The sequence below is a fragment of the Bufo gargarizans genome, chromosome 2 (genome assembly GCF_014858855.1).
Source record: "Bufo gargarizans isolate SCDJY-AF-19 chromosome 2, ASM1485885v1, whole genome shotgun sequence".
Classification (NCBI taxonomy): domain Eukaryota; kingdom Metazoa; phylum Chordata; class Amphibia; order Anura; family Bufonidae; genus Bufo; species Bufo gargarizans.
The window spans coordinates 681,556,569-681,628,657 of NC_058081.1; the positions used below are offsets into that span (position 1 = coordinate 681,556,569).

General features: G+C 44.7%; 2 protein-coding genes across 2 annotated transcripts in view; both read right to left on the reverse strand.

Annotated features, from left to right (window-relative positions):
- Positions 1-2,152, reverse strand: part of LOC122928963 (gastrula zinc finger protein XlCGF71.1-like) — a 9,726-nt gene extending 7,574 nt beyond the window's left edge. Inside the window, exon 1 of the mRNA XM_044282314.1 lies at positions 2,097-2,152. The gene's annotated coding sequence lies outside the window, so the exon portion shown is untranslated. The remainder of the gene's footprint in view (positions 1-2,096) is intronic.
- Positions 2,153-22,073: 19,921 nt separating this feature from the next.
- LOC122928962 (gastrula zinc finger protein XlCGF17.1-like) lies at positions 22,074-36,723 on the reverse strand. Its single transcript, XM_044282313.1, has 2 exons — positions 36,667-36,723; positions 22,074-24,028 (listed from the first exon to the last, which is right to left on the reverse strand). The coding sequence occupies exon 2, from the start codon at positions 23,994-23,996 to the stop codon at positions 23,142-23,144; it is 855 nt and encodes a 284-aa protein (XP_044138248.1). The 5' UTR covers positions 23,997-24,028; positions 36,667-36,723; the 3' UTR covers positions 22,074-23,141.
- Between the last annotated feature and the right edge of the window lie 35,366 nt (positions 36,724-72,089).

Consider the following 72,089-nt stretch of genomic DNA (forward strand, 5'->3'; position numbering starts at 1 on the left):
GATAACCCCTTTATGATCGCATCCGTCCTACAAATTTGTTTACACCCCACCACACCTCAGTGATTGTATGGAAAAAATTCCGGAGGAGAGAGCATAAAGGTGAGCAATGGCAGCACCATGCTGGATTAAACTATGAGCCCAAAGAAATAATGAGCCTGTAGAAGAGTGGGGTAACTAGAAATGACTGGGCCCCACAGGAAATTTTTGAATCGTATCCTCTTCCCCAGCAACTTCTTCGCATCCTCCTCTTCCGGTGCAGTCTCCACTCCTGCAGCTAGTCAAGATCACTCAGACCGGGCCGGCAGCCGCTCCGTCCATTTCCTACAACTATATACTGTAAGTCATGTTACTGTCTATAATGTCACTGTATAATATTATTGAGGAAGCCCAGCTAACAATAAAATATTTTAGTCCTCCTCCTGAGTGGGCCCCATAGCAGCCTCTTCCCATATAGCTACACCCCCGCTGTAAAACCTTCCTCCCAAATACAGCATCAGAATCATCAGGCAGGAGCCTATAATACTTCAAAAGTGTGGGGGTGCTCCAGTTGCTGCTCTGCAAATCTGGGAGATAGAAGCGCAAGAGGTGGCCACCACCCTAGTGGAGCGAGAACCAAACCCGTCAGGGGGGTTAAGAATGAATAACTATCTAGACCCGTCCAGCAATGGAGCCTTTATGACTCTTACAATTTCCCTGAAATTGTAACTGAAAGTTCTTTGCTCCCCCCCATTAAAGAGACCAAACTGATGGACGTTACCTGGAAGACGCAGAAATAAATCTCTTAACCCAAGGATGGTCTGCTAGCCTTCTATCAAGGTAAAAGCCACATTTTAACCTTCAGAGTGGCTAGCCTCAAATGCTTATCTGGACTGCAGGAAATCTAAGATGTCTGGGATAGAGGGGGCTCCAGAGGGTCAGGATCCCTCCCTAGAAATTAAGAAAACACTTTCCACACTGTTAGATACTTTAAGGAGGTAACTAACTCTCTTCTCACTAATAGAGTGGACACAGCCCGATCTGACAAACCTCTTTTAGTCAGAATTACCATCTCAATATCCATGATGGAAGAAGAAGGTCTGGGGTGCAGCAGAGTTCCCTGATACAGAAGATGTCCTCTCAGAGGGGATGGAGGTTCTACCACTAGCACCTGAATCCATGTGGATCAAGATCTCTTTGGCCACTATGGGGCAATCAGTAGGACTGAAGACATAGTCGAATTCCAGAAACCAATTCTGAGTGAAATATATACCGCTAGGGGTTGGTCCTCAGGATCTAACAGAGAAAATCTCTGCCTTTCTGTTCTTCCATTTAGTTCTATGTTGGGAGCCCCCACCTTTCTACAATCTTCTGAAACACACTGTCGTTCAGCCACCACTCCCCCTGACAGAGTTCTGATCTGCTGAGGAAGTCGGACATCTTGTTGTCCTTCCCCCTTAGATGAAAATCTCCATGACTTAATTCTAAAGAGAAGGAATTGTTGTTACTCCATGATGGTTTAAATAAGACACTGCTATGACAAAAAAAAATTACGTGTCTCTGACGTGGGCCAGAAGAGAAAGAGGTAAGTGTAAAAAATAGGGAAACTCCGGGCACTGCACTGGTGTCTATATAGTAGTAAAAAACATTAAAATGTAAAATAAACAAAGTCTCGGCGTGAACGACGGTAAGGAGCTTCATGTACTGGGGACCGATATATTGTTGTTGAAGGAGTTACATGGGGGGAGCGCCCTTACTTCTCTTTTTCTTTTGAAGTTGGAGGAGACCCGACAAGTTCTTAAGTTCCAATGAACTTGCCTAAGATTTGAGCTGGAATGGGCCCCCACCCCAAGGGCTTGCGTCCGTCTCGTTACTATCGGTTTCAGGACTGACCATCGGGACCATGAGGACAGAGTTACTGGCTTTGTTCCCTATAAGAGGGAAGCCCTGGATGTGGAGATGGAAGAGGCTGTCTAAAGAATTTAGGGAGCCGTCCCCATTGGACAGAATTTCCGACTGAAGGGGTATTGAATGCATCTGGGATATGAGACTGCTAGAATTGCGGTGGACCAAGACAAGGACAGAATCTGAAGTCACTTTCTCCATTCATGATTGCTTACCTGTGGTGACATCTCCTGGAATGTCCTCCTCCACCTCACTCTTACACGGGGGATCGCCCATCATCCGCTCTTCTTCATCCTCCACTTTAATATCAGTCAGATCTTCCCCCTGATTTGTCATCTGTAACAATTCAGGACAATACAGCAGACAGGTGGGAAATCTAACAGATCCACAGAAGAGACCCCCACAATCTATGACCCCTCTATGACTGCAGGACCCCCCTATATAGATGTGTATAGGGCTCAGCTCCATCTACCTGAGGGTTCTCTGGGACCTTCTCCTCTGGACAGTCCTGGGAATACAGAGGACGGGGACATCTCTCTGGTGGATTTCTCCTCCTGGATCCATCTGTGGAGACACAAGGTGAATGAACACATAGCCTCCATTACATGTCACTTCACACATGTGTAAACACTGCACATGACGGGTCTCACCTTATGATATAAGAGGCTGATGCTCCTCCATTACATGTCACTGCACACACGTGTATACACTGCACATGACGGCTCTTACCTTGTGATATAAGAGGCTGGTGCTCCTCCATTACATGTCACTGCACACACGTGTATACACTGCACATGACGGCTCTTACCTTGTGATATAAGAGGCTGGTGCTCCTCCATTACATGTCACTGCACACACGTGTATACACTGCACATGACGGCTCTTGCCCTGTGATATAAGAGGCTGGTACTCCTCCATGACATGTCACTGCACACACGTGTATACACTGCACATGACGGCTCTTACCGTGTGATATAAGAGGCTGGTGCTCCTCCATTACATGTCACTGCACACACGTGTATACACTGCACATGACGGCTCTTACCTTGTGATATAAGAGGCTGGTGCTCCTCCATTACATGTCAGTACACACACGTGTATACACTGCACATGACGGCTCTTACCTTGTGATATAAGAGGCTGGTGCTCCTCCATTACATGTCACTGCACACACGTGTATACACTGCACATGACGGCTCTTACCTTGTGATATAAGAGGCTGGAGCTCCTCCATTACATGTCACTGCACACATGTGTATACTCTGCACATGACGGCTCTTACCCTGTGATATAAGAGGCTGGTGCTCCTCCATTACATGTCACTGCACACACGTGTATACACTGCACATGACGGCTCTTACCTTGTGATATAAGAGGCTGGTGCTCCTCCATTACATGTCACTGCACACACGTGTATACACTGCACATGACGGCTCTTACCCTGTGATATAAGAGGCTGGTGCTCCTCCATTACATGTCACTGCACACACGTGTATACACTGCACATGGCGGCTCTTACCTTGTGATATAAGAGGCTGGTGCTCCTCCATTACATGTCACTGCACACACGTGTATACACTGCACATGACGGCTCTTACCCTGTGATATAAGAGGCTGGTGCTCCTCCATTACATGTCACTGCACACACGTGTATACACTGCACATGACGGGTCTTACCTTGTGATATAAGAGGCTGGTGGTCCTCCATTACATGTCACTGCACAGACGTGTATACACTGCACATGACGGCTCTTACCTTGTGATATAAGAGGCTGGTGCTCCTCCATCATGGCCTCCTTGTACAGATCCTTGTGTCCTTCTATATACTCCCACTCCTCCATGGAGAAATAGACAGTGACGTCCTGACACCTCATAGGAACCTGACAACACAATGACACTGTCATCCTCCAGACCCCTCCAGTGCTGTTACTGGAGAATTTCCCAGCATTCCCAGCAGTGTCACCTCTCCAGTCAGCAGCTCCATCATCTTGTGGGTGAGTTCTAGGATCTTCTGCTCATGTATCAGGGGGTGAGGGGGAGGCTCTGTGATGGGGGGAGGGGTCCTGCTCCGCCCTCCTGACTCCTGGAGATGGATGATGGGAGTCACACAGTCCCCCGATGTCTTCTTCACTATTGTGTACCCCTGTGGATGGAGAGAGACACTTAGGGAATAAACCCTTCAGGGGCCATGTGATCTCCTCTGGCCCTCTCCTCCTGGTACAACGTGCCTACTTACCTCCTCATGGCTTCTACAACATGACTATTGGTCACTGGTCACATGACACATCACTCACCATACTGGGGGCTGATCTTCAGGTTCTCCATCACTTGGAAGGTCTGGAGGCCGTTCTCCAGGACCCTGGACTCTTCCTATCACTTCCTATGATGGATTCTCCTCCCCGATGTCTGACTTGTTACAGAATACAATAAAGAGGAGAGAAATCTAGAAAAGTTTACCTCTCCGCTCAGCAGGGAGATGATCTCCAAGGTGAGGTCTAATATTCTTCTGCTGATCTCCTTCCTGTCCATCCTTGGTGGTCATTCAGGAGAAGAGGAGAGAACTGGAGGAACTGGAGGAGCTGGAGGCTTCTAGTACTGCAGGCGCCTTTATGAGAAAAGAAGAGGAAATCATCCAGGGGACAAGACCAGATGTCACCTCCAGAACCGCACTTCCTGAGCCTGGAGGAGCCCCGCTTCTCAGAGCCCCCACCACATGGATTCCAGGGGCCCCAACATGGAGATCTCTGGTGGCTCCACAGGAGATGAATGTCTGATAGATGCAGGTCCCACCTCTGGGCTGTGCTCAGCTGTGTCCAGAACTCCTAGAGAAGAGACTGGAGAGAGCTGAGCTCAGGCTGGGCCCCGCTCCATTCATTCTCCTCCTGGATGCAGGGGCCCCTCACCAGGACAGTCAGGGGCCAGCGAATGATGACAACCCCCACTATCCCCACTACTCCTCCCCCATCATACTAAGCTGAGGAGCGGAGAAGGATTCCTTGTGTGTTATGGAGGAGAATCTCCAGAGGTGACATGTCTGAGCTCTCCACCACACTGTCTCCTCACAGCTCATCTTACCTGCAGGCTGGAAGAATGGCTGATACCAGAGAGAACAAGAGCCCTGACTACCGACCAGGACCTGCCCAGTATCTGCTGCACTGCCAGAGCTGAAGGACCTGGGGTGACGTCACTGTCATGTGATCAGTGCAGGGGGCGGGGCTCAGCAGTGGAGAGAGAGGAGGTGGTGAAGGACCTGGGGTGATGTCACCGTCATGTGATCAGTGTAGGGGGGGCGGGGCTCAGGTTTAAAGCTAATAAAATGTGGAGAAGGACCTGTGAAGATGTGACTGTCATGTGATCAGTGTAGAGGGCGGAGCTCAGCTGAGACATCAGAGCTGGTGAAGAACCTGTGATGTTGATCAGTAAGGTGTCTGACCTGTTAAGTACAAGGAGGAGCAGCTTCCTACTGGTAAACACCTAAGGCTACTTTCACATTAGCGTTGTTTGAATCCGGCGTTCAATTCTGACACCGGAACTGCCCGCCGGATCCGGAAAAACGTGTGAAAACTGTTTACATTTGAATCCTGATCAGGCTTTCGATCACAATTGAAAAATGCATTGGAAAAAACGGATCCGCCATTTATGGACTTTAACTTTTTTTTCCTATTTTTCGGGTTTAACATGCAAAAGCCGGATCCGTTTTGACTGAACACACTGCGCCGGATCCGGCTTTAATGCAAGTCAATGGGAAAAAAGCCTGATCAGCCGTTCAGTCAAAGTGTTCAGGATTTTTGGCCGGAGGTAAAAATACAACATGCTACGTTTTTTTGAAAAGCCTGATCAGTCAAAAAGACTGAACAGAAGACATCCTGATGCATCCTGAGTGACGGACTCTCCATTCAGAATGCATTAGGATAAAACTGATCAGTTCTTTTCCGGATTTGAGCCCCTAGGACGGAACTCAGCGCCGGAAAAGAAAAACGCTAGTGTGAAAGTACCCTAAGCAGAGCTCTGCCTAGTACACTGATCACATGACGGTGACGTCACCCCAGGTCCTTCAGCTCTGGCAGTGCAGCAGACACTGGGCAGGTCCTGGTCGGTAGTCACTGCTGAGCCCCGCCTCCTGCACTGATCACATGACGGTGACGTCACCCGAAGGTCCTCCAGCTCTGGCAGTGCAGCAGATACTGGGCAGGTCCTGGTCGGTAGTCAGGGCTCTTGTTCTCTCTGGTATCAGCCATTCCTCCAGCCTGCAGGTAAGATGAGCTGTGAGGAGACAGTGTGGTGGAGAGCTCAGACATGTCACCTCTGGAGATTCTCCTCCGTTACACACAAGGAATCCTTCTCCGCTCCTCAGCTTAGTATGATGGGGGGAGGAGTAGTGGGGATAGTGGGGGTTGTCATCATTCGCTGGCCCCTGACTGTCCTGGTGAGGGGCCCCTGCTTCCAGGAGGAGAATGAATGGAGCGGGGCCCGGCCTGAGCTCAGCTCTCTCCAGTCTCTTCTCTAGGAGTTGTGGACACAGCTGAGCACAGCCCAGAGGTGGGACCTGCATCTATCAGACATTTATCTCCTGTGGAGCCACCAGAGATCTCCATGTTGGGGCCCCTGGAATCCATGTGGTGGGGGCTCTGAGAAGCGGGGCCCCTCCAGGCTCAGGAAGTGCGGTTCTGGAGGTGACATCTGGTCTTGTCCCCTGGATGATTTCCTCTCCTCTTCTCATAAAGGCGCCTGCAGTACTAGAAGCCTCCAGCTCCTCCAGTTCTCTCCTCTTCTCCTGAATGACCACCAAGGATGGACAGGAAGGAGATCAGCAGAAGAATATTAGACCTCACCTTGGAGATCATCTCCCTGCTGAGCGGAGAGGTAAACTTTTCTAGATTTCTCTCCTCTTTATTGTATTCTGTAACAAGTCAGACATCGGGGAGGAGAATCCATCATAGGAAGTGATAGGAAGAGTCCAGGGTCCTGGGGAACGGCCTCCAGACCTTCCAAGTAATGGAGAACCTGGAGATCAGCCCCCAGTATGGTGAGTGATGTGTCATGTGAACAGTGACCAATAGTCATGTTGTAGGAGCCATGAGAAGGTAAGTAGGCACGTTGTACCAGGAGGAGAGGGCCGGAGGAGAGCACATGGCCCCTGAAGGGTTTATTCCCTAAGTGTCTCTCTCCATCCACAGGAGTACACAATAGTGAAGAAGACATCGGGGGACTGTGTGACTCCCATCATCCATCTCCAGGAGTCAGGAGGGCGGAGCAGGACCCCTCACCCCATCACAGAGCCTCCCCCTCACCCCCTGATACATGAGCAGAAGATCCTAGAACTCACCCACAAGATGATGGAGCTGCTGACTGGAGAGGTGACACTGCTGGGAATGCTGGGAAATTCTCCAGTAACAGCACTGGAGGGGACTGGGTGATGACGGTGTCATTGTGTTGTCAGGTTCCTATAAGAAAGTACAAAACACTTGAACAACTCCATAGCAAGTTACATAAATAACCTTTATTGAAATACACGCAGAATATAAACAAGATTGGTAAAAATATACAATGTACAGAGCAACAGGTAAAAACTACACAAGGAGAGAGAGGACAGACCACGGGGGGCGGCCGCAGGGTCAGCCACAATCACAGTCACCAAGAAACATAGAAGGGGTAAACAGTCAGCAAAAATAATAGCTCCAGTGAAAAATCACCATAGTGCAAATAACCAAGGACTGCAAAAAACTCCACGAATAAGGAGACGTAAACAATAAAAGGTAACAAAATACCAAGTGCCGTGATGTCCACCCTGCAGCCGCCCCCCGCCCAACGCCGTTTCGCCTGTGAAGGCTTCTTCCGGAGATGCCGTATTGTCCAAATCCACAACATTATATAGTGCCTTGGTTTGTTGGAAAACACATGAGGGCAGAAGAATCCTTATGGAGTTGATGGACGAACGATAAACGGGCGTGGCAACGGAAGGAGGTAAATTTCCCCGTTTATTATTACTAAAATCTACTAGTTTTCCGCCCCTTCACATGTACCCCAATATCCATGCCTTTGTTCAGATAGTTACCAAGGAATTTGATAGAATCTTAATGTCCACTGGTGGCAATTTGACGTACATTCAGAAACAGGCACTTCACGAATTCAAAAACATGAATGATGTTGTTTTTAAACCCGCAGATAAAGGCGGCAATGTCGCGATTTGGCCTAAAAAACTATACGAGAAAGAAGTGTTTAGACAACTCAAGGACGCCACGTGCTACAAACGTCTCACAATCCAGGAGACCAGTATAAGAAAGAATTGCTATTGATTGTTCAACGAGCTCGGGAGAGGGGGGTTATCACTGGAAAAGAAGCAGCTTGTTTAATACCGGAACATCCTAAGGTAGCCACCCTGTATATGGTCCCGAAGATTCATAAGCATGCCACCTGTCCCCAGGGACGTCCAATCGTCTCCGGGGTCGGGAGTCTGTGTGAACCAGCACTTACATTTATTGATTTTGTCCTTAAACCACTAGTGGAACAACTGCCGTCATTCGTGAAGGACACGACTGATCTACTACGTAGATTAAATGGCCTTCAGTTGGAAGCGGAGATGTGGATCGCCTGCTGCGATGTGGAATCGCTGTATTCCAGCATTCGCCATAAAGATGGTTTAGAGGCAGTGCGTTTCTTCCTCGCGATGTCGGACGTTGATGAATCCAGGGTTGAGTTTATTTTAGAATGATTGTCTTTCGGTCTTTCCCATAATTATTTTACGTTCGGGGACTCCTTCTACCTGCAGCTCCAGGGTACAGCGATGGGGGCGGCGTGTGCGCTGTCCTTCACCAACCTGTTCCTGGGACTGTGGGAGAGGGAGGTGTTCCTTTCAGAATCCATTTTGGGTGTGGGCGGTGTCCAGCTGTGGGCCCGCTACATAGATTATATTTTCCTTGTGTGGCAGGGCCCGCGGGCTGGATTCACCCAACTCATGGGGGGTCTTGAACGATAATGCTCTGAATATTAAACTAACCCACAGGATTGAGAAGACGTGCCAGGATTTTCTGGATGTAAAGATCTCCGTAGATGACGGTGGTAGAACACACACTGACCTCTTCAGAATGGAGACCTCTACAAATGCTGTGTTGCATGCGAATTCCAGTCATCCGAAGAATCTAGCGCACAGCATACTGTATGGTCAATTTCTGCGAGCCAGACGTATTTGCTCTACAGATGAGTCCTTTGAATCCCAGTCGGACGATTTACGTGAAAGATTTCAAGCACGTGGCTATACAGTGAGGAGCATAAATGAAGGATACAATAAGGCTAAACACAAGAAGAGAGATGATCTTCTCCTGGCCTATAGGAAACAGAGGGACAATCGAGACGAACAGGTACGTTTTATCTCCAGGTACAATTTAGAATGGAGACAGATGAGACAGACCGTGACAAAATATTGGGAAATTCTGAGATTAGACCCCACTTTGAACAGGGTTCTGTCTCCATCAATAACATATAGACGGTCAAAGAATCTTAAAGACATTCTGGTAAGGAGTCACCACTCGGCGGATCACCCATCGAAAGTGTTCAACTCCAGGGGCTCCAAATGGGGGTGTTCCCCCTGTGGGAAACGTGTGGCCTGTGTTAATGTGGATAGGGCCACACACTTCTCAGATCTGACGGGTCATGGTACAGAATATATGATCACCCATAGCATTACATGCAGCACAATCGGTGTGATCTACCTTGCGTCATGCCCCTATAAACGAATTTATGTAGGCATGACCTCGAGAGAACTAAAGAAGCGCGTACGTGAACATGTATTGGGGATAATGGCCGCCAAGGAGGAGAATGACGTATCTCAACTAAAACCAATTCCAAGGCACTTCAAAGAATTTCATGATTGTAATATCTCTGCTTTTTGGGTCCGAGGGATTGACCGGGTGTACGTGTCATCACGTGGTGGTAATTGGAAAAAAAACGGTTACCTCAAAAAGAGGCCAAATGGATCTACACCATGAAGTGTAAGTCACCAAAGGGATTGAATGATGATTTGTCCTGTGTTCCCTTTCTATAATTATATTCACTATTTAAGTATAAATATAGAAAAGGAGACGCACAGGATTGATGTAGACAACAGTGGAGGTGCTCTCAGTACAGAGGTCTCACCCTTCCTCTAGTAAAAGTTAAATTAGTATAAAAAATACTGGGCACTCTCCTAATATATGTAGCCACACAGTTTATTAATCACACAATAAGATAATATAATGTATCTCAATACTAAGAACAATAATAATACACACACATTAATATCACATAGTATCATAAAAAATCCGGATGAACTCTCTGCAGTAGTATTCTCTAAAAATAGAAATAAAAACTGTGGAAATAAAATAAAAATGTTCTGTGCACCGACTGTGATCCCCTAGGGGTTCGGGCAGACAGTCCTCCTGTTCGATTATATCCCCATCAATGCATTAAGATTGCAGAGGGACCATAAAACATGAGCCCCACTATTAGGGTTCCTTATTCAGTGGAATCACAGGAACAACACAGCTATTAGATACAGTGGTTGGTAGGTGAGGCGTCCCGCTATACCCACTGTTCCGCTGTGCTGGATTAACTCTTCAGAAAAACTCCACTTTGATTAGTGTACTTGTTGGTCCAGTTCGGACCTCTGCCGCACTAGTCCCTTGCCCCTTTCTCACTCTTATATGCCGCTCCGTGAATATAAGAGACGGCACTTGCTGAGTGTACAGGCTCACCTCTTTTCGCACTGGACCTTGTTTATGAATGGGTGCACGTGTTGCACTCCAGCTAAAGTCCTATTTGCAGTGCGCGTCGGGTCCTGTATAGGTCGGGGTAAATTTCGGGTCTTTGCAGTGCTTCAGCGTAGGTTAACACTATCCATTTGGGGGGATCTTGGCACCAAACGCGTTTCGGGGTCTGTTCTCACCCCTTCCTCAGTGGACACCGCGGCTGTGCAGGACCTGGATGATAAACTTCTAGGAATGTTAAGAATTATTTAATAACTATTTACTTATTATTCATAGTTTTTTCCTCTTGCGTGCTTCTTCGTACACACTGTTCGACTTTTATGAGATGGCACTTTATTCAATTGTGGCAACGTGCAGATCTTAGCACGCTTTTTGCGCCATTGCACACTCTACTTTTCAGCATAATTATGCCTTCACACTTATTCGTCTTTAGGTAGTTGGTTAGTATTTTGGTTTCTCACAAAGGGGTCGCTTTATGAGTCTTGTTCTAAATGCAGTACTGCACTTCACATGGGCGCTGCTGAGCAACGCTCTTCTGATGACAAATTTGGGGTATGAGACCTACTCAATGTATCACTGGAATGTTCTGCACTCCCTGTATTAGTAAATATGTTCAGCCCTGTGACAATGGGCGGGGTTTATGGTCAATCATGTGACATTGACCTCACGAGTCAGATTACGCACACGTCACGATCAAGTGTTCCGCACCAGGTGACCGCTTAGCGTGTCGGTGCGTCTCTGATCGGTGGGGAGTCTCATCTAGTGCAGTGCATTTAATTATGATTTTTTCACTACATTCTTCACATTTGTGCTCCATTTTCGTTACATGTTACACGTACGATCTTGATTCTCTAGGGCACACTATTTTATATGTATTTTATAGATATGTTGTGGATTTTTATGGTACATTTTTCACCTTTTGCCACGTGCACAATCTATCGCACTCTTTGCGGCATTGCACCTTTTATTACTTACTATAATCATGTTTTTGCACTTCATTTACCATAAGTGTTTTTGTTAGTGTGTTTTTTTTTTGTTTAAATTAAGTGGTCGCATTATGAGCTGAATTATTGTGTAATACAGCGCGTCACTTGAGCGCTGCTGTGCGGTGCCTATGGGATGACATGTCTAGGAGATGCGACCTATATGATATGTTATCGGAGGCTCCTGCACTTATTTGTGCTATGTTAGCTCCTGTGTAGTGTTGAGCGAACTTGTGTTTTAAGTTCGGCGTCTAAAGTTCGGGTTATCGAAGAATCGCGTTATGGATTCCGCTACCACGGATCATAACGGAATTTAGAATCCATAACGCAATTCTTCGATAACCCAAACTTTAGACGCCGAACTTAAAACACAAGTTCGCTCAACACTACTCGTATGTTAAGGGAGAGTGTTTATAGTCAGTCATGTGACGTCGACATCACGAGTCAGATGAAGCCCATGTCATTGGACAGGTGATCCGCACCATGTGACCGCCGAGTGTGACGTGCACGTCTCTGATTGGTTGGGAGGCGGAGCTAAAGGTCCTTAACTCCTAGAAACAGACTGTTGTGGATTCTTCTGCCCTCATGTGTTTTCCCACAAACCAAGGCACTATATAATGTTGTGGCTTCTCCCCGGAATAAGCCTTCGCAGGTGAAACGGCGTTGGGCGGGGGACGGCTGCAGGGTCGACATCACGGCACTTGGTATTTTGTTACCTTTTATTGTTTACGTCTCCTTATTCATGGAGTTTTTTGCACTATGGTGATTTTTCACTGGTGCTATTATTTTTGCTGACTGTTTACCCCTTCTATGTATCTTGGTGACTGTGATTGTGGCTGACCCTGCGGCCGCCCCCCGTGGTCTGTCCTCTCTCTCCTTGTGTAGTTTCTACCTGCTGCTCTGTATATTGTATATTTTTATCAATCTTGTTTATATTCTGCTTGTTTTTCAATAAAGGTTATTTATGTCATTTGCTATAAAGTTGTTTTGTAGTTATTTAGACTCAGTTCCTTTTTCTCCTAGCTCATATATATTCTGCCACTGCAGCCCCAGCATTTCTTATTAGTGTTGTCAGGTTCCTATAAGGTGTCAGGACGTCACTGTCTATTTCTCCATGGAGGAGTGGGAGTATATAGAAGGACACAAGGTTCTGTACAAGGAGGCCATGATGGAGGAGCACCAGCCTCTTATATCACAAGGTAAGAGCCGTCATGTGCAGTGTATACACGTGTGTGCAGTGACATGTAATGGAGGAGCACCAGCCTCTTATATCACAAGGTAAGAGCCGTCATGTGCAGTGTATACACGTGTGTGCAATGACATGTAATGGAGGACCTCCAAAGTTTCTTCTCACATTACATTAGAGGCTATGTGTTCTTTTTGTGTCAGTCATATCTGTAAAGCTCCAGTCACATGATGGGAGCGTGTCTTTTTGGCCTTCATCGGGCCGGTATAGTAGACTACACTGCTCTATCAGAGACGTCCTGTAAAATCCGTTTTCCGCAGTGCATACAGTGTAGATATAAATGAAGCTTATGGGCAATGTCTGCCCCTGTATGATTGTATAGAGCCTGTCGTCAGAGCTTCTGTTAAAGTCGCCCTAAATCAGAGCATTTGAGATGCACTCTGGTGCTCCGAATCAATGTACCCCCAAGGGGTTAATAGCCACGCATGGTTGAGAGACTGGACACTGACAGAAGCTGGTCAAAGCAATCTCTACCTTTATTGCCCAAGGTGCATCATTTCTATAATTTGACAGGTATCTTCTGAGTACGTACATGCCCAGATCTGTCCGTTGTGGGTTCTGCAATGTTAGGGTCAGGGGGTAACATTTTTGGGGACCCTTGCAAGTTATAGTATTTGGATATAGCTGACAACCACTGGGCTGAGCTTTTCCCCAATTTCTGTCAAATAAAGGCATTCTATGTATCAGCTTCTTCCCCTGTTTATCCTTACCTTTTAAAGCCTTTTGGGGCCTATATCCCCAATCTACCCCTGTGTTAGTCATGACGTTAGACCAGGAGGAAAAGTAAGAGTTACCTGCTTCAGTAACACAAATATAGTATTATTTGTGCCCGTCTGCCGCACGTCAAGGCGATCTCTAGTTAGACGGGTTCCTAACACTAAATTCTATCTGTTATGTGCCATGACGGCTACCATATAATTCAGCAAGCGGGCCCAGCCTGCATGTGGAACCTACACTTGCTGAATTATATGGTAGCCGTCATGGCACATAACAGATAGAATTTAGTGTTAGGAACCCGTCTAACTAGAGAACGCCTTGACGTGTGGCAGACGGGCTCAAATAATTTTGTACAAAATGATTTGCCAAGCATCTCTAACTAAATTGTGACGCAATTTTTGTACTTTATTTGGTTTGCAGTGAGCTGTTGCATTGTATTTTTTGTTTAACAGTCTTGTTCTCAGCCATAGCAACATGCTCCTGCGCTTTGGGATGTGCTGACTGACCCCCCCCTTTTTTCTTTGCAGTACACAAATATATATATGGAACAGTTTATACTCCTGTATTGTCATCAAATCATAACATCTGCAATCAGCAACATCACAGTAAGCAAAGTCATATACTTGAAGTTCTTTGGTTAAATTGACCCAGAAGACCAAAGAACTTCTGTCTGAATGTGGTTCCCAGTAATGACATTTCATAGGAGGTCTTGGGCACACATCTTTGTAGAAACATTTGTCTGAGCTTATATAAACTCCCCCCCCCCCCATCTGATGAATAGAATGAAAAATATATCATCATTGTTCAGGAGGTGGGTCAGGATTCGTAATTCTGTTGCAGTGGGATGCGTGTATCCAAGTCTTAAGTCTTTTTTCCCTCTAGTTTCACTGAGGTAGCTGTGGTAAGAAGTACTTGGTAAGGCCCCTCAAATCTGGGTTCCAATGTCTTTCTGACGTGTTTCTTTACCAGGACCCAGTCTCCGGGCTGCAACTTGTGGCTTCCAGGAATCTGTTCAGGATCTGGAAGCGAAGAAGAAACTCGAAAATGTAGATCAGTCAAATGTTTACATAGAGCAATCACATAATCAGCTAGACAGTCATACTGAAATGCAAGCTGTTCTGGAAAATACTGTCCTAACTTAGGGGTACTACTAAATAGGATCTCAAAGGGGGATAGTTTCTCTTTTCCCCTGGAGGTATGGTGAACACTGGCCAGGACAATTGGAAGGGTTTCTGGTTCTGGTTTGACAGTCTCTTGGCCATCTTCCGCATCTTTAGTTTCAGAGTGACGTTCATTCTCTCGACTTTTCCGCTGCTTTGTGGTCAGTATGGTGTATGAAAGGCCAAGTGCGTTCCCAGAGCTGTCCATATTTCCCGTGCAATGTCCGCAGTGAAGGCAGTCCCTTGATCACTCTCAATCACTTCAGGTAACCCGAACCGGCAAACCACTTTGTTCAACAACTTCTTCACAGTAGTTTTTTCGCTGTCTGGTTCTTCACCAGGTAGGCTTCTGGCCATCCAGAGAACATGTCTACAACCACCAAAGCATAATGGAACCCCTGTGCAGGGGGCATTTGGATGTGGTCGATTTGGATCCTTTGGAAAGGGTACAAGGGTTTTGCTAGGCACTTTGTGGGAACCTTCTCCAGCTTCCCTGGATTGCACTTGGCACAGACCATGCAGCTGTTAACATATCGAGAGGTGTAAGTGGAGATGGCGGGTGCAAAACATATTGAGGATATGAGATTGTTCATGGCTGTCTTTCCTAGATGTGTGGGTCCATGGGCCCAACAGACTACATTTGGATATAGACTTCTCGGTAGGCACAGCAGGTGGCCCAATCTCCATATTCGATCTTCATCTGGGCCAGCTCCTTTCTGAGCCCACACATCATGCTCATCATCTGTAGCCTCACGTTGTCTGTCTTCCAAGATCTCCTTAGTGAGGAAGAATCTCTTTGGAATTCCACCTTCTCCCCTGGCCACTTTACCCGCAGCGAAAGCCATTATGGTGCTGAGATCCTTCATTTCCCTCACTGCCGCTTCTTTGGCTGCCTTATCTGCTAGAGCATTCCCCTGGGCCTTTCGAGTTTCCACTTTTGAATGGTCTTTGATCTTCAAAATTGCAGCTTGTATGGGGAGGCTCAGAGCTTCCATCAGTGCCTGCATAGCTTCCGCATTCTTCACAGGTGTGCCTCCTGCATTCAGAAACGTCCTGCTTTTCCATATTGGTCCAAAATCATGGACTACTCCAAAAGCATAACGTGAATCAGTATAGATGTTTGCAGTTTTTCCTTCTGCCATCTTGCAAGCCAGTCAGAGCTATTAATTCAACCTCCTATGCTGATTTATCCGGTGGAAGGGGTTGTTGCTGTAATACTGTTTCCATTGAGTTAACTGCATATCCTGTGTGGTATTTTCCTGTTTCATCTGCGTATCTAGATCCATCCACAAACAGTGTCAAGTCTGGGTCCAGAATAGGAGTTTCTTTGATGTTCCATATTGGCTCAGTTTCAATTAATTGTAGGCAGTCATGGGCTTCCTCATTGTTAAACTCATCATCTGAGTATGTAGCATCAATGTTGTCGCCCTTCTCTTCTGGAGACCCCCCCTTGAGGGAAAGCAAGGAGTGAAGCTGGATTGAGGACATGGCATCTGCTGATAGTGACCATATCCAGAAGTAAGAGAGAACACAGCATTCTGAGACGTCTAGCTGCAGACAAATGTTTTGGCTAAGTCTGCTGAAGGATGGCTGATATGTCATGAGGGGCCAGGATCTGAAGTGAATGACCCAGGACAACATCAGCCGTTTTGTCGAATAGCAAGTGACATGCATGAATGGCTCGTATACATGATGGACTTCCTCTGGCCACTGGGTCAAGTCTGGCCGAGTAGTAGCCCAGAGTGCGACTGCGGCCTCCATAGAGTTGGGTTAGTACACCTGTAGCATATCCTTGATGTTCCATGATGTAGAGTCTGAATGGTAAGTTGTAGTTCGGGAGGCCCAAGGCTGGAGAGAATATGACAGCTTGTTTCAATTGTTCAAAGCATTTTTTGGCCTCGGAGGTGAGGTAGAAAGGCGGAGTAGGAATACAATCATACAAGGGCTGCATGAGGATTGAAGCATCCAGAATCCATGGTTGACAGTAAGATTAGTCCTAGAAAGGCTTGAAGTTGTTTTGGTGTTGTAGGCTCAGTCATCTTTATGACAGCTGTCTTCCTATCTTTAGTCAGGTGTTTAGCCCCAGGGCTGAGACAGTGGCCCAGGAAAACCACCTTGTCTTGACACCACTGGATTTTCTCAAGACGGACCTTGCATCCTTGTTGAGCCAAGAGAAGTATTGCAACAGAAGCTTCTCTGCATGTTTGTGCAGTGTCCGCACACAAGAGCAAATCATCCACATATTGCAGGAGTGTCACTGTATCGTGCTCCATTCTCCATTCATCCAGTATGGAAGACAAGGCTTTACTGAACTGAGAAGGACTGTTCTGTGCTCCTTGGGGCATGACCGTCCAGGTATATTGGCATCCAGCATGTGTGAAAGCAAACAGATATTGACAGTCTGGATGAAGTGGCACTGAGAAGAAGGCATTTGCCAAATCAATTACAGTGAAATGGGTGGCTTCTGGAGGAACACATGACAAAGGGGTATGTGGGATTGGTACCACTGGTGTTTTCAGGACTGTAACTTCATTGACATCCCGTAGATCTTGCACCATACAATAAGTGTCTGGTTGTCCTTTTTTCCCCTTCTTTTTAACTGGGAAAAGGGGCGTGTTACATGGAGAGGTTGGTTTAATAATCGCTCCCTTTTCTTGGAATGCCAGTATTTGCTTAGCCACCGCATCTACAGTATTTGTGCCACTGACAATGGATATTGGGGTTTGCCTGGACCTTTAGTCTTCCAATGTCTTGGGGCCCTGAGGACCATAAATGGGGAGGTATCAGCTTCATTACATCCGATGGGACAGTTGTTCCCGATATCTCATCCTGTATTGTTTGTAGGGCAGTAAGCATAACTGTCTCTTCTGGTTGTAGGAGGGAAGAAAGTGTGATTGTTCCGTCTTCATGGAACTGGATGTTTGCTTGCATTTTTTGGAGTAGGTCTGCCCCCAAAAGGTTGAGGGGGCAGGAAGTAGACACTACAAATTGTGACAGGACCGTAGGAGAAAGGACTAAACCTGAGGACACAGGCAATGGTTTAGTCAGCACAGATGTTCTTGCCTCTCCATCAATGCCCATACTTTGAACAGTGATATTGTCAAGAAAAGGACGGGTCATAGATCTCTTCAAGTCGGAGCACACTTATGGCTGCACCAGTATCCACAAGAAAGGTGTGTGTGTGTTCCCCCCCACCTGCAGCTGCACAGTTGGTGTAGGGCCACACTGGGGAGGACACAAAGCTATAGTATTAATGGCTTCTCCGACATGTGGATCTGGCTTGCCCCTGTCCTATGGTTGATTTGGGGCTGCCCCCGTTTGTTGAACTGCCTGGGCAGTTTGGGCCGGTGCCCAAGGAAATTTTTGGGGAGGCCTCCTCTGCCCCCCCCCACCCCCCCCCTTGGCCAATGTGGGCATTCCTGTTTGTAACGTCCCTGTTGTCCACATCCATAGCAGATGATATAGGCTCTCCAGGCCGGATCCTGAAATCTTACTTCTGCTCCCCTGGGCCCTTCCCTGCTAACCATAACAGGATGAGTTCGAGGGGCTGCCTCAATGCTTTTTGCTATTACTACAAGTGTTTCCAGGTCAACCGTCCGATACTCAGGGCGGGCGATTTTTAAGGCTTTTTGGATAGGAGGTTTTAGCCCATCCACGAAGGCACTGGATAACATTCTTACTTGCACTGTATCATTACGATTGAATCCTAGATCCTGTAACATCTGTTCCATCCTGTTAGCAAATATTTCTACGGATTCACTTTTGTCCTGCTTCATATCTTGTATCTGAGTAGCTTGATCAGCCAATCTTCCCCTTGCCCATTTCTCCAACTTCTGACTAAATTCCTCTTCTGACTCATATGTCTTTAAATGTTCTTCTGATGCATACGGTGGGAGATTCAATTCTCGCTGCATGGTGGGCCAGAAGGAGTCCCCTGCTTTGATTTGTACCAGCCCAGATAAGTCCCTCCATGCAGCTGAATGTGTCTTCCTTATCTGCTCTATTGCTCTGTAAAAAGGCATAGGGTGCAGTTCTGGATCCGGGAGTGAGTTCACTAAATTTGTGGCTTGGGTGGGGGTAAACGTAACATATCTTCCTCCTGTTTTATACTCCTCACTGGACCTGGCTGTTGAGGTCTGGGCTTGTCGTGTTAGGATGTCTGTTTGTCCAGACAGTTTGGCTACCATCAGATCCAGTTCCATCTCTTTCTCTGTCCTGGACATATCATCCAATTCAGGTGGTTCCTCATCTGCTGCACCTGTACTCTCCCTGTCCTCATCTTCTGTTCTCTGGTCCTCCGTTCTGTGGGATTTTGCAGCTCCTGTCTTCTTCACTCCCCCCCCCCCCATTATGATTGGCACCACTGGTTTCCCTCTTTGTGACACTTCCTTTTCTGGTACATAGTAAGTGCCCTCAGCATTCATAACCGGATATACAGGGAGTGCAGAATTATTAGGCAAATTAGTATTTTGACCACATCATCCTCTTTATGCATGTTGTCTTACTCCAAGCTGTATAAGCTCGAAAGCCTACTACCAATTAAGCATATTAGGTGATGTGCATCTCTGTAATGAGAAGGGGTGTGGTCTAATGACATCAACACCCTATATCAGGTGTGCATAATTATTAGGCAACTTCCTTTCCTTTGGCAAAATGGGTCAAAAGAAGGACTTGACAGGCTCAGAAAAGTCAAAAATAGTGAGATATCTTGCAGAGGGATGCAGCACTCTTAAAATTGCAAAGCTTCTGAAGCGTGATCATCGAACAATCAAGCGTTTCATTCAAAATAGTCAACAGGGTCGCAAGAAGCGTGTGGAAAAACCAAGGCGCAAAATAACTGCCCATGAACTGAGAAAAGTCAAGCGTGCAGCTGCCAAGATGCCACTTGCCACCAGTTTGGCCATATTTCAGAGCTGCAACATCACTGGAGTGCCCAAAAGCACAAGGTGTGCAATACTCAGAGACATGGCCAAGGTAAGAAAGGCTGAAAGACGACCACCACTGAACAAGACACACAAGCTGAAACGTCAAGACTGGGCCAAGAAATATCTCAAGACTGATTTTTCTAAGGTTTTATGGACTGATGAAATAAGAGTGAGTCTTGATGGGCCAGATGGATGGGCCCGTGGCTGGATTGGTAAAGGGCAGAGAGCTCCAGTCCGACTCAGACGCCAGCAAGGTGGAGGTGGAGTACTGGTTTGGGCTGGTATCATCAAATATGAGCTTGTGGGGCCTTTTCGGGTTGAGGATGGAGTCAAGCTCAACTCCCAGTCCTACTGCCAGTTTCTGGAAGACACCTTCTTCAAGCAGTGGTACAGGAAGAAGTCTGCATCCTTCAAGAAAAACATGATTTTCATGCAGGACAATGCTCCATCACACGCGTCCAAGTACTCCACAGCGTGGCTGGCAAGAAAGGGTATAAATGAAGAAAGAAAATCTAATGACATGGCCTCCTTGTTCACCTGATCTGAACCCCATTGAGAACCTGTGGTCCATCATCAAATGTGAGATTTACAAGGAGGGAAAACAGTCCACCTCTCTGAACAGTGTCTGGGAGGCTGTGGTTGCTGCTGCACGCAATGTTGATGGTGAACAGATCAAAACACTGACAGAATCCATGGATGGCAGGCTTTTGAGTGTCCTTGCAAAGAAAGGTGGCTATATTGGTCACTGATTTGTTTTGTTTTTGAATGTCAGAAATGTATATTTGTGAATGTTGAGATGTTATATTGGTTTCACTGGTAAATAATTGAAATGGGTATATATTTGTTTTTTGTTAAGTTGCCTAATAATTATGCACAGTAATAGTCACCTGCACACACAGATATCCCCCTAAAATAGCTAAAACTAAAAACAAACTAAAAACTACTTCCAAAAATATTCAGCTTTGATATTAATGAGTTTTTTGGGTTCATTGAGAACATGGTTGTTGTTCAATAATAAAATTAATCCTCAAAAATACAACTTGCCTAATAATTCTGCACTCCCTGTATGGGCGCTGGCAGGGGGGACATGGGCTGAGTTGGCTCCTGTGTTTCCCCAAAGGAGATGAGAGGCAGTACATTATTCTCTGGAGCCACCGAGGGGGAAGCTGAGGGGTTTGCAGCTACTGCTACCAGAGAGGAGGTGCTACAAGGCCTGGGGGCTCCACATGCCAGGCAAGTGTTATGTGTATCTGGGTTTTGCTGCCTGCATACATTGCAAACCCACCCCTCATGTCTCTGTTGGGGGAGGGCACTTTTCAACAGGGGCTGCAAGCTCTTTTGTTTGTGAGCACCATGATAGGGTGGTGGCTCATCTGGTCCCACAGTATACATATACATCTTTGTTTTTTCATCCCATCTTTCTGTCCCTCCAGTTGCCATAAATCGACTTGCCGTTCGGTGCCATGCCTGTGATGCACCTAATAATTCTTCATCACTCAGCTTTCCCTGACATCGCTGTACCAGTCTTTTCAATAGTTCAACATTCAATTCTCCATTAATGTCACATCCTGCAATCTTCATTAATTTCTTATAATTTTTTACATGTTGGCTTCCTTCTCTCGCTACAACCTGAGGAGCTGTATATTCTCCTCCTTCATGTGAGTGGGACTGACCCATCTCAACAGTAGTATTTCAGATTGACAGACACACAAAACAGAGAAGTGATCAGGCACCTTTAACCCTTTCCTCCGTAAAGGATTCACCCTCCCCTCTGGTTGGCTCAAATCTGACTATCACGTCTGACTAGTCAGCTGGGCCTCCCCGCACGTCTTCCCCCTTGGGAGTCAGGCGGTTCCACGTGTCTTCCTGCCCAGGTCAGCCGGAGTTTACTTTGTCCCACACCTCGGCGCTACAGCGCCCCCTTCCAAACCAGGAGGTTACTGTCCCCACCCTTTGTCTGTGGTCTTACCGTTCGTGCTCAACTCACTCCTCAGACAAATCACAGACACACACAAAATATATACACACCAGAGTGATCTATAAATTCAGACTATTGGTTCTATAGACTCCAAGCTTTTAGCATTACAGCCGACTACTATACTTAAATCGGTACCACCATCACAGCAGACTGAGCTACCAGAGCATGGCCAAGTAAATAGCAGAAAGGCAGGTAAGATAAAAAAAGTTTTCTCTCCTTTCTTTTTGAGGCTGCAGTGCTCTCCCCTCTCGCGTTCATTAAGCTCAGGGGCCCCTCTGATCAACTGTTGGATGCTACCTTCGCTTAGAGTCCCATCTAGGGTGCCAACTGTTAAAGTCGCCCTAAATCAGAGCATTTGAGATGCACTCTGGTGATCCGAATCAATGTACCCCCAAGGGGTTAATATCCACGCGTGGTTGAGAGACTGGACAATGACACAGAAGCTGGTCAAAGCAATCTCTAACTTTATTACAAAAAGTAAGCGGTATATACCTCTTCAGAAGAGGGCAGTCCTCTCTGAGGCTCAAACATTATTTTATTGGTCAAAAAGGAAAAAGAGATAAGAGAAAAAGAGATAACACTCTAGCATCTGTGCACTACTTTGGAATGTGAGCATCATGTAAACACCTAAGTATCCGCCATATTATAATGGCGTCTATTCTAACAATAATACTGCATACGTCATATGTGACACTTCAAGGAGGTGCCTCTCTATAGGCAGTGAATAATATGTATATATATCATCAAGCTACGTGATTGGCTTATGCATTTTTCCAGTCTATACATCTCCCTTGGAACACCTGTATAAAGAGGAGAAAACAGACACTGCCCACAGCACAGCTCTTTGCCCCCCTCATCCCCCTCTCTCTTCTCCAGTCTTGAAGCAAAGGGTGGAGTGGGAGGCACTTGTGAGGAGAAAAAGTTAACTAATTACAGTCCTAGAGATACAAAATATAGAATAAAATTCACATATCTCTATCACTTCTATCATAGGAAGATATTAGGAAACCCCCCACCCCTTTTTTAACACGTTTTATTAGATTTTTTTCCAACAATTTTACAAACACAGAAATCTAGGATACAGAGCCATCACTGAGAAGAACTTGGGCGTAATCAGCAAATGAAATATTGTAATTCACAGGAATCAAATTGGTAGAAAGATTCTGGATTGAACTGCACAGACAGTAAACTCGTGTTCTTCAATCAAGACGGAGCGGACGGCCTCTCTGTGATCAAGTGGATGAGGTGAGTATAATTTTTTTATTTTCAGCCACCATAATAGGAAAAATTGATTTGTTTCCACGGAGTACAAGGAAATTTGGCTTTGTGGCTAATCAAGTTTTTCCTAAACTTCGGATCGAATTCTGTTTTGTATGCTTCGATTCATTCAACTCTAATGGTGGCATAAACAGCACGGCAGCTACGTAAGTATTAACAAAACCATCTTTCTTAAACAGGTCAGAGGAATGTCTGTATTTTTCATAATGACTGGAGAGGTCAATAAAATATGTCAAAATGGTTTCTTTCCTCTGTGACGTCTCTCATGTTTAACAAGATCTGATTTATGTATAAAACATTTCCCACATTCTAAACATGAATACGGCTTCTCTCCTGTGTGACTTCTCTCGTGTTTAACAAGACCTGATTTTTGTGTAAAACATTTCCCACATTCTGAACATGGATATGGCTTCTCTCCTGTGTGACTTCTCCCATGTGTAACAAGATATGATTTTTGTGTAAAACATTTCCCACATTCTGAACATGAATATGGCTTCTCTCCTGTGTGAATTCTTTTATGTATAGTAAGAGTTGATTTTTGTGTAAAACTTTTCCCACATTCTGAACACGAATGTGGCTTGTCTCCTGTGTGTATTCTGCCATGTTTAACAAAATTTGATTGACCTGTAAAGCATTTCCCACATTCTGAACATGAATATGGCTTTTCTCCTGTGTGAGTTCTCCCATGTTTAACAAGAGATGATTTACATGTAAAACATTTCCCACATTCTGAACATGAATATGGCTTCTCTCCTGTGTGATTTCTCTGATGTATAACAAGATGTGATTTTTGGGTAAAACATTTTCCACATTCTAAACAGGAGCATGGTTTCTCCCCTGCGTGAATTCCACTATGTATTGAAAGCCTTGAGAATAGTTTACTATTGTGAAACCTGTTACCCTCTTTCTGACCTCTACTTGGGGTAGCAATATGTGATTTATCAGGACAAGGTTCGTCATAATTAGTGGAATTATATGACAGATCTGTACTTTGAAGTCCGGAATGTAAGTTAAAGGAAATTAGGTTTTCTCCTGAAAAGTGCTGCATGATATCTTCATCTTTTGCTTTAATTTTCAGTGATAACATGAACTTTCCATCAGAATTCGTATTCAGGTTTTCTGTTAAGATAAAAATTTAAATCAGTTTTTTTCCCCCAAACTGCACAATAGATAACATTCTTATTAGGTCTCATGCACACGACCATATGTTCAGTCTGCATCCGATCGGATTCATTTTAATGGGACCACAAAAGATGCGGACAGTACACTGTGTGATGTCCACATCTGTATGTCCGTTCTATGGCCTCAGAAAGATGTTACTACACGTCCTATACTTGTCCGTTTTGCAGACAAGTATGAACATTTCAGCAGGAGTTAAAAAAAATGGTGGCATGCACTTGGCCGGTATACGTGTTTTGGGGATTTGCAATTTGCGAACTGCAAAGTAGATATGGTAGTGTGCATGAGGACTTAGACTGAAAACGGATCCATCAGGAAGCAGAGGTACAGTCAGGTCCATAAATATTGGGACACAATTCTAACATTTTTGGCTCTATACACCACAATGGATTTAAAATGAAATGAACAAGATGTGCTTTACCTGCAGACTGTCAGCTTTAATTTGAGGGTATTTACATCCAAATCAGGTGAACGGGGTAGGAATTACAACAGTTTGTATATGTGCCTCCCACTTTTTAAGGAACCAAAAGTAATGGGACAGAATAATAATCATAAATCAAACTTTCACTTTTTAATACTTGCTTGCAAATCCTTTGTAGTCAATTACAGCCTGAAGTCTGGAACACATAGACTTCACCAGACGCTAGGTTTCATCCCTGGTGATGCTCTGCCAGGCCTCTAGTGCAACTGTCTTCAGGTCCTGCTTGTTCTTGGGGCATTTTCCCTTCAGTTTTGTCTTCAGCAAGTGAAATGCATGCTCAATCGGATTCAGGTAAGGTGATTGACTTGGCCATTGCATAACATTCCACTTCTTTCCCTCAAAAACGTATTGGTTGCTTTTGCAGTATGCTTTGGGTCATTGTCCATCTGCACTGTGAAGCGCCGTCCAATGAGTTCTGAAGCATTTGGCTGAATATGAGCAGATAATATTGCCCGAAATACTTCAGAATTCATCCTGCTGCTTTTGTCAGCAGTCACATCATCAATAAATGCAAGAGAACCAGTTCCATTGACAGCCATACATGCCCACACCATGACACTACCACCACCATGCTTCACTGATGAGGTGATATGCTTAGGATTATGAGCAGTTCCTTTCCTTCTCCATACTTTTCTCTTCCCATCACTCTGGTACAAGTTGATCTTGGTCTCATCTGTCCATAGGATGTTGTTCCATAACTGTGAAGGCTTTTTTAGATGTCGTTTGGCAAACTCTAATCTGGCCTTCCTGTTTTTGAGGCTCACCAATGGTTTACATCTTGTGGTGAACCCTTTGTATTTACTCTGCTGAAGTCTTCTCTTGATTGTTGACTTTGACACACATATGTCACGGGAAGGGAAGGTAGAAGGAAGTGCACCCCCTAGACTGCCACCCTCAACCCTGTCCCTGCCTACTTGCACCACCCGCCCTAGGTGACGGGGTGCAACTGGGCGACGGTCCCTAACCTCCGTAAGTGCCGGGTAGGGGAAGAAGGAACAGAGAGGGTACCGGACAGATAGACAGAGAATGGTACACGAGATGCAGGCAGACAAATGGACAAGGAAGTGGACAAGAGAGAGGTACACTGTGAAGGAGAAGGCAAAGGCAGGTCAGCTGGCCGAGGTCAGTCCGGGAGGTCACGTCAATACAAAGGGAACAGGCAGGTGGCAAATCCGAGAATGAGCCGAGGTCAGAATCCGAGATGTAGTGTCAAAACCAAGGGAGCAGGCAAAGGGAGGTCAGAAAATGGTCAAGGTCAAATTCCAGAGGTCAATCAATAGAGTAGCTAACACCGCCTAAGAGACTAAAATCACAGGCAACCTGTAGCCAGCAGGCCGCCTGTATTTATAGTGGGGAGTGAGGGTCATGTGACGTGGCCAGCGTCACATGACCGACAGACAGACAAGTCGAGCACCGAGTGATCAGCTCGACGCTCAAGGCAGACCTAGGAGCAGGGAGCCTCCCAGTTAGCAAAGCCACCCTGGGAACGAGGCCAAACAGATCCTCGCTCCCGAAGCTAAGCAGCAGGTCTGCGGCTGATGGGAGACAGAGTGCGCCTTCGGAGAGTGTTCTTGATCTGGCCTACCTCCTGGAGAGTGTTCTTGATCTGGCCAACTGTTGTGAAGGGTGTTTTCTTCACCAGGGAAAGAATTCTTCGGTCATCCACCACAGTTGTTTTCCGTGGTATTCCGGGTCTTTTGGTGTTGCTGGGCTCACCGGTGCGTTCCTTTTTAAGAATGTTCCAAATGTTGTTTTGGCCACGCCTAATGTTTTTGCTATCTCTCTGATGGGTTTGTTTTGTTTTTTTCAGCCTAATGATGGCTTGCTTCACTGATAGTGACAGCTCTTTGGATCTCATCTTGAGAGTTGACAGCAACAGATTCCAAATGCAAATAGCAGACTGGAAATGACCTCTGGACCTTTTATCTGCTCATTGTAAGTGGGATAATGAGGGAATAACACACACCTGGCCATGGAACAGCTGAGAAGCCAATTGTCCCATTACTTTTGGTTCCTCAACAAGTAGGAGGCATGCTTGCAAACTGTTTTAATTCCTGCACCGTTCACCTGATTTGGATGTAAATACCCTCAAATTAAAGCTGACAGTCTGCAGTTACAGCACATCTTGTTTGTTTCATTTCAAATCCATTGTGGTGGTGTATGGAGCCAAAAATGTTAGAATTGTGTCGACGTCCCAATATTTATGGACCTGACTGTATAAGCCATTCATACTGAATCCATTCCTGTCTGTGGTTAAAAAAACTGGATATGAGATTCTAGCATTATTAAGCTTTCTATAACTTCCTGATAAAGTCCAGGATTCTGCTCTTCACCTGGTCATTACTTGTATTACATACAGTAAATTGACTTGATAAAGCTCAAAAATGTTAAAGAGAACCTTTCATGCAATTTTATTAAGGGAGAAATATACCTGTACTTGCGGGGTACCCCCCGCTGATGCTGCCACCTGCTTGATTTTTTAAAATATGCCTCCTATGCCCCGCAGGATTTCTCCTGCTCAGTATGCTAATACTGAGCATCAGTGCAATGGGGAGGAGACGCAGTCTTTCTCCATGGGCGTCTCCTTCTCCCCTGGCTGTAGCGCTGTCCAATCGCAGCGCAGAGCGTCACAGCCAGGGAGAAAAAAACGTCCTGCGTCTCCTCCTTATTGCACCAATGCTCAGTATTAGCATAGTACAGGTATCCATCTGCAGCGTCCCACTCAGGACCTGTTGTATCCCTGTTCATAGGCTGGTCTGGTGTAATTTATACATCCCACCACTAGATGGAGGTAACACTTAGGTCATATATATACCTAGGTCAGGCCTAGTTGGTGAGATTAGACGGGTCGGATCAGTTGTTGTTAAGGAGTAGTCAGTTGGGGGGTGAAGCTAAATGCAGAAATGAGGTAGAGCCAAGGTATGAGGCGCAGGAGAGCGTTTTCCTCCTGTGACCTTCTTAGATCCCAGAACCTACAACCAGAGGATAGCATTTTCGTCCCTGGAAGAAGTTAACCAAGTTTAAGAGAGACATCGGTGATAACAGCCATTACTAAAGGCTTAATGGACACCTTTGCGCATGGTGGAGGACAATCTAGCTACAGGCAGCCTCACTATACTTTGAAGAATACAGATTAGCTACCTGTTTAAGGGCTTGGAAGATACAGAGACAAAAGAATGTAATTTATTGTTCAGTTTTTATCAAATGTTGTTTTTGAAAGGAAAGTAAAAGACCCAGCAATTCCGCTGTTGTTCTTTCTGGGTATTTGTGCTGCTTACTCCACAGTAAAAACAACAAATTAACATTATTCTATAGGATGACAACAAGGCAGTGATATCAAATATGTAGAATATTTTTCATACTTTAGTACTTTGTACAATAAATCATAATTTAAAAAAACTAATTTCAGTGTTGTTGCACTCCAAGACCCCGAACTTTTTTCATTTTCCATCATGTACCTGTATGAGGGCCTTTTTGTGGGATGACTAGTTGTTTTTTTATACCATTTAGGTTTACATTTCATACTCCAAGATTTAGCAGCCTGGTAGTTCCCCTGCAGCGGAGTCCAGACATTAAAGGGTGCAGACCAGGGGAGTTGGTAACGCTCCTAGGAGAAGCTCCAAACCATACCTGTTCAAATGACACAGCAGATCCTAATCCACTTTGTTAGAGCTTGTTCCAGCCATGGATCCCACTAATCAACCCAAGGTGGGACTTCCTAAAGTATTCAAGGAGCTTATTAACCAGTGCAGTTGTCAGGAGAAACTCCTGCAAAATATGAACACCATCTTGGCTCACTTGGATTCCTTGGTGGTTTCAGCTCTGGTTCTGAATCCACAGACTGCAGCATCTGCACTGTCACAGCAGCTCCTTCCTTTGTAGGTCCTGGCCTGCATCTGCCACCATGCTATGAAAGAGAGCTCAAGTCCTTTCATGGATTCCTCGATCAATGCACTGTTTGAGGCTTGGGGTCTGCTTCCCTCCTCAGAACAAGTCTTCTAGGCAGAGGCTTGCGGTCTGCTTCCCTCCTTAGAACAAGTCTTCTAGGCAGAGGCTTGGGGGTCTGCTTTCCTCCTCAGAACAAGTCTTCTAGACAGAGGCTTGCGGGTCTGATTCCCTCTTCAGAACAAGTCTTCTAGGCAGAGGTTGCGGGTCTGCTTCCCTCTTCAGAACAAGTCTTCTAGGCGGAGGCTTGCTGGTCTGCTTCCCTCCTCAGAACAAGTCTTCTAGTGTCACCACCAGATCTTTGAGAAGTTCTGATAGATGCTCTTCAGTACCTCCTGCATGATCTTCTTTTGTTTTGCTTTCGTTTTGACATCTCTCCTCCCTCTCCCAGCTGTCATCTATTAGCAGTGATTGCCTCCCTATATATATCCTCCCCATACTGCCTCACCTTGCGGTTTATACAACTTCCTGGAGTGTGCTCATGCTGCAACTGATGCTGCTACAGATAAGTCTGTTAATTTATTTGTGTTTTCCTGTTGCCTTGATCCTAGGTGACCCTGACTCCCTCTGTATTAAGTGTAGGGAGCCGGTGGTCGTGTCCCCTCACTATTATAGGGTGTTCAGGTGTCATACAGTCGAGGCACGAGGGCATGCAATTTTCTATCATAAAGATCTTTGCATGGGCTGAGAAGTCAGGGAGAGATTCAGGGCTTAAATAGGGGTCACCCTTTTGTTCCTTAGTTTCGGATCCTTATTTGTAACTTCTTGTTTTCTGTTACACCATCTGTGACATTATAAACCGCCAAAACCGTCTTAAGCATAAATCCGGTTTCAACCTTGATTGACCGCATGCAGGGTCTTTCACTGGAGGTAGCAGATCTCCGGAAAACTGTCTCTCAGTTTGAGGTGACCGTTTCTGCTTGCGTTCATGGAATTTGTTCTGAGCCTAAAATCTCGCTTCCGGATACGTTCTCCGGGGGTAGTGAAAATTTTGTTCGTTTCAGAGAGGTTTGCAAACTCAATTTTCGCCTATTTCCCCATTCCTCTGGTGATGAGGAGCGGAGGGTGGGGAATCATCATCTCGCTACTCAGGGATAACACTCAGTCCTGGGCCTTTTCGCTGCCTGTGGGGGCCCGGCCCCTCCGTTTAGTGGATGAATTTTTTTAGCCCTGGGTCAGATATATGATGATCCGGATCGTATTTCTCTGGCGGAATCTAAACTGCGTCTTTTATGCCAGGGTAAACAGTCCGCAGAGATATACTGTTCAGAATTTCGGAGATGGGCAGCTGATACTGGTTGGAATGATGCTGCACTCCGAAGTCAATTTTGCCATGGTCTTTCGGAGGGATTGAAAGATGCATTTTCCTTTCATGAGAGACCTACCTCCTTGGATTCTGCCATGCCTCGGGCTGTTCGTATTGACAGGCGTCTTAGAGAGAGAGGAGAGATCACTCCTTCCTGTCATACTCAGTCCAAGGACAGTGGGGTGGTCTCATTCAGTGCGCAGGGGCCTCAGTCTCTCTCAATCCTCTCTGAGCAGGAGCCCATGCAGCTGGGTTTGCTTGCCTCTGACAATAGAGGATTCAGCTCTCAGAGGAGGGTTTGTTTTTGTTGTGGAGGTATAAATCATTTGGCAAATGTTTGTCCCTCTAGGAGATTCAGGCAGTTTTTTGAGAGTAATAAAGAAACAAAAAGAAAACGTTCCATCTGTTACTATTGGCAAGGTTGATGCGGAAATTGAAGGTTTTCCGTTTGCTTGTAGTTCCCGTTTTGTCCTACCTGCCAGGGTGGCGCTAGAGAGCAAGAACATTCTTTGTGAGATTTTTGTAGATAGTGGAGCAGCTGTCAATCTCATTGATAATCATTTTGCTATAACACATGGTTTCCAGGTATGCACTTTGGGAAAGGATATACCTGTTTTTGCTATTGATTCCGCTCCACTTTCTCAGAAATCGTTAAAGGGCATAGTTCACAATATCCGTTTGATTGTAAGTGATACTCATGGTGAGGATGTGTCATGTTTCGTCCTAAGCGGGTTGCCTACTCCTCTAGTGTTGGGGCTACCCTGGCTCACTAAACATAACCCCACCATTGATTGGCAAGCGAGGCAAATAAATGGTTGGAGTGACTTTTGCAGAGAGAATTGCCTCTCAACATCTGTTTCAGAGGTTTCTACTAAGACTGTACCATCTTTTCTCTCAGAATTTTCGGATGTGTTTTCTGAGAGTGGTGTTCAGGAGCTGTCCCCTCACAGGGAGTACGATTGCCCTATTAATCTCATCCCAGGCGCCAAGCTGCCTAAATCTCGTTTATACAATCTCTCCCAACCTGAAAGGGTCGCTATGCGTGCTTATATCTCTGAGAGCCTGAGAAAGGGACACATACGACCCTCGAAGTCACCTGTTGCCGCTGGTTTTTTCTTTGTTAAGAAAAAAGATGGTTCTTTAAGACCATCTCTGGATTTCAGGGAGCTGAACAGTATCACAATTCGTGACCCTTATCCGCTTCCTCTGATCCCGGACCTGTTTAACCAGATTGTTGGGGCTAAAGTTTTTTCCAAGTTGGATTTAAGAGGGGCATACACCCTGGTCAGGGTCAGAGAAGGAGATGAATGGAAGATGGCCTTCAATAACCCTTAAGGACATTTTGAGAATTTGGTTATGCCTTTTGGTTTGACGAATGCTCCAGCCGTCTTTCAGCATTTTGTGAACAGCATTTTTTATCATTTAATGAGGAAATTTGTACTAGTGTATCTAGATGACATTTAGATTTTTTCTCCTGATTTCAAAACTCATAAGGACCACCTACGTCGGGTCTTGCTCATTTTGCGGAAGAATAAATTGTACGCTAAACTGGAAAAATGTGTGTTTGCGGTTCCAGAAATTCAATTTCTGGGGTTTCTTCTCTCCGCTTCTGGTTTTCGCATGGACCCCGAGAAGGTCCACGCTGTGCTTGAGTGGGAGCTTCCTGAGAATCAGAAGGCACTGATGCGCTTTTTGGGTTTTGCCAATTATTGCAGGAAGTTCATTTTGAATTATTCCTCTGTTGTTAAACCATTCACTGATATGACTAGAAAGGGGGTAGATTTTTCCTCCTGGTCAGTAGAGGTGCGTAGGGCCTTTTCTAGTATCAAGGAGAGTTTTGCTTCCGCTCCCAACTTGGTACAACCTGATATTTCTCTGCCTTTCATAGTTGAGGTGGACGCTTTTGAGGTGGGTGTGGGTGCGGTCTTGTATCAGGGTCCCTCTCCTGCCAAATGGCGACCGTGTGCCTTTTTCTCGAAGAAACTCTCCTCCGCAGAGAAAAATTATGATGTGGGTGATAGGGAGTTGTTGGCCATCAAGTTAGCTATTGAGGAATGGCGCCATTGGCTACAGGGAGCCAGACACCCTATAACCGTGTTTACCGACCATAAGAATCTGGCCTACTTGGAGTCAGCCAAGCGTCTGAACCCGAGACAGGCCAGATGGTCTTTGTTCTTTTCAAGGTTTAATTTTGTTGTCACGTTCCGCCCTGGGGTTAAGAATGTGAAGGCGGATGCCCTGTCACGTTGTTTTCCGGGAGGGGGGAACTTTGAAGACCCGGGTCCCATTTTGGCTGAAGGGGTGGTTGTGTCGGCTCTTTATCCTGAATTGGAGGCAGAGGTTCAGGCAGCCCAGGCAGAGGCTCCTGATCTTTGTCCTCCTGGGAGGTTGTTTGTGCCTCTCGCTTTACGACACAAGGTTTTTAAGGAGCACCACGATACTGTCCTTGCTGGGCACCCGGGGGGTAGAGCCACAGTGGATCTCATTGCTCAGAGATTCTGGTGGCCGGCTCTTCGTAAGTCGGTTGAGGGTTTTGTGGCAGCCTGCGAGACCTGCGCTCGTGCCAAAGTCCCTCATTCACGGCCATCGGGTCCTCTCCTTCCGTTACCCATTCCTTCCCATCCTTGGACACATCTGTCCATGGATTTCATTACGGACCTGCCTCGTTCCTCGGGGAAGACTGTGATTCTGGTGGTGGTGGACCGTTTTAGCAAAATGGCGCATTTTGTTCCTTTTCCTGGCTTGCCCAATGCTAAAACGCTGGCGCAGGCATTTATTGATCACATTGTCAAACTGCATGGTATCCCTTCAGACATAGTCTCTGATAGGGGCACGCAAGTTTGTTTCCAGATTCTGGAAGGCCTTCTGTTCTCGCTTGGGGGTTCGGTTGTCATTCTCTTCTGCTTTCCACCCGCAGTCGAATGGCCAGACAGAGCGCGTCAATCAGAATCTGGAGACATATCTGCGTTGTTTTGTGGCGGAGAATCAGGAGGATTGGTGTTCTTTTCTCTCCCTTGCTGAGTTTGCTTTAAATAACCGTCGTCAGGAGTCCTCTGATAAGTCACCATTTTTTGGTGCATATGGGTTTCATCCGCAGTTTGGGACATTCTCTGGAGAGGGGGCTTCTGGTTTACCTGATGAGGAGAGATTCTCCTCGTCTTTGTCATCTATTTGGCAAAAGATTCAGGATAATCTAAAGAGCATGAGTGAGAGATATAAGCGTGTGGCGGATAAGAGACGTGTGCCTGGTCCGGACCTGAATGTTGGTGATCTGGTATGGTTGTCTACTAAGAATATCAAATTGAAGGTTCCCTCCTGGAAGTTGGGTCCTAAGTTTATTGGGCCTTACAAAATCTTGTCCGTCATCAATCCCGTTGCCTACCGTCTTGATCTTCCTCAGACTTGGAAGATCCATAATGTTTTTCACAAGTCCCTATTAAAACCTTATGTCCAACCCACTGTACCCTCCTCTTTGCCTCCTCCTCCGATTGTGGTTGATGGTAATCTTGAATTTCAGGTCTCTAGGATTGTGGACTCTCGTATTGTCCGCGGTTCTCTTCAGTACCTCGTTCATTGGGAGGGTTATGGTCCTGAGGAGAGGATGTGGGTTCCAGTGGCGGACATTAAGGCCACTCGTCTTCTCAGGGCATTCCATAGGTCCCATCCTGAGAAGGTGGGCTCTGAGTGTCCGGAGTCCACTCGTAGAGGGAGGGGTACTGTCACCACCAGATCTTTGAGAAGTTCTGATAGACGCTCTTCAGTACCTCCTGCATGATCTTCTTTTGTTTTGCTTTCGTTTTGACATCTCTCCTCCCTCTCCCAGCTGTCATCTATTAGCAGTGATTGCCTCCCTATATATATATCCTCCCCATACTGCCTCACCTTGCGGTTTATACAACTTCCTGGAGTGTGCTCATGCTGCAACTGATGCTGCTACAGATAAGTCTGTTAATTTATTTGTGTTTTCCTGTTGCCTTGATCCTAGGTGACCCTGACTCCCTCTGTATTAAGTGTAGGGAGCCGGTGGTCGTGTCCCCTCACTATTATAGGGTGTTCAGGTGTCATACAGTCGAGGCACAAGGGCATGCAATTTTCTATCATAAAGATCTTTGCATGGGCTGAGAAGACAGGGAGAGTTTCAGGGCTTAAATAGGGGTCACCCTTTTGTTCCTTAGTTTCGGATCCTTATTTGTAACTTCTTGTTTTCTGTTACACCATCTGTAAAATCTAGGTGGAGGCTTGCTGGTCTGCTTCCCTCCTCTACCTAATATTCCATGGCAACATATTGGAATAGACTTTATTAGATTTACCGCTATCATCAGGATGCACAGTTATATTTGGTGGTGGTGGATCGCTTTTCCAGGGTGGCACAAGATGGCACTCTTTTTCAAGATGAAGCGGAAAAGTGGGTGTTTTTTGCTATGTTAATGATTTTGATTCCAGATTTATCATCGCAAAAAAATTCCAAAAACCACTCCAGTAAAAGTCTTTTTTAAAGATGATCCAAATCTAACAAGCAATGTGCACCATTTGATAAATTTGGTGTAAAGTGTGCCAAAACAGACTCAAGGAAAACTGACTTTATAAATGTTACCCACATGGTAAATTCCCCCCAAGATTCTGGAGGTCTCTCTGCAGGTTGTTGGTTGTCTAGTTGGACTTCTCTGTGGACCACTCGCAGTCCAATAGACAGGTGGAGTGAGATAATCAGGTTCTGGAGAATTATCTATGTCACTTTTTTCTTCTAGTCAAGACATCTGAGTATCGATCCTTCGTTGGGCTGAATTTTCCCATAACAACGACTCACATCTATAGGCTATTCGCCCTTTTACATTGTATACAGCCAGCACTCACGTATTCCTCTTTTCACTGCTGGCGCAGAGTCCTACCACACATCTCTCCTTGGGACAGGGTCTTCCAAGAATATTCTTTTTGAAAGGGTTATCCGGTAATAAATAATGAGATCCTATCCCTAGAATAAGTCATCAATATCGGATCAGCGGATAGAAGAGACCGGCTAGAAGAGACGGATTCTCTGTCCAACACCCGAGATCCCCGCTGATCAGCTGATAGAAAAGAACAGCCATTCCCGTGAGTGCTGTGCCCTCTTCCTAGGCCATGTGACGTCACAATACATTGGTGATATGGCTTATACCAAGCACAGCCTCCTCCTGGGTGGGCCCCATAGCAGCCGCTTCCCATATAGCTACACCCCTGCTGTAAAACCTTCCTCCCAAAAACAGCATCAGAATCATGCAGGAGCCTATAATACTTAAAAAGTGTGGGGGTGCTCCAGTTGCTGCTCTGCAAATCTGGCCGAGAGAAGTGCAGGAGGTGGCCACCACCCTAGTGGAGCGAGAACAAAACTTGTCAGGGGGGGTTAAGAATGAATAACTATCTAGACCCGTCCAGCAATGGAGCCGTTATGACTTTTACACTTTCCCTGAAATTGTAATTGAAAGTTCTCTGCTCCCCCCCATTTAAGAGACTAAACTGATGTACGTTACCTGGAAGCCGCCAAAATAAATCTCTTAACCCAAGAATAGTCTGCTAGCCTCCTATCAAGGTAAAAGCCACATTTTAACCTTCAGAGTGGCTAACCTCAAATGCTTATCTGGACTGCAGGAAATATAAGATGTCTGGGATAGAGGGTGCTACAGAGGGTCAGGATCCCTCCCTAGAAATTAAGAAAACACTTTCCACACTGTTAGATACTTTAAGGAGGTAACTAACTCACTTCTTACTAATAGAGTGGACACAGCCCGATCTGACAAACCTCTCTTAGTCAGAATTACCATCTCAATATCCATGATGAACGAAGAAGATGAGAAGGTCTGGAGTTCCCTAAAATAGAAGATCTCCTCGCACAGGGAATGGAGGTTCTACCACTAGCATCTGAATCCAAGTGGATCAAGATCTCTTTGGCCACTATGGGGCAATCAGTAGGACTGAAGACATAGTCGAATTCCGGATACCAATTCTGAGTGAAATATATACTGCTAGGGGTTGGTCCTCAGGATCTAACAGAGAAAATGCCTTTCTGTTCTTTCATTTAGTTCTATGTTGGGAGCCCCCAACTTTCTACAATCTTCTGAAACACACTGTCGTTCAGCCACCACTCCCTCTGACCGAGTTTTGATCTGCTGAGGATGTCGGCCATCTTGTTGTCCTTCTCCCTTAGATGAACTGCAGATAGCAACAGCTCTCTTGTATCTGCCAGCTGAAAATCTCTATGGCTTTCTTCTATGAAGGAATTCTTGTTCCCCAATGATGGTTTACATAAGACACTGCCATGATAAAAAAAAAAAATCATGTGTCTCTAAAGTGGGCCAGATGCTCAAGCGTCATGGCATTCGGCTCCTTGAATTTAGAGGAGGAAATGGTAAGTGTAAAAAAATAGTGAAACTCTGGGCGCTGCACTGGTGTCTTATAAAATTATATATATTGGTAAAAACCATTAAAATATAAAATGAAAACAGTCTTGTTGTGAACAACGGTAAGGAGCTTCATGTACTGGGGACCGATATATTGTTGTTGAAGGAACTTGCCTAAGATTTGAGCTGGAACGGGCCCCCACCCCAAGGGCCTGCATCTGTCTAGCTACTATCGGGTTTAGGACTGACCATCGGGACCATGAGGACAGAGTTACTGACTTTGTTCACCATAAGAGGGAAGCCCTGGATGTGGGGATGGAAGAGGCTAAATAATTTGGGGAACCGTCCCTATTGGACAGAATTTCCGACTGAAGGGTTATTGAATGCATCTGGGATAGGACACTGCTCAAATTGCTGAGGACTAAGACCAGGACAAAATCTGAAGTCACTTTCTCCATTCATGATTCCATACCTGTGGTGACATCTCCTGGAATGTCCTCCTCAACCTCACTCTTACACGGGGGATCGCCCATCATCCGCTCTTCTTCATCCTCCACTTTAATATCAGTCAGATCTTCCCCCTGATTTGTCATCTGTAACAATTCAGTACAATACAGCAGACAGGTGGAAATCTAACAGATCTACAGAAGAGACCCCCACCATCTATGACCCCTCTATGACTGCAGGACCCCCCTATATAGATGTGTATAGGGCTCAGCTCCATCTACCTGAGGGTTCTCTGGGACCTTCTCCTCTGGACAGTCCTGGGAATACAGAGGACGGGGACGTCTCTCTGGTGGATTTCTCCTCCTGGATCCATCTGTGGAGACACAAGCACACAGTGACTGAACACATGGCCTCCATTACATGTCACTGCACACACGTGTATACACTGCACATGACGGCTCTAACCTTATGATATAAGAGGCTGGTGCTCCTCCATTATATGTCACTGCACACACGTGTATACACTGCACATGACGGGTCTTACCTTGTGATATAAGAGGCTGGTGCTCCTCCATTACATGTCACTGCACACACGTGTATACACTGCACATGGCGGCTCTTACCCTGTGATATAAGAGGCTGGTGCTCCTCCATCATGACCTCCTTGTACAGATCCTTGTGTCCTTCTATATACTCCCACTCCCCCATGGAGAAATAGACAGTGACATCCTGACACCTTATAGGAACCTGACAACACAATGACACTGTCATCACCCAGACCCCTCCAGTGCGGTTACTGGAGAATTTCCCAGAATTCCCAGCAGTGTCACCTCTCCAGTCAGCAGCTCCATCATCTTGTGGGTGAGTTCTAGGATCTTCTGCTCGTGTATCAGGGGGTGAGGGGGAGGCTCTGTGATGGGGGGAGGGGTCCTGCTCCGCCCTCCTGACTCCTGGAGATGGATGATGGGAGTCACACAGTCCCCCGATGTCTTCTTCACTATTGTGTACTCCTGTGGATGGAGAGAGACACTTAGGGAATAAACCCTTCAGGGGCTATGTGCTCTCCTCCGGCCCTCTCCTCCTGGTACAACGTGCCTACTTACCTCCTCATGGCTCCTACAACATGACTATTGGTCACTGGTCACATGATACATAACTCACCATACTGGGGGCTGATCTCCAGGTTCTCCGTCACTTGAAAGGTCTGGAGGCCGTTCTCCAGGACCCTGGACTCTTCCTATGATGGATTCTCCTTCCCGATGTCTGACTTGTTACAGAATACAATAAAGAGGAGAGAAATCTAGAAAAGTTTACCTCTCCGCTCAGCAGGGAGATGATCTCCAAGGTGAGGTCTAATATTCTTCTGCTGATCTCCTTCCTGTCCATCCTTGGTGGTCATTCAGGAGAAGAGGAGAGAACTGGAGGAGCTGGAGGCTTCTAGTACTGCAGGCGCCTTTATGAGAAGAGGAGAGGAAATCATCCAGGGGACAAGACCAGATGTCACCTCCAGAACCGCACTTCCTGAGCCTGGAGGGGCCCCGCTTCTCAGAGCCCCCACCACATGGATTCCAGGGGCCGCAACATGGATATTTTTGGTGGCTCCATAAGAGATAACTGTCTGGTAGATGCAGGTCCCACCTCTGGGCTGTGCTCAGCTGTGTCCAGAGCTCCTAAAGAAGAGACTGGAGAGAGCTGAGCTCAGGCCGGGCCCCCGCCCCATTCATTCTCCTGGAGGCAGGGGCCCCTCACCAGGACAGTCAGGGGCCAGCGAGTGATGACAACCCCCACTATCCCAACTACTCCTCCCCCATCATACTAAGCTGAGGAGCAGAGAAGGATTCCTTGTGTGTAATGGAGGAGAATCTCCAGAGGTGACATGTCTGAGCTCTCAACCACACTGTCTCCTCACAGCTCATCTTACCTGCAGGCTGGAGGAATGGCTGATACCAGAGAGAACAAGAGCCCTGACTACCGACCAGGACCTGCCCAGTATCTGCTGCACTGCCAGAGCTGAAGGACCTGGGGTGACGTCATCGTCATGTGATCAGGGGGCGGGGCTCAGCAGTGGAGAGGCTAGGATGAGAGGTAGAAGGACCTGTGATGATGTCATGTGGGCGGTGCAGGGGGCAGAACTCATCAGGGAGCCTTATGTTAAATGACTCTTCCCTGGTGAGGAGGGTGTAGTTGTGAAGAAGACTGGATTTCTGTGACAGGAAAGTTTCTGGGACAAGTCAATTGTTGAGGTAGATGCAGACTGGGAGCAGCTGTGAAGATTGTACTGACCTATGGAGGGAGGATGTTCATTCTGTAACCTTGGAGACCCCACCTTTTCATGCCATGTCACACCTCCAAAGTTAAAAAAAAAAGGTCAAACGGAGAATCTGTGCAAGATTCTTGGCGTTAGGCAGACTAGTTAATGATATAAAGTGAGCCATTTTATTGAAACGGTCAATTACCACCAAAATAACTGTTCTCCCAGAGGAACTCGGCAGATCCGTAATAAAGTCTATAGACAAGTGCGTCCAAGGACGAGACGGAATAGACAATGGAAGAAGTGAACCAGCTGGTATGAGCAACCTTTGACCGAGCACAGGTTTCACAAGCTGTCACGTAATCCTCAATCCTCTTACGTAACCCTGGCCACCAGAACCTCCGGGACACCAGATCACAGGTGGACTTACCACCAGGATGTCCAGCAAGGACAGTATTGTGATGTTCCTTGAACACCTTGTATCGCAGGCCCTCAGGAACAAACAACCTCCCTGGGGGACAAGAACCAGGAGCCCCCTCCTGGGCTCCCAACACCTCCATCTCCAATTCAGGGTACAGAGCGGAGACCACCAACCCATCCGCTAAAATCGGCACAGGATCCTCTGAATCACCTCCCCCAGGAAAGCTGCGAGACAAGGCATCTACCTTGACGTTCTTAACCCCTGGGCGAAAGGTAACCACAAAATTGAACCTGGTAAAAAACTGTGACCATCTGGCCTGTCTAGGGTTCAGATGCTTGGCAGATTGCAGGTAAGCCAAATTCTTATGGTCTGTATATACCGTAACGGAGTGAGACGCCCCCTCCATCCAGTGACGCCATTCCTCAAAGGCCAACTTGATAGCCAACAACTCTCTATCTCCAACATCATAATTCCTCTCGGCGACCGAGCACGTTCTTGGAGAAAAAGGCACACGGGACCCATTTGCCAGGGGATGAACCCTGTGACAGCACCGCTCCAACCCCCACTTCTGATGCATCAACCTCCACTACGAATGGCTGAGACACATCCGGCTGCACCAGAATGGGAGCAGACGCAAAACGCTCCTTAATAGCCAAAAGGCCTGCAATGCCTCATCCAACCAGACAGAGACGTCGGCGCCCTTCTTAGTCATATCAGTGAGAGGTTTTACTATGGTAGAATAGTTGAAATAAATTTTCTATAATAATTCTTAAACCCCAAGAACCTCATCAAAGCTTTCTGATTCTCCTGGTCGGTCCATTCCAGCACCGCCCGGACCTTTTCGGGGTCCATGCGAAAACTAGAATCAGAAAGTAGATATCAGAACTGAAGCTCTTGCACCGCAAACAAACATTTCTCCAATTTGGCATATAATTTATTCTCCCGAAGGATCGTCAAAACCTGTCTCACATGATCCTGATGGGTCTTCAGATCAGGAGAGTAAATAAAAATGTCATCCAAGTAAACTACTACGAACCTCCCCACCAAATGAGGAAAAATTTCATTGACGAATCGCTGAAATACTGCTGGCGCGTTCGTCAACCCAAAAGGCATAACAAGGTTCTCAAAATGACCCTCGTGCGTATTGAAGGCCGTTTTCCACTCATCCCCCTCCTTGATTCTGATCAAATTGTAGGCCCCTCTCAAATCCAACTTGAAGAATACCTTGGCTCCAACAATCTGATCAAAAAGGTCAGAGATCAAAGGCAGGGGATATGGATCCCGGACCATAATACGGTTCAATTCCTGGAAATCCAAACACGGTCTCCGTGGGATGAGGGATGAGATTAATTGGACAATCATAGTCTTGATGAGGGGGCAATTCCTGAGCCCCACCCTCGGAAAAGACATCCGAAAAATCTGAGAGGTACTGAGGTAAAGCCGTAGTGGACACACCAGAGAAAGATGTGCCCAGACAATTATCCGTAATCTATAATTGGGTTATGTTTAGTCAACCATGGTAACCCCAAAACTATAGGAGCTGGCAAATCCTTCATGACAAAACAAGACATAATCTCAACATGTGACTCACCCACCCTTAAGTGAATACCATGAGAAATGTGAGTAAGACTCCTTTGGGAAAGAGGGGAAGAATCAATTGCAAAAACCCGAATCTCTTTTTCTAAAGTGCAAGTACTTAGACCCAGATTTTGAAGAAAAAGGAAGTCAATTAGGTTTACCCCAGCACCACAGTCAAGTAATACTTCAACAAAAATTTCTCTTGACTCTAGCGCCACCCTAGCTGGAAGGAGAAAACGGGAATTGCAGGGAGCTTGCATACCTGCCTGCTCTACCACACCATTCACACCACCAAGAGTCAGGAAAGTTTTTTTTTTTTTTTTCTCTTCCGCCTGCGGTTTAACAAAAGGGCAAGCCAAAACAAAATGACCACTTTTCCCACAGTAGTAACACAGTTTGTGCAATCTCCTAAAGTCTCTACTATCAGAACGGCAAGAAACCTGACGCAGCTGCATGGGTTCCTCCGCTACTCCAGAGTTACCTGTAACATCACCCAGGGAGGCAGTCGAGACGAAACCACTCACAGAAGGGATCCCTTGCGTGGAGGGAGCCCTACTCCTTTCTCTGATACGTCTATCTAACCATACTGCTAAAGACATTGCATTCTCCAAAGAATCTGGGTACTCATGAAAAGCAAGGGCATCTTTCAATCTCTCGGATAACCCCTGACAAAACTGACTACGTAACGCGGGATCATTCCACTTTGATTCGGTCGCCCATCACCTAAACGCAACACAGTAAGCCTCTGCAGAATGTTTACCCTTAAATAAATTACGTAATCTCGATTCCGCCATCGAGACCCGGTCTGGGTCATCGTAGATCAATCCCAGGACCATGAAAAATTCCTCCACCGACCGGAGGGCCTGAGAACCGGGCAGCAGAGAAAAGTCCCAGGATTGCGCATCCCCCTTAAGCAGAGAAATGACTATACCTATCCTCTGACTTTCATCACCAGAAGACGATGGACGCAGACAAAAATATAATTTGCAAGACTCTCTAAAACGGATAAAATCATCCGTACCCCCTGCAAATCGATCAGGAAGAGCAACTTTAGGCTCCACATAAATTTGACCTCCTCCTGATGCCAGAGCATTCTGACACTGTGTGACCGAACCACGTAGCTCCGCAACCTCTAGGGATAGCCCCTGCATGCGGTTAACTAACGTATCAATTGACGCCATCACAAAAACCGCTGAGTAATGACAGTCAAAGTAGGGCAGGTTATAATGTCACGCCGGACGGGATATCAAATATACAGATAAACCAGCAAACCAGGTTCTAGGCGAGAAGCAGGGGAAGGGTCACCTCCTAGCAAATCCCTGACTTCTCTCCCTGCTCTGCTCAGCCCACATTCAAACCTTGATGGTAGGAATGATGTGTACTTGTGCCTGGGCTAAAACACCCTAGATTCCCTGAGATGGTGAAAAGGGGAATAGGAGCAGCCTGCTCGCATAGAACCTGGATGGGAGAGAAGACACCAACACAACCAAGACAGCAAACAACAAAAACTGAAACCACACTTATCTTTTCTGAGCTGGAACAGACAACCTTCCATCCTTGCTTCCAAGGCTAGAATGATTTCTATAACCCGCTCAGAGCACTGGGATAGAGTGCTATTTAAACTAATGACCTGACCCAGTGCACCTGATGGGAGGCGGATCCAGCACGGCTCCAAACACAAAACACTAAACACGTGCTGCTATTCTGGCCGACCTCCGCACATAGTCAGAGCAGGGCATTACAATATCCCCTTAGTGTCGCCACACAGTAGTTATATCCCCTTAGTGTCCCCACACAGTAGTTATATCCCTTTAGTGTCCCCACACAGTAGTTATACCCCCTTAGTGTCCCCACGCAGTAGTAATACCCCCTTAGTACCCCCACACTGTAGTTATATCCCCTTAGTGTCCCCACACAGTAGTTATATCTCCTTAGTGTCTCCACACAGTAGTTATATCCCCTTAGTGTCCCCACACAGTAGTTATACCCCCTAAGTACCCCCACACAGTAGTTATATCCCCTTAGTGTCCCCACACAGTAGTTATATCCCCTTAGTGTCCCCACACAGTAGTTATATACAGTCATGTGAAAAAATTAGGACACCCTTTGAAAGCATGTGGTTTTTTGTAACATTTTTAATAAAAGGTTATTTCATCTCCGTTTCAACAATACAGAGAGATTAAAGTAATCCGACTAAACAAAGAAAACTGAAGAAAAGTCTTTTCAAGATCTTCTGTAAATGTCATTCTACAAAAATGCCTATTCTAACTGAGGAAAAAGATAGGACACCCTTGCCCCTAATAGCGAGTGTTACCTCCTTTGGCTGAAATAACTGCAGTGAGACGGTTCTTGTAGCCATCTACCAGTCTTCGACATCGGTCTGAGGAAATTTTACCCCACTCCTCAATGCAGAACTTTTTCAGCTGTGAGATGTTTGAGGGGTTTCTTGCACGTACAGCCCTTTTCAAGTCACCCCACAGCATCTCAATGGGATTCAAATCTGGACTTTGACTTGGCCATTCCAGGACTCTCCATTTCTTCTTTTTCAGCCAATCTTTGGTTGATTTACTAGTATGTTTTGGGTCATTGTCATGTTGCATGGTCCAGTTCCGCTTCAGCTTTAATTTTCTAACTGATGGTCTCACATGTTCTTCAAGCACCTTCTGATACACAGTAGAATTCATCGTGGATTCTATGATGGTGAGCTGACCAGGTCCTGCTGCAGCAAAGCAGCCCCAAACCATGACACTTCCACCTCCATGCTTCACAGTTGGTATGAGGTTCTTTTCTTGGAATGCTGTGTTTGGTTTACGCCAAACATGTCCTCTGCTGTTGTGTCCAAATAATTCAATTTTGGACTCATCTGTCCAAAGAACATTATTCCAGAAGTCCTGGTCTTTGTCAACTTTATCTCTGGCAAATGTCAGTCTGGCCTCGATGTTTCTCTTGGAAAGCAAAGGTTTCCTCCTTGCACACCTCCCATGCAAGTTAAACTTGTACAGTCTCTTTCTGATTGTAGAGGCATGTACTTCTACATCAACAGTAGCCAGAGCCTGCTGTAGTTCTCGAGATGACACTTTAGGGTTTTTGGAGACCTCTTTTAGCATCTTGCGGTCTGCTCTTGGGGTGAACTTGCTGGGGCAACCAGTCCTGGGCATGTTGGCAGTTGTTTTGAAAGCCCTCCACTTGTAGACTATCTTCCGGACAGTGGAATGGCTGATTTCAAAATCTTTTGAGATCTTTTTAAATCCCTTCCCAGACTCATAGGCTGCTACAATCTTTTTTCTGAAGTCCTCTGACAGCTCTTTTGCTCTCACCATGGTGCTCACTCTCACTTCAACAGTCAGGAGCACACCAAACTAAATGTCTGAGGTTTAAATAGGGCAAGCCTCATTCAACATGCAGAGTAACGATCTACTAATTATGTGCACCTGGTGTGATATACCTGTGTGAGATCTGAGCCAATTTAAGAGGGAATACATGTGAGGGTGTCCTATCTTTTTCCTCAGTTAGAATAGGCATTTTTGTAGAATGACATTTACAGAAGATCTTGAAAAGACTTTTCTTCAGTTTTCTTTGTTTAGTTGGATTACTTTAATCTCTCTGTATTGTTGAAACGGAGATGAAATAACCTTTTATTAAAAATGTTACAAAAAACCACATGCTTTCAAAGGGTGTCCTAATTTTTTCACATGACTGTATCCTTAGTGTCCCCACACAGTAGTTATATCCCCTTAGTGTCCCCACACAGTAGTTATATCCCCTTAGTGCCCCTATACAGTAGTTATGTCTCCTTAGTGTCCCCACACAGTAGTTATATCCCCTTAGTGCCTCCACACAGTAGTTATGTCTTCTTAGTGCCCCCATACAGTAGTTATATCCCCTTAGTGTCCCCACACAGTAGTTATGTCTCCTTAGTGTCCCCACACAGTAGTTATATCCCCTTAGTGTCCCCACACAGTAGTTATGTCTCCTTAGTGTCCCCACACAGTAGTTATATCCCCTTAGTGTCCCCACACAGTAGTTATATCTCCTTAGTGTCCCCACACAGTAGTTATATATCCTTAGTGTCCCCAAACAGCAGTTATATCCCCTTAGTGTCCCCACACAGTAGTTATATCCCCTTAGTGCCCCTATACAGTGTTATGTCCCCTTAGTGTCCCCACACAGTAGTTATATCCCCTTAGTGCCTCCACACAGTAGTTATGTCTTCTTAGTGCCCCCATACAGTAGTTACATCCCCTTAGTGTACCCACACAGTAGTTATACCCCCTTAGTGCCCCCATACAGTAGTTATATCCCCTTAGTGTCCCCACATAGTAGTTATGTCTCCTTAGTGTCCCCACACAGTAGTTATATCCCCTTAGTGTCCCCACACAGTAGTTATATCTCCTTAGTGTCCCCACACAGTAGTTATATCCCCTTAGTGTCCCCACACAGTAGTTATATCCCCTTAGTGTTCCCACACAGTAGTTATATCCCCTTAGTTCCCCCACACAGTAGTTATATCCCCTTAGTGTCCCCACACAGTAGTTGTATCCCCTTAGTGTCCCCACACAGTAGTTATATCCCCTTAGTGTCCCCACACAGTAGTTATGTCTCCTTAGTGTCCCCACACAGTAGTTATATCCCCTTAGTGTCCCCACACAGTAGTTATATCCCCTTAGTGTCCCCACACAGTAGTTATATTCCCTTAGTGCTCCCACACAGTAGTTATATCCCCTTAGTGCCCCCACACAGTAGTTATAGCTCTGTCATGGAAGGTGTACAGAAACTAGAAGACACAAAATGAAGATCCGACTGACTGGATCCAAAACTAAGGAACCAGAGGGTAAGCCCTGTAACAGACCTGGCTCTCTCCTTTACTGCTCAGCCTATGCAAAAATCTCTATGGTAGATGATTGCATATCCTCGTTCCTCGACTGTATGACACCTGAACACCCTATAATAGTGAGGGGACACGACCACCGACTCCCTACACTTAATACGGAGGGAGTCAGGGTCACCTAGGATCCAGAAAACAGGAAAACACAAATTAATGAACAAAGTTATCTGTAGAAGACTCAGTAGTAGCATCCAGCATGCACACACTCCAGGAAGTTGCATAAACCGCAAAATGATGCAGTATGGGAAGGGATTTAAAGGGATGCAATCAGTGCAACTACATGACAGCTGAGAGAGGCTAACGAGATGAGAAAACGAAAGCAAAACAAAAGGAACCTCGAGCAGGAGGTTCTGTAGAACGTCTGTCAGAGCTTCTCAGATGTCTGGTGGTGACAATGTCCTTAGTGTCCCCACACAGTAGTTAAATCCCCTTAGTGTCCCCACACAGTAGTTATACTTCCTTAGTGCCCCCACACAGTAGTTATATCCCCTGAGTGTCCCCACACAGTAGTTATATCCCCTTAGTGTCCCCACACAGTAGTTATATCTCCTTAGTGTCCCCACACAGTAGTTATATCCCTTTAGTGTCCCCACACAGTACTGTAGTTATATCCCCTTAGTGTCCCCACACAGTAGTTATGTCCCCGTTACAATAATGTTGCCCCTTTAGAACATTCTTATTGTTTTAAATACCTTATTGTTAATAAAATAAAACCACTTACCTGATTCTGTTCCTCCGAAGATTGGAAAACATCCCGCCCTCTGCAGTGGCAGGACGTCATCGCACCTACTGGGCAGCATAGCCTGGGAGTGACTCTTGGCCTGTGCGCCTCCAGCTCAGCCCAGCAGGTGAGATGATGTCATCGGCAGGGAGCCGACTGGTGCATCACTATTGCTTTCCACTGTCTCTGTGTCCTCACTAAGGTGGGCATATTGTGAGCGCCGCAGCCTTCTCCGTGCTCACCCAGCACCACACATAGTATAGCAGTTGTGCTTGGTATCATGCTCAGGCCCATAGAAGTGAATGAGGCTGCAATACCGGGCACAACCACTGTACAATGTATGGTGTTGTGCTGGGTGAGCACAGAGAAGGACTTGGCCTTCATAGGAGACCTGGTGCCTTTTCAAACAGCTGATCAGCCGAGGTCCCGGGTGTCCGACCACCACCGATCAGATACACATGACCTCTTATGAGGACAAGTGATCAGTATTAAAGTCCTGAAAACCCTGAGTAAGTGTTAGCAGAGGTGGCATCTATCACTGTGGGGTTCACTGATCAGCCGCACTCCGGACCTTCAGATTGTCCATTCATTACTATGGGAGTTCCAGAGATGGCAGAGCGCTCAGGAGCAGAGCTCCCGGCACTATGGCGGCCGCTCCATTCATTTCTATGGCAGTTCCAGAGATAGCGGAGCGCTCAGGAGCAGAGCTCCCGGCACTATGGCGGCCTCTCCATTCATTTCTATGGGAGTTCCAGAAATGGCAGAGCGCTCAGGAGCAGAGCTCCCGGCACTATGGCGGCCGCTCCATTCATTCCTATGGCAGTTCCAGAGATAGCGGAGCGCTCAGGAGCAGAACTCCCGGCACTATGGTGGCCGCTCCATTCATTACTATAGGAGTTCCAGAGATAGCAGAGCGCTCAGGAGCAGAGCTCCCGACACTATGGCGGCTGCTCCATTCATTTCTATGGGAGTTCCAGAGATAGCAGAGCGCTCAGGAGCAGAGCTCCCAGCACTATGGTGGCCGCTCCATTAATTTCTATGGGAGTTCCAGAAATAGCAGAGCGCTCAGGAGCAGAGCTCCCGACACTATAGCAGCTGCTCCATTCATTTCTATGGCAGTTCCAGAGATAGCGGAGTGCTCAGGAGCAGAGCTCCCGGATGACGCATCGCGGACGCTGTAGTGGGGGGATCAGACGACGGCTCATTCACATACTGCAGAGCTTTACATCAATTACGTGGTCCAGGAGGCCACGGATATAAGGAATGAGCTGCGGGTAAAAGGAAAGTCACAGCAAGGGGATCATTAGGAGGAGGTTAGTTGGCCATAGGTGGAAATCGAATTAACCCTTCATGAATCTTGATGGACTGCCAGGTTATTTGTATAATGAATTCTATGGGTGGTGAAGACATATTAGCTCTGGATACCAGTAGCGTTAACCCTTTGAAGATGTAGTATTAACTCTTAATGACATCCTAGAGGACTACGAACTTTAATGAATGTCCTGATTCGCATGCCCAGTGGTAATAGCACATGCGGACAGTCATAAATGTCACAGGACGTATCATCATCGTGGACGTGAACGGGACAAGTAGGTAGGTATCAACACTGACTAGATGTTCTATCAAGCAGGTATGTGACGTAGAGTCAGTTAGGCCCATTGGTTTCACTGCTTGTAGCATAAAAATCCATTGAGCCTCTTTTCTAATGACATCAGTATCTCTGCCTCTCTGCTGATGACATCAGTATCTCAGCCTCTTTGCTGATGACATCAGTATCTCCGCCTCTTTTCTAATGACATCAGTATCTCCACCTCTTTTCTAATGACATCAGTATCTCCGCCTCTTTGCTGATGACATCATTATCTCCAGCTCTTTGCTGATGACATCCGTATCTCCGCCTCTTTTCTAATGACATAAGTATCTCTGCCTCTTTTATAATGACATCATTATCTCCACCTCTTTGCTGATGACATCAGTATCTCCGCCTCTTTTCTAACGACATCAGTATCTCTGCCTCTTTTCTAAAGACATCAGTATCTCCACCTCTTTTCTAATGACATCAGTATCTACGCCTGTTTGCTGATGACATCAGTATCTCCGCCTCTTTTCTAATGACATAAATATCTCCGCCTCTTTTATAATGACATCAGTATCGCCACCTCTTTTCTAATGACATCAGTATCTCCGCCTCTTTTCTAAAGACATCAGTATCTCTGCCTCTTTGCTGATGACATCAGTATCTCCTCCTCTTGGGAGTGGCTTGACATGCTCAATTTCCAGGGAATAGATCACAGGTGGGTCCCCATTGTGACAAGTCCAGATATGACGTGTGATCGGGGTATCCTAATTGAAGGTCTGCGAGAATGTGGTGAGGGCCTCTTCACTGATCTAAAACCCCCATCAAGAAAAGATCCTCCCAGTAGTAAGAATACGCCCACACACAATTATACCAGTAGTGACAGAAGGACTATGATTGCTGGAAAATCATAAATTAGCTCAGTCTAAAGAGGAGATTTGCGCCATTAAATCTTTGGAATCTGACAATTCCTTCATTTTCAAGCCGTCAGATGTGGGGGAAATGTGGGCATAATGGATGAGACACAATGGGGGCGATCCCTACTGTCGGGTCACGATAGTGAATTATACTAGTGAGCTCATCAATATACCACATGAATTCCCGCCCACCTATTATGCTGAGTTACTCCCCTAGATTTCTAGCACCCCAATATTTCCTATCGCAGTTGCTGCCAACCCCTATACTATTAGCCAATAGGGGCCTATATTTACAGAACCCAAACTAAACCCTGTAACACCCGTTATCTATACGGGACCTAGGATCCCCTGAATCTCTAGTGGTAACGTTATATTCTGCCACAGATGTACTTTAGAGAAGTCTCTGACTGGTTGTGAGTGGTAATCTCTGTACAAGCAATGGTAGACAGCTGAACTCACTAATATCCCTTAGGTCGTGGTACCAGTTGTATGTGAAGATCCAGTGAGGAGAATACAATGGAAATGCTTCGGTAATTTATTGAGTCAACCTGAGGATATGGAGGATATTAGACGTCAAAACAAAATGCTCTCACCAGCTCTGAGTCTGCTGCAGAAAATAAAGTCACAAGAAGATTAACAGGAAATGATGTCACCGAAAGGGAAGAGTAGGCCGAGAGGAAAGGCAATGGGATTTACACAATACATTCAGGAAACCTATAACAAGAATGACCATAGGGTGGCAGCATTACGTAACATGGTAATAATATGATAACACAAATACAGCAATAAATCATAAAGGGAACCTGTCACCTCCAACAAACATCCCAAACTGGCAGCAGTACCTGAGAGTAGCCAGCAGCGTGTTTGTAACGATCATTTTCTTCCTGCAGGCAGATGAAGTGAAAGCTGTAAAAACGTTCTTTAATCCCCTGTCTGGCGCACTTCTCAAGTCAGGTTTGAAGTCACGGAGGCAGCGGGATCCTGGAAGAAGCCAGATCACTGGCAAAACAGCGTTGGGTCAGGAGGCGGCTGAGAGATCATCACACCACTCAGGGTATGCTGATCTATTTTTTCTTTTTAATTACCAAGCCTGTTTATCCTCACATTTGCCTCCACTCCTTTGTGTTTAGGGCTTATTGTCCTGAGGTTTCTTGGTGACCAGCATCTGTGTATAACTAGATTTTCCTGATTTCTGGTGTGCTGACCTCCCAGCCCCTCCTTGGGGCCTATTCCTCTCCTTTGTGTTCCAGCTTTATGCTGCCTTTTTTATAACCATGTAAGTATTTTTACATTGTTAATAAAGTTTATTTATGTTTACTATGCAAAGAATTTTGTGTTAATTTTTGGTGTTAGTTCAGGCTTTCTTTGTGAATTTTTCTGTCCGGTAACAATTTGGTACCTATTATGGTTGTTGTTGAAAAATTATTGTTTGCCGTATGGTCGCCATCTATCCTATGGAAATGCGCTGATTCGTTTGCGTTTGCATCGGGCAGAAACTTTCGCATGATGGTCTGGTCGTCCCGGCCTATAGCTGATTTGTGCCTGGCCTGGTATTACTGCAGGATACCAGTGTCATGGCGCCGGCTGAGGCGGGAGGGATGGGGACTGTCGAACAAAGGTTTTTTTATCCACGAGGATAAGCGCAGCAAGGAAAAGGGCACGAATAAGTGTGCAAACGCGCAAACATAAGTTTGCGTGATTATTCACCTCTTCGCCAGCCAATCACTTCATACCATAACCTGTCTCCCCATTGGTCATGATTGTAAGACGGCCTTCCAGCCAATCACCTGTCTCCCCATTGGTCATGATTGTAAGACGGCCTTCCAGCCAATCACCTGTCTCCCCATTGGTCATGATTGTAAGACGGCCTTCCAGCCAATCACCTGTCTCCCCATTGGTCATGATTGTAAGACCGCCTTCCAGCCAATCACCTGTCTCCCCATTGGTCATGATTGTAGGACCGCCTTCCATCTTCTGGTATAAATAAACCTCGCCTAGCTGTTGGAAGCAGGCACATTATTGGATCCTACTTGAGAACGTCTCAATGACGTTATTTTGGAGGAATTGCGCACACAACAACGCACACTACACCAAGGATTTCCCAATTGTACTTCTGGCGGTCGTTTTCGGTTGTGAGAACAAGACAAAGGAGCAAACAGCGATTTCATGGTGCTCAACCTTTTCATAAGGTCAATTCCTATGATCAATCAATCATACAGAAGATTCACAATCAATGTGGGGTGTCTAATTGTCTTCTTGCCAATTCTAAATGTACCTTTTACCTGTAAAGCGTCATCCCCTACACTTATCAGAGAGCCATCGAACGATTTCAATCTTGGCCTCTTTGCTGGTAAATCCAGAACCTTTTGGAAATAACTATATGATAAGATAGTGACCTGTGATCCTGTATCAATTAAACCCCTTATTGGCCCGATATGTTCATCTTGAAGATAAGAATCCACAAAATATCGGCCTTCAACCTGAAATAAATCACATAAGAAATTAGAATGTTTGCTCATATGATTCCTCTGGAGGGTTAGACCTCTCTGTAGCGTCGCGACCTCTGGTGAATCCTTGACATTCCTGTTACACAGAGCAGGAGTAGTAGCCCCCACCTTTGGCAAGGCAAAATAGGATTAAAAATCACATTAGATTTTTCCTCAACCCCTTTGATAACCTTGCACTGGCCTGGGCTCTGACCCTGCCCTATCTGCTTTATGGGGCTGAGCTGGGACCGGCAGTTGCCCCTAAAAAAGGTTCAGGTTGTCTTCCTAGGGACCCCTGGGACAACTTACCTATAATGTCACACAGTTTGGCCATTTGTTCTGCCAACTGATCATATCGCCTGTTTGATTTGTGCTCAGTTTGGTTTTGTGGTGCGCCCTGGTTATTGGAGGGTGACCTATCCCTTGGTGAATTAGAGGGTTCATACCTACCTCCCCTCTGTTGTCTGGGCCTGTTATTCCAGTGCCTGTATCCCTGGGGACCCCTATTGTAATAGGGACGATAGTTGGACCTCCCAGCACCAGAATTATTCCCCTCTGACCCATTTGGGGTTGTGACTGCTTGGGTTCTACCTGTTGCCGCTGGGTTTGTTGGACAGGTTCTGTAGACCGAGGGTACTTACGTGGCTGTGATTCAAATCCCAAGCTAGGGTTTATTTTAGCTTCAGCTACATTTTGTTCTGGGGACTTTTTGGATCTCTTCTCACCCGTAGCATGACATTCACTGATATTATACAGTGATGTGGCAGCTGTCACCAACCAATCTAAGGGAATTTCACAATCAATGCCTCTAGCTAGGCTACGTTTGATTTGGGTTGGCATTGCATCATAGAACAACTGCTTAAACTCCTCAGATTTACAGTTTGGGAATGCTAACCCATAGGCATTTTTAAGGACAGAGAGGAATTCACGGGGGCTTTGATTGGGTCTACATGTGAGCTTATAAATGTCACGTTTTGCACCAGTAATGGTTCGGTAAGGTCCAAATTCCATTTTAATTTCATGCAAAACATCTTGCAAATTTTGAATTCCTCTATCACTAAAGGAAATAAAATAGGGCCGGTACTTATCTTCAAATGCCCAGGGTAGAAATCTGATCCTGTCAGCATCAGAGTAAACTTTAAAGAATCCATAGTGGATTCATACAATTCTAAATGGTTCGCAATCTGAAAAGAACCCCTTTTGGAGAATTTGGGCACTGTGGTATTTAGAAATTTAATAATGCTTGATAGTAGAAAACTTAGATGTCAAATCAAATTGGATAATGGGTACCTTGGATGTACAGTCTCTGTACACAGTAATTGACCATGAACAGGGGAAAGATGCAATAAGAGATATGCTCCTCAAAGAAGGGGTTCACCCTAATGCACAAATTGACTTTATCATTAATGGGATTGATTTTATCCTTAAACATAATTATTTTAATTTTAATGGTCAATTTTATCTGCAGACCCGGGGTACTGCCATGGGCACCAGGTTTGCCCCCAGTTATGCTAATTTATTTATGGCGTACTGGGAGGAGTCCATCATCACTCCCAGGCTGGGGACAGACCTGGTGCTCTGGCAAAGATATATTGATGATATATTCTTTGTCTGGCAGACAGGCCAACAAAATTTGGACCAATTTTTAATTGATATTAACAATAATAATTTTAACTTAAAATTTACCTCCATGACTAGCCAAATGAAACTTGAGTTTTTAGATTTACAGATTCAGATAGAGGATACAAAAATGAAATGTAGCACTTTTGTTAAACCTACAGCTCGTAACAGTTTCATACTGTATAACAGTTGTCATCTTCCAAAATGGCTCCTTAACATACCTCAAGGACAGTTTAGAAGGATAAAAATAAATTGCACAACAGATCAACAATTTGAGGAGGAAGCAACCAAAATGAAAAAACAATTCCTAGTAAAGAAGTACCCTTTAAAAGTGCTAGACGAAACTATTGATAAGGTCCGTAATATGGACAGGAGCTCCTTCTTTGATGACAATACTATACTCCAAAAAGGGAAAGGGGATGAACAGATTAGGATGATCTTGCCATATAATGAGCAATATGGAAAGATTCGCAAGATCATCAAGAAATACTGGCATATTGTCCGGAAGGACAAAATCATTGGGAGTATGATGCCAGAATTTCCACTTATATCATTTACAAAAGCTCCAAATTTGGGCCTTAAAATAGCAGCCAACAGTCAAACCTAAAAAAGGAGCCCAAACGTTACAAAAATGGGCCGACATCAAAGGTTTTTTTAGGTGTGGACAATGCAATAATTGTAAGTCAACATCCTTCCCTAAAAAAACAATGGAGATTGTCTCGACCTCAAACGGATTTAGACATAAGATTAAAGAGTTTTTGTCCTGTGATACAAGTGACGTTATATATGTCATTGAATGCCCTTGTAAATTACAATACATCGGGAGAACAAAGAGATTACTTAAGAAAAGGATAGCGGAGCATATTAGTAAAATAAAAAAGGGCTTCGAAAATCACTCCCTTTCAAGCCATTTTAAAGATGTACATCATCAGGATCCCTCAGGCCTTAAGTTTGCAGCCCTTGAAAAGATACATAGAGATTGGAGAGGAGGCGATTACATAGCCAAGATGTCAAGAGCAGAAACTCAAAAATTTTTCGAATTTGACACACTTCTCCCAATGGGATTAAATTCTGAATTTGAGCTGTTTGGCTTTCTATAGGGGAGAGCGCCATCGGCCGACTAGTGACTGTACCATATTTAAGGTGGCCGGTCCCTCTCTGCCGCTGACGCTCCCCCCAATATACTACAATAAGATCTGAATTCGAAATAGATAGCCACTACAAGAGGTTTTTTATATATAAGTATGACACTTAGGACTACTTTTTAGGAGCCTGACATGGAGATTTTATGTTTTTACAACTTTTATATATTAAATGGTTTTAGGTAACCAGTTTTTTTCCTCAAACATGAGTAAGGAAATACCAATCTTCGTACATTCACTATTACACATTTTATAGGTTTTTATGGAATATTTGCATGTATTTTGGGGAATTTTATGTTATTTATGTATTATATAACATGTTTTATCGTTTTTTTAGCAAAAACGCATCGGAAACGCATCAAAACCGCATATGCGTTTTTTGGAGACCATGCGTTTTTTTTTTGTATTTCTTTTTTTTTTTTTTGCAAAATCTCCTGCTCATTGTAACAAGGCTATATAACATAGCCCGCCACGATGGTGTCCTATTATTTGATATTTACATATTTTGGTAGATATGCATATGAGGGATCTATACAGTTATGAAATCTGGATTGTTTTGAATATAAACGCAATAAAAACGCAACAAAGACGCATCAATACCGCATATGCGGTTTCTTTATATTTGGTGTATCTTTGATATATACAATCCAGATCTATGCATATCTAATGAAAATTATGGAAAGGATTATGGAGGACTTTCTGGTGTATTTAATACTGATTTATTTGAAGAGATCCCAATATTGAGATCCACCACAGATTTTGAGGAGAACCTGATCCATTTCAGAATTTGAGGAATACTTGGTTCACTTCCAAGTTGGATTGATTACTGAAGTCCTCTATAAAAGGAGAGACATTAGGGAGGGGAGGTCAACCACTGAGGAAGGGGCCACTAAGAGCCCCGAAACGCGTCTGGTACTGGACCCCCCGATTGGACTTAAGGACCACTAACTCTTGCAGCTTCGACCCTTCTTGGAGAAAACACACTGAAGGTGGAACGTATACCTGCAGAGCTGTGGACTATAAAGATACTACTGGCGCCAGTAAGTGAGGAACTTTGATTGTTCAATTGAAAAACAGCTTGTTGAAAACTCTCTGTGAAATCTACTAGGAAGTTATCAAAGACTATTTCATTGTGAAGTTGAGGCTCACACGTACAAGCGGAGATCATACCCTGACCATTACGCGGGACGCCGCGGATTGCTGATCTGAGCCGCCTAAGTACATTTATTATGTGAGTAGACTATAATACAACTGACAAATAATCTATTTGGAAATTAACGCTGTTACTTTGAACTGTGCGAACATATTTGAATTCAGGACTATTAGTCTCTGCAAAAGATCCCTAGGATATCCGATCGACTATTTCATCCGTCCTTTTTGTATATGGCACACTTCTGATATTGGACTGAACATTTGGATAGTTTTGGATTGTTCTCATCCTCCATATATGCGAATTATTGGTTACATCCGATTTTTTTATATATATCAAATAGGTCCTTTTACCATTGTGTTACAGTGATTATATATTTTAGTCATTATAATCGATGTGTATGAATGTGTGTTAGAATATGTGTTTTTAATAATATAAGAATTGATTTTATTCAATAAAGTACCACGGCTACCAGATATAGTGAGTGCCCAGCCCTTTCTTTTGTAGAAATGTAATAAGGCTTGATGCACTCTGATCTTTTTCTGAATACTGGGGATTTTTCTTCCTAGACACCACTTCAGCATATGTTGGTCACCTAGGACCTTGGTCCCCTCTGTGGATAAACTCCTTCTTACTCAGCATGGAATAAGTTACACGCTTTTCCACATCACTATCATAATCATACACACTCTTAACCCTTATATTTCTCTCCAGGGGAATATGTGGAGAGACACTTCTAGGGGCCTTCGCCTCGCGGAAGTCCATTAGGTCAGTTATGTTATGGCATGCCCGACTTAATTGGGTCCATGTCTCCTGTTCAATCATGTCATCACCTTCGGGTGGCTCAGAGTCTGGGATGTACTCTGCTTTAAGAGCATGTAATGACATGTCTGGATGTTGGGGAGTAAGGACTGGAGGGTTAGGAAATCCCTCAATATCATCTGGATCTCTTTCAATATTGACAACAAAATGTTTTGATTTTCCTGTCTGTTGAATTTTGGACTAACGGAGGTGCAGCTCCCCTAAGTCCCTATTTTCCTTTTGATATGCATCATGGCTATGATCAAGGTTGTACTCTAAGTCTTTGATCTTAGCTTCTGCAGATTTTAGTTCTGATTCCATCTTGGATACATACGTTTTTGTACCCGCTATAGACTCATACCTATCTTGAGAAAGATAATTGAACTCCAACAATGCATACAAAACAAGAGGTATTGGTCTTTCTTGGTATTATCTTGTGCCATATCCATATATGTCAGGTAACTTTCAACCGGGCCATATGACTTCCATATATCCCCACGTTCTTCTAGGGCTCGTAACTGCAGCTCATTAGTCCATTCATCTATATTTTTATCTAATTTCAAATGGGAATAAACATATTTGATAACCTGAGAGATTATCTTCTCCGGGTAAGGTGGACTATCTGCTGTAGCCTGATCATTACCCGGGTCACTGCCTGTTGTACTCATTATTTCATTTATTTTTTTACACACAGATGTTAACAACAATCTGGCTGGCCCAAAAATATGTGACTCTTCACTATTTGCACAATGAATCAATCAAATAATTCTCTTATCTCAGCAGTGCCTCCACTTGTCGAATTATCTTCTATATAAAATGAATCTTCATATAAAACAGGCGATCCTAGAAAAATAAAATATAAAATGATCGGATCCTCTAGGCTGACATATCACCTCTAAGTTCTTTGATAAGGAATCTTAATTCATTTTGTGCAATCAGTGAAACAAGGGACAAATATTTATGTAAAAATATATGTAATCATTTATTTATAAATGAGTAAAATCCAATACAAAAACTACAACACAAGAAAAAAGAAAATCTTGCTACAAAGAAACATTGGCACAGAGAAAATTGTCCATAAGAAGGATTTACCACAAAGAAACTTGGATTCATTTTTGTCTACTGGAAAAGTTTTTGAGAACTGATCCCACCCGAAACTCTGTTCATCCCTGACCCGGTAACGTATATTGTGCTTAATGATCGTGGTATTAATAAGATATTCCTCTCAGCATATAGTCAAGGGTCCCCATACTGTGGGAACATATAGTGTTAAACACCTCCCTAATGCTAGTTGTCCTCTTAGCAAAGATGCATATTGCTAATGGGAGATTAGACATTGTCTGAGTCGAGAAATACTCTGGGAAATTATATTTCCATAGTCTGATTGCCGAGTGGGGTATAATATCATATTAATATCATATATATTTTTGATTGGTCATAAGGAGACAGTGGATCAGTTATGCTTCTAGTATTAATCCGTGTTTATCCTTTTTATCTTCAATTTTTTATGATATACAGTACAGACCAAAAGTTTGGATACACCTTCTCATTCAAAGAGTTTTCTTTATTTTCATAACCATGAAAATTGTAGATTCACACTGAAGGCATCAAAACTATGAATTAACACATGTGGAATTATATACATAACTCTCGGGTCAGAACGGGACTGGGGTGTGGGGGGGTGGGGGTGGGGGGTTTCTTTCCACGGGGAACTGTTGGGGTCTTGAATGTACATAGTTGGGGGGGCTTTGCTCCTCCACCCAGTGCGGTCCCACCACTAAAAAATTTCTAGAATATTGACTTGGAATATCCGCGGTTTCGCAGATAAAATTAAGAGATGTGTAGTGTTCGATCTGGTTTCTAGACACCTACCAGCAGTAGTGGCTTTGTTAGAAACTCACCTTACAGGTGAAAAAGTAGCGGCGCTGGGTGGAAGGAGATGGGCATCTCATGAATATCATTCCTGTTATTCTACATACTCTAGGGGAATCAGTGTCTACATTCATGGACAGGTAGACTATGACCCAATAGAACAGTTAATTGACCAAGAGGGCCGGTATATCTTTTTGTACTGTAATTGGCAGGGGCAGAGGAGAATTATGGCTTTTCTATACATTCCACCCCCTTTCACAACAACGGTATTATGTAAATTGATGGAATACATTGCAGCACGGGAGGAGTGCCCAGGGCTGGTGATGGGCGACTTCAACTCGGTCATGGACATAAAAAAAGATAGGATCTCCACCATAACTAATTATGAATTTAATTCTGGTCCAAGTACGGTATTATCCAGAATATGTAAAGAGATGGCATTGGTTGATATATGGAGATCTCTCTATGGAGATAAGCAAGTTTTTTCATGTTTCAGCAACACATATAGGTCCATGTCTCGAGTTGACCTGGCCCTCGCCAGCCCCGGGCTCATTAATAAGATTTAAAAAATGAATTATGAGTGTCATGGGGTCTCTGACCATAGCCCGGTTACGGTAACACTGGATAGTCCTAATAAACCAAATTTAAATAGAATTTTTAAACTTAACCCCCACTGGATGACATTAATAAGGGATCTGGATAAGATTAATGAAGAAATAAGGTTTTTTTGGAGCAACAATATCCACTCAACACACATCCATATGGTCTGGGACTCGCTTAAGGCATACCTTCGGGGTATATATTCACACGAAATCAGGAAACAGAAAAACGTCTTTGCCCAAACTCAAAAAGAAATAGAAGGGAAGCTCAATCAGATAATGAATGAGAGTACCAATGTAAATACCTCAGAGAAACAACTTCAACTTAAAAAAGTACAAGAGGAATATAAACAATATTTATATAATAAAGCACAGAACAAAATGTTTTTTGCAGGGTTGAGAAGCTTTAGCGAGTCCGGCAAACCAAGCAGACTGTTATCCATGATAGTACAAAACCAAAGAGGGAGTAATAATATCATTGGAATTAGGACAGAGGCAGGAAATATTCTACGAGACCCAGATGATATTTTAAAGGAATTTACTCGATATTTTGTGACGTTATACCAAGCCGGGCCTAAAAATCAGGGGGAAAAAATGGACCAATATTTAGATAATATTAAGATCCCCGAATTTGACCAACAAGATATTGACTGGCTGAACAGGCCAATTCAACTAACCGAGCTTCAGACCACGCTGCAATCAATCAGGGGTAATACGTCCCCAGGGGTGGACGGCTTCCCATTCGAACTATACCGGAAACATGAGGGAATTATCCTTCCCCAAATGTTGGAGGTACTAAATCAATCTTGGATAATGGGGTCCCTACCACCCTCATGGATGGAAGCAACCATCACATTAATCCCCAAAAGAGGGAAAGACCCGCTGTCAGTCACATCCTATCGCCCCATCTCTCTGTTGAACACAGATTATAAAATCCTTGCCAAATTGTTAGCCAACAGATTAAAAACAGTTATCCACAAAGTCGTGCATGCAGATCAAACCGGGTTCATCCCCAAAAGGAACATACAGGATAACGTAAGGAGGGCTTTTTTGAATATCCAGATGGAGGATGGGGGGGACTGCTCCATCCTGTCTTTGGACGCCGCTAAGGCTTTCGACAGGGTGGAGTGGCCCTTCCTCTGGAGAGTGATGTCGCGGGTTAAAATAGGGGAATATTTCTCCAGATGGGTCCGCATTTTGTATCAAAACCCGGTATCCAGGGTCCGAATTAATGGTGAATACTCTGTACCCTTTCCCCCTAACCCGTGGAACACGCCAGGGTTGCCCCCTCTCCCCCTTGCTCTTCTCGTTGTTTCTGGAGCCAATCGCATGTAAAATCAGAGCAGACGGGGAAATATCGGGCTTTGGGTGTGAGGGAGAAGCCGACAAAATAAGTCTTTACGCAGATGATATGCTGCTTTTTCTGGGGAAGGGGTACAAGAACTTGCCCAGGGTCATGGAAAATCTGGATGAGTTCGGATCTCTATCTGGATATGAGATAAACTGGGAGAAATCCAAATTCCTTCCATTAAGACGCCCGGTCCCACTGGGCCACAATTTTTGGGTTAGTATATTGACCCCAGCAGACTCCCTACTTTATCTGGGCATCCAGATGGGGACCAAACTGGAACACTATACGAAATTGAACATACTCCCAATAATAGACAGAGTTAAGGAAAAAATTAGAGTATGGTTAAAACTTCCTTTATCACAAATTAATCGTATAGCTCTTATAAAAATTACACTGTTACCAATGTTACTATATGTATTCAACGCTAGCCCAATCACGATAGAAGATAAATTTTTCAATAAATTAGAGACCCTCTTTAACTAATTGATATGGGGCCGCAAAAGGGTCAGAATTAAGATACAATATCTGTACAAAGAGGAGGGTGGAATATCCAACCCTTTTCTAAAAGGATACTACCTAGCTGCCCAATTGAGATGGTGTGTGAGGAATCGAAGGAATAAATGCATTTGGTCTCTTTATGGGGAGCAGTGTAGACCCCGGGAGGATCTATTTCACATTCTCGAAACTGGTATTTTTAAGAAGAAAACAATAATAAACCCGTTTAGTAGAATGCTTGGATATATTTGGCAACAAGTTAGAGATATGGTGGGCGTATCTGAAGCAGTCCATTACACCCCACTGTGGGGGAATGTAAACTTACCACAAGTTATGCAACTGGGTGACGTTGAATATTGGGAAAAACATGGGATATATTTAATTGCACAAGTTTTTCATAAAGGACAAATTAAGCCCTTAAATGAAATTTTACCAGACACTGAATTAGGATTTATTGATAAATTTCGATATGAACAACTTCGTCACGCTATACACTACACGGAGAATAAGAATTATTTGAACATTGTAAAGAACACTTTTTTAGATGTTTGTCAAGATATGACGGTCAATACTTCTATATCACACATTTATGCTAAATTAAAATATGAATACACAAATAGGATTACATTTAGGGGTGAGGCTAAATGGGAAAGAGATTTACAAAAGGGGGAACCCATCCCGTGGAACACAGTGTACAGAAATATAAAAAAATCGACTGTCTCACCCGCTCATGCATGGATCCTTCTGAAAATCATACATCGTCTCTATTATACACCAGCATTACTCCATATTATTTATAAAGATAGGAAACAGAACTGCTACAAATGTGGTAAAGATGGAGGAGATTATAAACATCTGCTGTGGGAATGCCCAGGGATAAATGAATACTGGATCCGAATATTTCGGAAACTGCAGGATAGCTCATCTATGAAGTACCAAGCTTGCATTGACTTTGCTATCCTGGGTACATTCCCAGAGACAGATAAAAATAAAACTGAGCAGAGACTTTGGCTTCGGGGCACCGCATTGGCCAAAATAATAATCGTTAAACACTGGGGCACCATAAAACAATTTTCAGGAGTGGATGGAACGGATGAATAGGGTTAGGCAGTATGAATATATTTTAGCTCAAACCGCTGGAAAAAAGGCAGTCTGGCTGCGGATTTGGGGCAACTGGAAACAATGATAGCTGGTGTAGATACAGTGACTCCGCGGAAAGAAACTGGGGGTGGAGGGAGGGATAGGGGGGGGGGGGAAATTAAGTATAAAATGAGATGATTTCATTATTGTATTTATATTCTGTTGTCGGGTGATATTGAAATGGAAGATTGTTGATACCTATTTATCTTTTTGAAAATAAAACATATTAAAAAAAAAAAAAAAAAAACACATGTGGAATTATATACATAACAAAAAAGTGTGAAACAACTGAAAGTATGTCATATTCTAGGTTCTTCAAAGTAGCCACCTTTTGCTTTGATTGCTGCTTTGCACACTCTTGGCATTCTCTTGATGAGCTTCCAGAGGTAGTCACCTGAAATGGTCTTCACTTCACAGGTGTGCCCTGTCAGGTGTAATAAGTGGGATTTCTTGCCTTATAAATGGGGTTGGGACAATCAGTTGCGTTGTGGAGAAGTCAGGTGGATACACAGCTGAAAGTCCTACTGAATAGACTGTTAGAATTTGTATTATGGCAAGAAAAAAGCAGCTAAGTAAAGAAAAACGAGCGGCCATCATTACTTTAAGAAATGAAGGTCAGTCAGTCCGAAAAATTGGGAAAACTTTGAAAGTGTCCCCAAGTGCAGTCACAAAAACCATCAAGCGCTACAAAGAAACTGGCTCACATGCGGACCGCCCCAGGAAAGGAAGACCAAGAGTCACCTCTGCTGCGGAGGACAAGTTCATCCGAGTCACCAGCCTCAGAAATCGCAGGTTAACAGCAGCTCAGATTAGAGACCAGGTCAATGCCACCCAGAGTTCTAGCAGCAGACACATCTCTAGAACAACTGTTAAGAGGAGACTGTGTGAATCAGGCCTTCATGGTAGAATATCTGCTAGGAAACCACTGCTAAGGACAGGCAACAAGCAGAAGAGACTTGTTTTGGCTAAAGAACACAAGGAATGGACATTAGACCAGTGGAAATCTGTGCTTTGGTCTGAGGAGTCCAAATTTGAGATCTTTGGTTCCAACCACCGTGTCTTTGTGCGATGCAGAAAAGGTGAACGGATGGACTCTACATGCCTGGTTCCCACCGTGAAGCATGGAGGAGGAGGTGTGATGGTGTGGGGGGGCTTTGCTGGTGACACTGTTGGGGATTTATTAAAAATTGAAGGCATTCTGAACCAGCATGGCTACACCAGCATCTTGCAGCGGCATGCTATTCCATCCGGTTTGCGTTTAGTTGGACCATCATTTATTTTTCAACAGGACAATGACCCCAAACACACCTCCAGGCTGTGTAAGGGCTATTTGACCATGAAGGAGAGTGATGGGGTGCTGCGCCAGATGAGCTGGCCTCCACAGTCACCGAACCTGAACCCAATCGAGATGGTTTGGGGTGAGCTGGACCGCAGAGTGAAGGCAAAAGGGCCAACAAGTGCTAAGCATCTCTGGGAACTCCTTCAAGACTGTTGGAAGACCATTTCAGGTGACTACCTCTTGAAGCTCATCAAGAGAATGCCAAGAGTGTGCAAAGCAGTAATCAAAGCAAAAGGTGGCTACTTTGAAGAACCTAGAATATGACATATTTTCAGTTGTTTCACACTTTTTTGTTATGTATATAATTCCACATGTGGTAATTCATAGTTTTGATGCCTTCAGTGTGAATCTACAATTTTCATAGTCATGAAAATAAAGAAAACTCTTTGAATGAGAAGGTGTGTCCAAACTTTTGGTCTGTACTGTATATTTCATTGGCTTTCTGATAATTTTGTGCTGGTGAGAAATAATACTGGGTTACAGCACCATCTAGTGGTGGTTTGTTGGTAGTACATGAATTTGTCTATCCATTTATCTTATGTCTGTTTTGTATTGGATTTTACTAATTTATAAATAAATTATTACATATATTTTTACATACATATTTGTCCCTTGTTTCACTGTCTGCACAAAACGAATTAAGATTTCTTATCAAAGAACTTAGAGGTGATATGTCAGCCTAGAGCAGTGATGGTGAACCTTTTAGAGACCGAGTGCCCAAATTGCAACCAAATACCCACTTATTATTGCCAACACGGCAATTTAACCTGAATACCAATATACAGGGTGGGCCATTTATATGGATACACCTTAATAAAATGGGAATGGTTGGTGATATTAACTTCCTGTTTGACTTTTTCCAAGGCGGGGGTGCCCACAGAGAGGGCTCTGAGTGCCGCCTCTGGCACCCGTCCCATAGGTTCGCCATCACTCTCCTAGAGGATCTGATCATTTTATATTTTATTTTTCTAGGATCGCCTCTTTTATATGAAGATTAATTTTATATAGAAGATAATTCGACAACTGTGGGATTCTAAGATCGGACCCAGATGTTGGCCCCTAGTTTTTTTAATAGTCTTTATTTAATGTTTTTAAAGAGAAAACAACATGGAAAATAGTGCACAGCACACACAACACAAGTAGCACATAGACATTGCAGCAGCTAGCGTGATACATTATAGAGACTTCATAAAGTACCAACAGTATACACTCACCTAAAGAATTATTAGGAACACCTGTTCTATTTCTCATTAATGCGATTATCTAGTCAACCAATGTCGGGTTGTGGTCCTGGTCAAGACAATCTCCTGAACTCCAAACTGAAGGTCAGAATGGGAAAGAAAGGTGATTTAAGCAATTTTGAGCGTGGGATGGTTGCTGGTGCCAGACGGGCCGGTCTGAGTATTTCACAATCTGCTCAGTTACTGGGATTTTCACGCACAACCATTTCTAGGGTTTACAAAGAATGGTGTGAAAAGGGAAAAACCTCCAGTATGCGGCCGTCCTGTGGGCGAAAATGCCTTGTGGATGCTAGAGGTCAGAGGAGAATGGGCCGACTGATTCAAGCTGATAGAAGAGCAACGTTGACTGAAATAACCACTCGTTACAACCGAGGTCTGCAGCAAAGCATTTGTGAAGCCACAACACGCACAACCTTGAGGCGGATGGGCTACAACAGCAGAAGACCCCACCGGGTACCACTCATCTCCACTACAAAAAGGAAAAAGAGGCCACAATTTGCACGAGCTCACCAAAATTGGACTGTTGAAGACTGGAAAAATGTTGCCTGGTCTGATGAGTCTCGATTTCTGTTGAGACATTCAAATGGTAGAGTCCGAATTTGGCGTAAACAGAATGAGAACATGTATCCATCATGCCTTGTTACCACTGTGCAGGCTGGTGGTGGTGGTGTAATGGTGTGGGGGATGTTTTCTGGGCACACTTTAGGCCCCTTAGTGCCAATTGGCCATCGTTTAAATGCCACGGGCTACCTGAGCAATGTTTCTGACCATGTCCATCCCTTCATGACCACCATGTACCCATCCTCTGATGGCTACTTCCAGCAGGATAATGCACCAGGTCACAAAGCTCCAATCATTTCAAATTGGTTTCTTGAACATGACAATGAGTTCACTGGACTAAAATGGCCCCACAGTCACCAGATCTCAACCCAATAGAGCATCTTTGGGATGTGGTGGAACGGGAGCTTCGTGCCCTGGATGTGCATCCCTCAAATCTCCATCAACTGCAAGATGCTATCCTATCAATATGGGCCAACATTTCTAAAGATGCTATCAGCACCTTGTGGAATCAATGCCACGTAGAATTAAAGCAGTTCTGAAGGCAAAAGGGGGTCCAACACCGTATTAGTATGGTGCTCCTAATAATTCTTTAGGTGAGTGTATCTCTGTGTAGGCCTATAAAATCGCCGCTGCAGCTATATTAACTGCAGAATATCTTTAAATACCATCACTCACTCATACACACCACCACAGCGCTGCAGGCCCCCAATCCTGATTTAGAGCATCTCCGACCTGTCAGACAGCTACGGGCCCCAGATCTTCTCAAAACTCTCTGGGTTTCCCCTTGCAACGTAAGTCAGTTTGTACATTGGCAAAGCCTCATCAATAAGCTGCACCCATTGCTGAACTGAGGGAACCTTTGGGGGCTTCCAATTCAGCAGGATAACCTTTCTAGCATAAAACATTAGGAGACGATATAATATCCTAGAATACTTAGCTTGCAGCAGGTCATTGACCAATCCTAGCAAATCATTTTCTGGGGCGCACATCACCGGCAAACCCAACTTCAAGCTCAAGAATTCATGAACCGCTGACCAATATCTCGCTTTTACCGGACAGTCCCAGACCATATGAAACAGAGTGCCCCTCTCTCTATTACACCTTGTACATTGCGAACTAGTAAGTTTGCGCATGCGTTCTAGTCTGACCGGAGTTAAGTAAACCCTGGGTAACCAATTAACCTTTATCAGCTGATCTCTAGTACATATGACAGTGTTTCTCCGGGTATACATCAGCTCCTTCTCATGCCTGTCCTCTAGGCCTGGGATATCTACCTTCCATTTTACTAGGGCACTGGACAACGGGGAAGACTGTCGGTTCAGTAGTATTAAATAAAAAGAAGAAACTGGTTTGTATAGTGTCATTTGTCTGGCAATTTTTTCAACTTCTCCATATTCTATCTTGATCTTGCCTCTTCCGAATTGTTCAGTGCAAGCATGCCTTAGTTGGAGATATCTATATAGACTAGTCCGGGGTAGTAGAGATTCATTCTTTAGATCTACATAGTTTTTAAGGAGTCCCCCCGTGTACAGTTGTATTCTGACTCAGATTGTTGTAATAGCGACTTATCCCTAGTGAGACCTCTATGCCCGGCCTGTATGAGCAGATAATCACTGCGGACAATCCTCATCAGATAGCTGAACTCACCAACACTGAGTTTATCCAAGAAAGTTGCTTTATTCTGTAGCCCAGATATCAGAGTACAGCAGAAACAGCTGGATTTTGGAGTTGTACGGTATAGTAGGTGGTCAAAAGATGATGCATTTGCAAGCTAGCATGAAATACAAGTGTACCTGTTGAATCCCAGAAGCAGACTGAAGAAGACAGGAAGCGAGGTACACAGAAGAAGGGTGGAGCAAGGAAATGAATGACAGATATATCACCAAGAAATAAAAGGTGCATTACCAAAAATGGCCACAAGATGGGAGCATATAACAACAAATAGAATATGAATAGTTCAACGAAACAAAAACCATATAGATTTAACTGCGAAGCAGCACAAGTTGGGTCAACTATTTGATCCCATTCTGTGGCCAGAACTCAAAATCGTGCAATTTCTGCAACTCTGGTAGTTTGAAATTCCTCCATTACCAGAGACAAAGTTTCTCTCCCCCCCTACACCCCTGTCCCCCTACACCCAAGCGTACTGATTCCACACTTTAATGACTGCTTTCATATTAGAAGTGAGACATCGGACTGAGTAATTGCTCGCTCTATAGGGAAAATTAGTCAAAGCTTCATAGGACCCCAGGAGTGCCACTTCCAACACTGTCGCTGGATTATTGGCATCTGCTCTCACCCACCAGCCCGCATTTGACAATTGAACTGCACAATAATATTTATACATATCTGGTAAGGCCAGACCCCCCTTGGTACATGGCGCTCTGAGAGTGTCTTTAGCTAGTCGCAGTCTCATATTGGCCCAAAGGAAGGCGTTTAGCATTTTGTCAATCGCTGCAAAGTGGGATTTTTGAGGGGCTGCCCAATACAGCTAAAGAAGCTTGGGTAGAATTATCATTTTGAAAATATTTATACGCCCCACAAGGGACAGAGGAAGGGTCGCCCATGCCTTCAATTTCCGGGCAATGTATTCCATTGTTGGTAATATATTAAGGGGGAAAAATTGGTGAATGTCCTTATGGACAATAATCCCTAAATATTTAAATTGGTCGACCACCAATAGTTTCGATTGAGATGTGACAGCCTGTTTATCCTCCCTATCCACCAGATAAAGTGCAGATTTGACCCAGTTTACCTTCAGACCAGAGAGCTTACCATACTCATTAACCACCTCCAAGAGTGACCTCCCGGTGTCCCCCAAATAGACTAACATGTCGTCCGCATATAGGGACGACTTCTCTGTGATCCCTGCAATATTCCATCCCTCTATACTATTACAGTTGTTTAACAAGCTGGATAGGGGCTCCATCACCAATGCAAAAAGCAGCGGAGATAGGGGGCACAGCTGACGTGTGCCTCTGTGCAAGGGGAATGGTTCAGATAGATACCCATTCACTCGAACTCGAGCTGATGGTTGCCGATACATAAGATGTAGCCATTTTAGAAACTTCTCTGGAATACCAAATCTCTTTACGACTTCCCACAGGACGACCCATTCGACTGAGTCAAAGGCCTTCTCATTATCTAGTGAGGCAATAGCTCTGTCTCCTACATTGTCATGTGTAATCTGTAGATTAGTGTAGATTAATATCTGTAGATTTCCCTGGCATAAACCCAGATTGATCCGTCCCACTATGGACAAAATAACCCCCGCCAGCCGCATAGCCAAGACCTTTGCCAAAATCTTAGCATCCAAATTTATAAGGGAAATAGGCCGATATAAACTACAACAGTCAGGAGGCTTCCCCGCTTTATGGATCCCCACTATAGTAGCTTCAGAGAAATAGGGTGATAGTTCAGATGCCTCCAGAGCATATTCAAACAACGAGCTTAATCGGGCAGCAAATTCCTCACCATACAATTTATACCACTCCACAGAAAAAGCCATCCGGGCCAGGAGTCTTGTGGGAGGCCATTGAGCCTATCGCCGTCTGGATTTCGGTTACAGAGATTGGAGCGTCTAGTGGTTCTCTGTCCCCCCTAGATAGTCTTGTGAACGTAATTCGATCCAAGTTAGCCCTCAGTTTGTCAACCTCTGGAAGGTAGCCCGGCGTGTAAAGTCTACTATAGTATGAAACAAATTGGGCACATATATCCTCTGGTTCGGACACTACCTCTCCCGAATCAGACCTAATCTCTGCTGCCTACTTTTATCTCCCTCTGAGAAAATATTCTGCTGCCTCGCAAGAAGCCTTTTCTTAGTGTACTTAGTAAGGTGTCGCTTATAATCTCTCTGAATAGATACCCATTTCTCCTGCAACTCCTCTCTAGGATCATTAATATATGCTTCCACAAGACTAGCTTCCAAACAACCTCTCGTGGTCCGCAACTCCGCCCTGTGAGTGGCAATGGTTACGCCTCTCATCACTGCCTTACACGCTTCCCATTCCGTTATAGGATTTGAAGATCCCTTATTAGCTTTCCAGTATTCCTCCAATTCCTTCACCTTTAACCACATGGCATTAAGTCTCCATATCTTAGCTGGACCCTCCAAAGGTTGGGCCAGTATCACCTGTAGGGGGGCATGATCAGATATACCCCTTGGCAAATATCCAACTTCTCTCACCATGGGTAGAGAGTCAGGGCTACGAAACGCCAGGTCTATACGTGACATAATATTGCCAGAGGCCGAATAACACGAGAACTGCCTGCTGCTGGGGTTTCTCCATCTCCACAACTCTTCTAAATGATGTGCTATAGGCCAATTATATAGAGATGGGTTGTGTACTTTTGGAGGCTTCAGTCTATCAGGTCGATTATCCATGACTGCATTAAAATCTCCTACTATAATAAAGGGGGGTTGGGGTAACTGCGAAACCTTTATCATGATCTCATCGAGTACAGATCTAGAGAAGGGGGAGGTACATATATTCCCACTATTATCATAGAACTGCCCCGTACCATACTATGTATGATCACAAATCTACAATGAGGATCTATCGAAACTGTCTGTAATTGTACTGGAGTTGTCTTACTGACAAGGATAGATAATCCCCGCGCTGTGTTCGTATATGTTGCGGGATGGGTCTGCCCCACCCAGGGGCGTCTCAGATATAAGACCTTGCGGTTCCTCAGATGCGTCTCCTCTAAAATAACCACATCAGGGTTGTGAGATTTTAAATAATTAAACACTAATGCTCTTTTGACCTTGCAATTCAAGCCCCTCACATTCCATGAGAATATCTTAAATGTTGCCATGATGAGAATAAAAATGTATGCCTCTCAATGAAGAAACCTGCAGCGCCGCAGTGACATTCACACATCCATTCATACCAATCTAGGTCTAAACAATAACTTCCCCTGCCCCCTCCCTGCCCACATATCCCCAACCTGTCTGGGCCTCTGATCCCAGTTTAAATGCTAAGTGGAAAGCTAACCTGACACTCGAAACTAAGGCTAGGTCGTCAGCCCATATCTATCACTGACTGAGAGGAGGAAACCCAGCTCCCCTAGCCCTTAACCTCATCCTTTAATTATGAACTTTTCTAAGGTAGTCAGTGACAAGTGCCGTCCAGGAAGGATTCACCTGCCCCTTGTCACTAACGTCCTGCTTTCAAAAAGGGAAACCTCAACTATCTGAGACTAAAGAAAATTTATAAAACCATTAATACAGAGATGTTTCCCCAAAAACATAGCGGTTTCCTCAACTCTAGTGCCTTTCTCCCCACTCAGATCCCCCCCATCAATATCTTGTAGCGATTTCGCTGTAGAAGATGGAGAATCGCCTCGGTTGTAATATACACTCAGTTGCGTTCAATGGCTAGTTTATTGCCTCTCCCCTTGAGGCCGCCTTGCGTCCAACCAGTTCAAAGCTTCTTCTGGAGTCTGAAAGAAGCGAGTCGTCCCATCTACTTGCACTCGAAGCCTGGTCGGATAGATAAAGCATTGCATATTGTATGCCCAGTTCTCTCAGCTTGGCCCGGACATGTGTGAATTGCCTCTTCTTTTGTACCTCAGTGGTAAAATCAGGGTAGAAGGATATTTTGGTGTTCTCAAATGAAATAGATCCTTTTTTCCAAGCTGCTGCCAGAATACTATCTCTGTCTCTATAGTTTAGAATTTTAATTATAAATGGTCTTGGCAGCGAGCCTAGAGGCAGAGGCCTAGTTGGGATTCTGTGAGCTCTTTCAATTACAAAACATTGATAAAATCATCATTATCACAGGGCCTTCACCACCTCTACCCCTATACTTATCTCTGCCCCCTTCATTGATCTCATGGTGGTATCATCAGAGGTCCTTCAGTTCTTGCTGTGCAGCAGATACAGGCTACTGGTTTTTTTTTGTTTTGTTTTTTTGCTTAAATCTTTTTTATTTCGATTTCGTACAATAAATACATCCATAGCAAAACATTATCCCAACAGTACATAAGAAAAATTATTAACAAATAGTAATTACTATTCATCTTTCATTTCTATTTTTTTTTCTTTTTCTTTCTTTCACCCCATTCCCGACCACCTCCCAGCGCCCACCCTCCCGTTTCCCCCCACGTGGAGAGAGAGAGGAAAAAAACCCAAAAAACTAAAGTACCCAGTTTTTCCAGACCTGGTCGAGATTTGGGAATTTTTTTGTATAATTCTTCGTCCCACTTTCTTCTTTAATTAACTTGTCTATTGTTTTCCTCCACTGTTCCACCGTCGGTGGGTCTACCTTTATCCATTTCCTAAGTATCAGGATTCTGGCCTGAAATAATACTTTATTCAAAACCAATCGTATATTTTTATTCAATTTCAAATGTTCGGTTGCCCCTAAAATACAAATTACTGGGTCATTTGGTACTCGGACCTTCAGTAACAAAAACACAGTTTCCATAATTTCTGTCCAGTATCTATGAAGCTTGGGACACCTCCAGAAACAGTGTATCAAATCATCTCTCTCCTCCCAACATTTTAAACATTTATCTGTTGGTCTCACTCCCATTCTTTTTAACATCCATGGAGAACGATGTAGTCTATGTATTATAAAAAATTGTGAGATCTTGTGCGACCCCCTATCCGAAATTGTCGCGTAATTTCTAAGGGCATCTCTCCATTTTTCCTCTGTGAAGGAATCTAAGTCTTTCTGCCATTTCTTCACGGCAAGCATTGTAATTATTTTTCTTTTTTCCTCCATCAAGATCTTATATCTCTTTGCAGTCATTCCACCTCCTTCCCCTGCTGCAATAAACTTGTCCAACATATCTGATGTTTCCCTTCGGTACCTATTCCCCTGTACCACTATCCGCAATGCATTCCTAAGCTGGAAGTATTTAAACAAGTCCCTATGGGGGATCCCAAATTCCGACACCATTATATTGAAGTCCTTCAGCTTATCTCCCTCGAAAATCTGTTCTAGGTATTTCACTCCTTTTTTTTCCCAATCTATATAATCTCTTATTGTTTCCAATTCCTTTAAAGAGGACCTTTCACTTATATACAAACTAAAAACTGACTCTATCTGTGGGCAGAGCGGCGCCCAGGGGTCCCCCTGCACTTACTAGTATGTCTGGGCGCCGCTCCGTTCGCCCGGTATAGGCTCCGGTGTCTCAGCTCCGTCTGTTGTATTGGACTGATTTTTTGTAGGAGGCGTGTCCCTTGCTGCAGTGCTGGCCAATCGCAGCACACAGCTCATAGACTGGCTATGAGCTGTGCGCTGCGATTGGCCAGTGCTGCAGCAAGGGACACGCCTCCTACAAAAAATCAGT

What these genes read in the sequence shown, in the direction of transcription:
- LOC122928962 (XM_044282313.1), bottom strand. Translation starts at nt 23,996, where the DNA reads ATGTTATCACTGAAAATTAAAGCAAAAGATGAAGATATCATGCAGCAC.